We start from the raw sequence: 71,428 nt of genomic DNA, 5'->3' as shown, positions 1-71,428 counted from the left end.
ACAAAAACAGCAGCAGTAAAATTGACTTGAATTTTTATGTCACAATAAATATTTTTGCTTTTATAACTCTATGAACCTCCTTGCTTGAGACCAATTTTTTAAGGTATAACTAATAGATATGTTCCAGAAAACATGATCAGCGAAGAAATGGCAAATAAGTACTTTAAAAAAAGAATAACAAAGTGCGATTGCAAACCATCTTGTAACAACTGGCAGTATATCACAGAGATGTCTGAAGATGAATTTGATGTAAAGAAAAGGTTGGCGTTTGAATTCAAAGAACCATTGCTTGAAGATACTGAGTAAATTCTTAAATTAATGATATCATATAACACAAAAAAAAACTAACTCTTTCAGTGCAAAATTCTCTGTGATGGCTATTTTCTTTAAACGCGAACAATTTATGGCACTTGAGAGAGCAGAACTCTACAGTGTGTTTGATTTCATATCGAATTTTGGTGGACTGCTGGGTCTATTCATAGGTTTTTCTTTGTTGTCATTAGTTGAAATATTGTATTTTTTTACTTTAAGGATTTTCTATAATAATAGATTGTTCGGTGGCTGGTCTAATTCAGTTTGAATGTCATGCACTCATATCTTAATTAATGTCTATTGTCTAACTCAGAACTATGTAACTAGTGAAAACAAAAAAATAATAATAAAGTGTATTTGTGAAAATTGTTGTCATAGTGTTTTTTAAAAATTTATCATTATTGTATTTTTTTTAGCAGTTAGATATGCATATGCACATATATCGATATAAATGGATTTTATCTTATCATTCGATTGAAGTACTGTTGTGTAACCCAACATTTTCATCAGTATTATTAATCCGAAAGCATTTTTCATAAGTACCTTATTACTCCCAAAACGTTTCTTGATCAAGTGTTTTTAAAATAATTGTCCTTTCCACCGAAGGTACAATGGATACAAATGTGAAATATGTCGATATGGAAACTTCAAAAAAATACAGTTTTTGGAAAGGTGCTAATACTTATTGTAGAGAATACACAGAGATATCTGGTATTCATGGACTCCGTTACTTAACTGAGAAAAGAACTGTCTTTGAAAAGTACGTAGAACACTGAAATAAAACTTGTAATATATTTATTTATTCTAGAATATTGTGGGGACTTTTGCTACTAATATCACTAGCAGGATGTACTTTAATGATCTATCAAATAGTAGAAAGGTATAAAAACAGCCCTATCGTAGTAAGTTTTGCAACAAAGGACACACCCTTGTTCAGCATTCCCTTTCCCGCAGTAACAATTTGCCCCGAATCAAAATGTCTAGAAGACCATTTTAATTATTCTGATGCGTATAACAAAATATTTCATTCGAACACACGTTTAAACAGTACTGAGTAAGCAAGAGTATGTCCATGATATCTATATAGTATCTATGAAACATATTTCAGAATGCGTAATTTTTATTACATAAGTTTATTATGTAATTCATTCGAACAAAATGCATTTTTTACTTATGTTTATAACACAGCATTCCAAGTTGAAAATGATTTTAGTGACATAATTAATGAAGTAGGTTTACTTGCTAACTATTTTTTTTTTATTAATCAATACGTTTTTTATTTAGTTAAGGCCTGATGAGTTAATAAGTTGTTCATTTATGGGAGATGATTGCTTGGACCATTTGTATATTGTTCTTACCGATCAAGGAATTTGTTACTCTTTTAATATAGTTGATCAGGAGGACATGTTCAGAAGTGATGTGTATGTCTATGTAGTATTTTAAACCTCTTCGTTATGTACCAAGGAATATTTTAGAATTTATTATAAACCATATCGAAACTTAACAGCTAAACCTGTCAGCTATAACAGTGACACCGGATATGCAAAAGATGCTGGCATTAATGCTTATCCAAAACGAGCATTGTTGTCAGGTGCTGATGATTCTTTAAATATAGAATTAGCTCATGAACGATATACAACCGATTTGCTATGCAATAAAAACAACCAAGGATATAAAGTAAGTATTCACTAATCAATTAGGTACTCTTTCTTATTTTATGATAAATTTTAGGTTTTACTGCATAACCCTCTAGAATTTCCTCGTCTCAGTAAGTCTTATTTTCGTGTTCCACTTCAAAAGACAGTGGCTGCAATGGTTGAACCAGCACTTATCGCAACAACACCAGCAGTAAAAAATTTTAACCCAGATTCGAGAAACTGTTATTTAGAAAACGAACGCCCTTTACTCTACTTTAAACCTTACACTCAGTTAAACTGTTTACTCGAGTGTGAAGCAAACTTTACTTTGATGATCTGTGGCTGCGTGACTTACTACATGCCAAGTATGTACTGTAAATTGCAGAAAAGAGAAACGAAAAGCATTCTGAACTTTTTGTTTGTTTTCAAAATATTTTGTAACATAGCTAGTATAATTAAATTTAAGTAGAATGTGGAAAGCACAAAACTGAATTTACTTCGTATTACAGGACAAAACTATACTAAAATATGTGGAATCACAAATTCTGTTTGTGCACAGAAAGTACTTAGTAAGTATTAGCAGCAAGTATATGATGGTATATTGTACTTAATAATATATGTAATAATATTTAATTTTTAAGAAAAGCTAAAAATTTACGAATTGAATAATGAAATATCTGGTTTTTCTAATAAATCTATGTGTAACTGCAAACCTTCTTGCACCAGTTTAAAATATAACGCCGAAATATCACTAGATGATAATTACATGAAAGATTATCTAACCATGATAAATACCACTGCGCTACTAGGTTTAGAAAAGTAATATGTTCATATACGCATTGGCACCCTAAATATCTCTTCTTCATATTTTTTAGCTACTATTATTCGTCTTTGTTTGTCTACTTTAAGTCAGATCAGTTCACTGCAATTGAAAGAAATGAGTTATATGGACCATCAGATTTGGTAGCAAACTTTGGAGGTCTTCTGGGACTGTTCACTGGATTTTCACTCATTTCTGGTGTAGAAATTATCTATTTCATTACAGTAAGAATATATTATAATATACAACTTTATGGCAACTGGTTTGGAAGAATAAATTAAACCTATTTAAAGCATGACACATCATTGTACAATACACATATTATTTTATCTATAACGCAATTTCATAATTTTTATGTATTTAACAAGAATTGTGATAACATAATAAATACTACATATTATACATTTCTTTTTATGATTATTTTGAACGTTAACTGTGTTTTACATCATTGACTGACCGCTCCCGATGTAGTACGGAAAGAGTCATAAATGGCTTCTCTGTGGAGCTCTTTTGCCGGCAAATCTTTAACATTGTGTACAATACATGCTCCCTCCTGTCATTCTAGCTCTATAAGTACAACAAAACGGTTAGAACGGCAGTAATATTACAATAAGAATTACACTTTCTCTTAAATAAAATTTATAATTCGGGTTCGTATTAATAAGAAATAAATATTTGGGTACAGTTGGCTCTAGAAAAAAATGGAACTGTCAAAGTTAGTATGACAGATTACTGTGTGAATTTTCCTAGTTTAAACCCGACTATTTTGAAATAGGTTAGAACAATAAAGATAAAGACATTCCTAAAATTTGGTGTCAAAATAGTGACAAATATTGAACAGGTTTGTCAAACTGACTAGTAAGAGACAGGTACATTTTACGTTGTACAAAAATTCCATTCTAGATTTTTCTTGAGTCAGCTGTACGATCAGTTGAAGACCAAATTCACAGGGCGTTACTTTATACGCACAGACTGCGAATATAAAAATTACTTTGACCTACCACAGTAAATCACAGAACACAGAATACAAGGAAAAACTTGAATAGTGTAATAAGAAACTGCAGAAAATATGTTGAAGCAATTAGTAAAGTATATCAATGGCAGTATAAAATAAGTCTAGACATAATTGTTAATAATAATGTAAGTAAATGCAAACATCAATTAATTTGATTAGTCAAGAACTAACATATTGAGTTTTATGTAACATCATTACCACATTTATCGCATTCATTAAACAAAGCGGATGAAATACAAAGTAAAACTTGTATAGTGTTTAAACATGTGCAAAAATGTTTGCATACATGATTAAAATTATACCAGACTAATTCGATTCATCGATTTAGCAAATACAATGAAGGCTGTTGAAAATATTCGGGAATAATGTCCTCTGAAAAAAAGACGAACTTTTGTAGTAACTTAAAACATTATGTTAATGAGTTTAATGAAACAACAAGTATACATAGCCTACGTTACATAACAAGTCATAGATCTACATCCGAAAAGTAAGTCACAACAGTCCTTAATTTTTTACTTGTGTTGCTTGATGTATTGAGAACGTTAATTATAACTGACTTCTGAAAAAGTAAAGAATTTCGAAACTTATAAAGAAATTGTGCAATTAGTGCGCGAACAACTGCAGTCTAATAATAATATTATTTGCTAAAATCGATTTATGTTGGTTTATTATTATTATTAGTTATAGTGTAATCAATAATCATTATCAATAAATTGTTTCATTTGCCACTTTTAGTTTGAAACAAGATATGTGGATAACTAACAGTAAATCGGTCATCGTTAAAATTACCAATTTTAAGAAAGAAAAACTGACATTAAAACATAATTTCTTAGTTTATTCTACAACTGTTTTAGAGTACTTGGGCGCGTGTTACACACAATATTTTTTTAACAACTGCATTATTGCAATAAAACAACTTCTTAAAGTTGCTTTACTGGAACTTATTTTTAGAGATTTACTATATTTATGCCATGCGTTTTGTCACTTTTTAAATAAAACAAAGATAAAGACAGTACTGCGTAACATAATGTTCCATTTTCCACGTATAGTTTGAATAAAAAATTGTGAAAAAAATATATTAAGTACTACAGAAAGGTGCTCTAAACCATTATCGAAAATACACTTTTTAACGTTACGGTAGACAGCCGTAGATCGTACCAATTTTAACAAAGTTTGTTATTTTCCACCTCATCCTAGAGATGGAATTCATCAGTTTAAAATTTGTCAGTTATAAAATTTATGCCATGCAACTGGTGTTTGCAGTTGTGACTCACTTACTTAAAGAAGCCAACTTTTTTTTATTTCTATATACACATGTCACAAAAATATTGGTGATCGCCTTAAAGAATTAATTCAACTAGACTGATGGTAAGATTGATTAAATTCCTTTCCAGATTTAAAGAAGACTTTTGATTAAAAAAAATACTATATACGTGCTTTCCAATCACATGCTAATAAAATGTGTTTATCTCCATAAATATACAGTGTTTCCATTCAACAAATTTAAAAAATCGGTTGTTTTCTAAATACTAATACAACAATTTGTATTGAGATACAAAACAAAATTTGCAAATTAGAGTTACAAATTATATTGCAAATATTAATTTAACATATTACAGACCCTGTTACTATAATTTTTAACAAGTTTAATAATCGTAACTAAAATTTTCTTATGATTATAGGGTGGAGGTAGGTCGTGGAAACGTGCCGCCTATCACTTTATACGGATTTTACTAAATGCCCAAGGGCTCACGACAAATACCAAAGGCATCTGTATAAATGGTTGCCTAAATTTCTCATATCTTATTAAAAAAGAAAACGTGTCGGTTCAATAAAACCAAAAGATCTTCAGTCATGGGACTTACGATTTGATGGAGACAGTATGAGCATAAGTGCTTTTATTGGGAGAGCAGAGGAACTTTGTTTCGCTTATGCGGTTGATTATGATAGTCTTGTTTTGGATGCGATTTTTCTTTTCGCTGGAAGAGTTCTCGTATGATTACGGGCTAATCGTTTCTCTATAACGTCGTGGTCGACGTTATGTTCTAGGCTTCCTGCAGAATTTCAACCTCCCAATTTTGATAAACTCTTGTGGGATGAGATTCGTACTCGTCGTCAAGTCTCAACTGAATCTGTCGGTATTTTTATTGCTCAAATGGACAATCTTTTTTCGGGTTTTAATCGTCTCATACCGGAGGAGGTCAAAGTGAATGTAGTCGTATGAATCTGGCGCCGTTTTATCAGCTCCAGCTGGGTTAGACGCCAGCCAACTCTGTCGAGGCCCTTTGCGGCCTTTGCAAACAGTTAGAGCGTTGTAAGTATACAGCCGATGACTGCCAAGGGTATCCAAATTCGAGTTCCAAGCGTTTCGAACCGGACTTGGCCTGCTGCATGTCTTCTAGTCAAAAGTCGCGGGGTCAACCAAAAGTGTCGATGGTAGAGACGAAATCGAGTCATTCTCGTTCAAAATGTGACAAGACTGTACATCGTCTGTCGATTATAAGACTGTTAAGGGCGTTACATGCTACCGATGCAAGAAACCCGGCTATACCACTATTCATTCCTATCCACATTTTAATTTACAGTCTACTCCGAGTACGTCTCGTTTGGGAAACTAGGAAAGGGCCTGGAAAATGGTCGCTTCCAAGGTCCATCCTCATCTAAGACCATCCATTCAGAACTCGCTCTAGAGATCGGGATAATCGTCCTCATTTAGAAGTTAGTTGCTATAATGTAATAATGCGAGGTTTGCTTAGTTCGGTTGCAAGCCGTACCGTTATCGGTCGTGCTGAAATGGCATTACTGAAGTCGTTGAATCTTAAAGTCGATCGGGATCCCAATCTTCATTGTGTAGTTATTGATGGGTCAGATCGTGAGGTAATAGGGAAAATTCAAGCACTTTTTCGTTTGAAGGATCGCGTTATCGCTCTCAACGTGCTTCTTGTGCCCTCGCTTCCTCATACACTCGTTCTCGGTGTTAATTTTTGGACCTGTATGGGCGATGTCCTGATCTACGTAGTGATAGTTGGTATTTTTCTTCCGTTTCTGTTGATAGCATCGAAACTTCTCGTGAATTCTCGGTTAGTTCTGAGCAGCGTGCCACGCACCTTGGGTCAGGCTTACTTTTCTTTCAGTGCTTCAGATCTTGGTTGCGTTAAAGAGGTCGAACATAGAATCGACATCGAATCGAAGACATTGCCTATTAAATTACGCAATTTTCCTATTTCGCCGAAGTTGCAAGAAATTATTGATCGCGAACATGACTCGATGTCGAACCTTCGTCTTCGACTTGGTCTTCTCCCATCCTCTTAATACCTAAAAAGGACGGAACATATCGTTTTTGTGTCGACTATCGTCGTTTAAATCGAGTAACCAAAAAAACGCCTACTCACTTCGGGAATTTTGGACAAGGTTTGAGATGCGCTTTATCTGAGGAGTCTTGATATCAAATCGGCCTACTGGCAGGTTCCAGTGGCGACAAAAAGTTGAGAATTTACAAGGTTCTCCGGAACGGGCTGAGGGTTGTTCCAATTTCCGTGTATGCCTTTTGGGCTTTCTAATGCGCTGACGACTTTTCAGCGGTTGATTGTTACAATTTTGGGACATGATTTTAAGCCTTACGTTTTTCAGTGCTTAGATGATATTATTATTGTAACACCTACTTTCGAAAAACACATGGAAGTTCTTCAGTTAGTTATTGAGCGTCTGCAAGCTGCAGGTCTAACCTTAGGAAAGGACAAGTGTTTGCTTGCCAAGTTTTTCGACAATCGCGGGACCTTTGTCTAGGATTCTACGTAAGAAACAAACATTCGTTAGGCGTTTGGAGCAAGAAGTGGCTTTTCGTCTCATTAAGGAAAGGTTAGTTTCGGCTCCCGTGTCGTATTGTCCAGACTTTTCACGACCATTCATCATCCAAACGGACGCTAATGATTATGGGATCGTTGTAGTATTGACTCAGGAATATTCGGATAGCGAACACGTCATCAGTTATATAAATCAAAAGGAGTGCTTAGCCGTGATTTGGGCAATCGAAAAATTCCGTGGTTATGTGGAGGGGTATCATTTTAAGGTCATTACGGACCATCACTCGCTTATTTGGTTACAGAGCCTTCAAAACCCCACAGGAAAGCCTTGTCGATGGGCTCTAGGTTTGCAAGCATTCGATTTCGAAATCGTTCACCGTAAGGACAGTTCACATGTTGTGCCGAATGCGCTTAGTCGAGCCGTTACTAAAATAGATGTCGTGTCGAAAACCGTGAACTCTTCTGAGGCAGACATAGTGTGTGTTTCGGCCACGGTAAACGATCGTCGGTACACCCGTATGCTTGCGGAAGTCGAAAGAAATCCTATTCTCTTTACAAGTTCGCCTATAATCGTGACACTACTTATGGCGATCCGCTTTTCGCGTGGAAACGAGTAATTCCCAAGAAATATAGAATAAAGGTTTTGAAGAAGAACCACGACAATCCATGAAGCGGTGACTTAGACGTATTTAAAAGGTTTGCTATTGGCCACACTTGCGCTCTGACGTCACACGTTATATACGTGGATGTAGAACCTGTCAGATGACTAAACCCGAGCAGCTGGCGCCAAAAGGGCTTATGACAAAAATCCCATCGTGGATAGACCGTGGAAAATTATTAGCACGGATTAAGTTGGTCCCATTCCTCGTTCTACCCAGGGATATGTACAAGCATTTTAGTCGTGAGCGATTGTTTTAGTAAATTTTGTCGTTTCTTCCTGCTTCGTAAATCCACGGCTAAAACTGTCGTTGATCTCTTGAAGGAGGAGATCATTTTATTATTTGGTGCGCCACAACTTTTTTACACCGTTTCGTTGAACAGCACTTGACCAAGACAAAAGAGGGTAGCTCGCGTGTGTACAATTTGCGACGTCGGCATTTTGAATGTTCGCCCGGCGATCTCGTGTGGCGTAAAAACTACTCGTAATCGGATGCCTCCAAGTACTACTTCTCATCACTCGCACCCCGTTACGTTGGACCTTTTCGCGTTTCGCAAAAGATTATCTACGGAACGTACGTCCTCGAAGGAGACGACAACAAGGGCCGTCGACGTTGGCACGTCAAGGACCTGAAATCTTCCGTAGACCAGGATGTGCCACCGCAGAGTCCGGATTAGCTTTGTCGTTTCTGTTTCGTACCCAATCTATCGTAGTGAAATTTTCGCTTAGGAAAATTTTCTAAAAGGGGGAGAGAGAGGAGTATTACGAATTAAAAACTCTCTGTACCGAATAGATCGATTTTGGCTTCGTTATTTTCGTGCATTAGTCTATTTCTAGGATGTTCGGACCATGAAAAAAAAATCGCCTAGGCAACCTTGAATGCCGGTCTGGCTGGGATTTTAAAGTGCTCTGATTGGTCATCGGTTAATTTTGTCCTGATCTGGAAAAGAGATGCCTCATCCACGTGGACTGCTGAACGATTTGATTGGTCAATGATAGCTCCTACCTATATAAGACGTTAGAACAAACACGCGCGATCTCTGACCATATAAGGTCAAGAAATGAGTGCATCGGAACAAGAAACCAAGAGAATGACTTTGCGATGTCGTGGAAAATAAAAGATGATATTGAACACCAAGTTATTTGAAGATGACTCCAGAATTCGACCTTTTTGGTATTTCCGACAAGTGAGCTAGGTTAATTTACGAAAGGGGAACTTTGCGCTGTAATAGGGTTCATTTAAGGGCGGAATTTCCTGTCCGCGACAAAGTATTCTTCTACCACCTATATAGCTGAGCGGTGGCATATTCTACAGCCCTAACCAACAAAGCTAACAGTAAAGAAAAACAATAACGGATAATCAATAGAACTATGACATACGAAATTAGTGTTACACGTCTCTAAAGTGAAGCTTTCCTCAGTCGGAATTTATCATATCGTACAGGGTCATTATAAAATATTGTAGTCAACTCACCTATGAAAAACAAATGAAATTTTTCTCGTGCCGCTAATCACCAAAATGATTTGAACTGTTTTGAAATGTCACGAACGTCCAAACAAATCTGTCAGATGTGTCAAAAATTGAAATGCCCGGTTCGCGGTTTAAATTCATTTTAAATAGACACGAAAAGACGCCAGGCCAGAGCATTAAGGGTTGCAGTGTTATCGGGCATTTGTGAACGCCACTGCAATACATTTCAGTTTCAAAAATTGTAAATTGTCAGAAAAACGTTTAAGGGCTTTGTCATGAATTACACCTTGGAAAGTCGATTGGAGTTGAACAGAATAAATCATCTGGTCTGTTTTGCAAAGAAGCAATAATTTTTCAAATAATGAAATCCAAAAAGTGAGGTTAAGTTTGTCGAAACCAATGAACACGGTAATTATTTAAAAAATTACATTTTTATAGGTACCCTGAAGGTAAAAATTGTGAAAAATCACGTAATGGACAATGGCAGAGCAAGTCTTATCACAGTTAACGAACACTATGAGTACCTAATGAGTTTTTGCAGTAAATAATTTTGCCAAAGTTGTGATCCCGCGAAAGTTCTGTTTGTAAATTGAAAGGAATCGTCAAAATATTGGTGCAGACATGGTTTGTGACCGGTGCTTTTCTCTTGAAAAAACACAACTGAAATCCTTGATCTTCATCCCTACAATAGGTGAAAACTGCTATGTCCAAACATTACCTTCAGCTTTGCAGTTTCTAGATATCTGAAACATGCCAGATCTGCATAACAGGAATGTCAAAGAGGTTCTACCCAAAACACGCCCACATGGCCATCCTAATATCAAGATTTTTCAAAATTTCTATAAGAAAAAAGATGAAAAAACCAATAAAATTTCAGGAGCATAGTGTTAAGAGTTCTGTAGCTGATTATGAGATCTCTTGAAACAACAGAATGTTTAATAAAGATTTTTAACTTTCCTAATAGTAAAATTACAATTATTACTAAACAGTAAGTTGAAGTAAGTTTTAAATTAAGAGAATGCAACTAACACCGAAAGAAAAATGAAAGTTACTGAAAATAAAAAACTTTATTGCAGTACCTACATACACTTTCTACATCTAATTTTGTTTATTGATCACATTCATTTACTTGAAAAAGTATCAGGCCTATGAATCGTCGTCTGCTAACCACACACCAACCTTCATTGCGTGTGATGGTGTTTCTTCAAAAGCGTGAGTATTTTCTATACACCAAATTCTGAAGTTCTGTCAGTTGACATAATAGCCTAACAGATGGAACCAGGCTTCATCAGAAAAGAACGACAAATCGAGAATCCCGTTATCGTCCATATCAGCTTGAAACCAACTACACTACCCAACGCGGCAAGGAAAATCAGCTGGTTGCAGCTCCTGAACCAACAAAATCTTGTATGGATGCATATGTAACTTCTCTTTTACGATTTTCTGACATGGGCTGTATGGTACTCCGGACAGTAAAGATTTTTGACAAAGCTTTATTCGGACTTTGTTCCATTCTCATCCTTAAATCTTCAACAACGTCTTCACTAACTTGAGGTCTCCCCGTCGGTTTTCACTTAGAAATGCTACCAGTGTCGTTAAATCTGGCCATAATTCGCCATATAGCGTCTTCAAAGATTCTTCATCAATGACAACAGAACATTTCACTAGATACTCGTTTTTAGACGCCTCCACAGAGTACACTCCATCCCCATCCTCATTTAACACCCCATTACGGTAATAGGCATGATGATTGCGCCAAAGAACTAAAAAAATCATTTGTAACACTGACCATAGTTATTCCTCTCTGTTCATTACCTGAGATTATTCCACAATGATCTGTAATTTTGATAAAAACTGTTTTTTGAGACACTTATTAAAGTTCTAACAAAGGGGAAGACAGCAAAAATGAAAACAAGACAAGTCAATTAACGCACAAAGTGAGGGAAAACGTACCAGTACAAACGAAAAAATTATTGACATCTGACAGAATTTGATGAAGCGTTGAAACAGTGCAGCCGCTAATGTCAACTAATGTGGCGCTAAAAATAAAAATTCCAATATTAGTGTAATCCTTTCCACAAAACTGAAAAAGGCGGCACAAAATGTCACCAAAATCATGGCCTTCTTCGACTACAATATTTTATAATGACCCTGTAGAACTTACAAGGCCATTGTTCAGGGTTTCCAAGAAAATAAAGGATTTCGTCGACGTATGTCGGACAGGGGTGGCTAAAGAACCAACTCAAAACACCGAACACGAGGTCAGACGAGAATCCTCACGCTATTCAAAAAATGCATTGTCAGGATCCCTTCAATGCAATGTTGAAATGGTTGAAATCCATCTGACAGGTCAATAGATACCTACATTTTACTACCCCGATTAACGACCGCCACTTATTTAGAGTTTTTAACTAACAGACAGCTTGGGTAATCTTTTAGAGAATATATCACTAGATGCTCAACGTGATATGTGGTATCTCCACGCTGGGGCTCCTGCTCATTATGCCAGTGAACTGCGTATGTAGTTTAACGAGAATTTCCCACGACGGTGCATAGGCAGAAATGCGTTATGGTCTACTCGGTCTCCGAACCTAAATTCTTGCAATTTATTTTTGTGGGGGTACGTGAAAAAGTTGGTATATCAGGATCCATTGGACACTTGACCAGCTAAGAAATAGCACTGAGGAAGTTGTGACAGATATTTGAACTAATCTTGACATGACGGATGCAGCAATCACTGATTCGACGTGTGTAAATCTGTGTTAGAAATGAAAGACATCATTTACAACACTTATTGTAATAGCTACGAGTATTTACAAATTTGAAAGTTTTCCAAAACAGAATTACGTAGAGTCTATGTCCAACAAGAAAACTGCGTTGGTTTACCATGTAAAAAAGCGACACCAAGATAAACTTCTTTATCTCTTTATTAGGTATTTTCCCAACTTATCTTTAAGAAATATCCCCTATATAATCTTTTACAAAATCAGTTTGTTACGTTTTTCCACAAATATGGTACTAAAGAATAATCTAAAATAAATTCGACAAAAAATCAAGATTAAAATTTGATAATTTAATAATCAATCGTTGCTTAGCAATTTTTGACAGATTTGTGCTAGAAAGGCCAATTTATGCCCGCATTTGGGTGCTTATACAAAATATTATGGTTCTAAAATAGAATAAAAATGCTAAATAGGTCGATATGGTTTTTAAAAATTGGTGTTTGTTAATAATAACGAGCTTATACTAGTGTTGAGACACCAAGTAATCGTTTTGAAAAAGCTTAATTTTTCACATGAAAGGTCAATTACATAACGTTGTTATTCTGAAGAAGGGAACTAGTCTGCATTAGACGCATACTCGTATTTCCTTAATTCAAACATTATTTTGCTGTAACTTTTTAAATTATCTAGCTGAAAATGAGAACAGGGGTTCTCGAAATATGTCTCATAGTAAGAATAAAAACAAAATGAATATTATAATATGATTCATTTATTTAAATGTACAAAACATCAACAAAATTAAACATTCAGATACTATTTTCTGTCTGTCAACCTTTTTCTAAACTAAGTTCCATTACAAACTCCCCCTCTAAACAACACAAACGGCCCTCCGGTGTTGTTTAGGATGAAACATTCTTTTTAGGACGACCCCTCCTCCGTTTTGGTATTAAGGGCGTTAATGTATCAATTCCAGTCCCTTCAACAAACGGGCTGAGGTCCGCGGCGTGATAACGTCCAATTCTTTCTGGAGGATTTGTACAGCTTCCTAACTCGTAGATTCTAGGAAAAGCAATTCGCAAGATCATGTAAAGACCATCCCTTTTTGGGGCAAGTTTTGAAGAGAATCCATTTTTGGAGCTACTGAAAGTATGAGATTTTAGGAGAACCTTGTCACCCTTCTTGAATACAGCTGGTCGTCGTCTGGAATCTAAGCGGGTTTTCTGGACATCTTGTTTCTTGCGATTTCTATCCATTGCCTCAGACAGAGTAGTAGCTAGCTTCTTTAAGTAAGGAGTTATTCTTGGTATGAAATTTTCTGCATCAATCACTTTGCGTAGATCATATACAGGATCATAAGGAGCTCGTATCTCCCTACTAAATGTGAGAAACGAAGGACTATATCCCGTAGAGTCGCAACATGTAGAATTTATGGCGAATCGAATGCTGCTCAGGTGATGATCCCATTCTGAGTGGTGATCTTGAACCAAAATGGCTAATTGAGTCTTCAATTCGCGGTTCTTCCGTTCAACAGGGTTACTCTCTGCATGATACAAAGGAATGAACGGAGTTGTGTTTCCGAAACAATAAGTAATTTGCTGCATTACATCACTGATAAATTGTACGCCGTTATTAGAAATCATTTTCCTCGGAGTTCCAAACGGCATGAATATTTCTTCGATGAGAATTTTTGCACAAGATTCAGAGTCAGCTTTTACTAATGGGAAAAGTTCTACCCATTTTGAAGCAACATCCTCAATTATTAGGATCCATCGATTCCCCCTGGGAGTTGCCGGTAGAGAGCCAAATAGATCTACAGCCACAACTTCGAATCTCTGGGAAGGGGCTGGGGTTTGAACTAGGCCCGCAGGTTGACAATTCTCTGGTTTATATCGAGCAATATATTTTCTCATATCTGTGAAGTAAAATTTTGAAGAGATCTTTTGAAGGGTTCTTTCGATGCCGTAGTGTCCCCCTGTAGGCGAATTATGGTACTGAGCCAAAATATCTTCACGCAATTCTTTAGGAATCACTAACTGGGGATCTTCAGAGTCCACATATGGGTTGAAACGGAAGAGAACACCATTGTTCATCACGTATCCCCTCCCAGACCATCTAGACGGTGTTGACGGTAGGTCAACACTAACGAAGTAGGTCTGTATCTTTTCTTCTTCATCCGAGCAAAAAGGTCAAGACAACAGACCAGCTACATTTTGTGTGTTAATTCGATGCGTAGCAAACGTAGTTTCTCCCCCTTGTTCGAAGATGGTGCTATTCTTATGAAGTAGGGTGTTTATTTCATCTTTTGCCGTGTCTTTAATCTTCTGAGCTTCATTTTGGCGTAGGGTTATGGAATTAATGTTTACAGAGTTTGTTTTAATTCCATATTTGAAAATATGTTCTGGTTTATTTCTAAAAAACCAACACTCCTTTTGGAAATCTATACCAATGTTAGCCTTCTTCAAGAATTTCCGCCCTAAGAGCGTATGGTTCTGGGTTAAATACGGCATTATAACAAAACTAGTTGGAGTTATTTTGTCTTTTATCTTAACGTCTACATTTGTTACCAGTAGTTTCTTATCTCTAGGAATTCCGTCAGCTAATGTTACCACTGCATCCATTGTTTCAAACTTAACTACCTTATCTTGTAACAGCTTATAGAGGGTGTGACCAGCTATGTTCCATTTTGATCCTCGGCGAGTCCAATTCCTTTTGCACCTTTGACTTCTAAGGGTAAGATTGGAGCGTCGCAGCTTGATTCATTTTCTAAAGATAGCCGTGAGAATTTAAACAAGTTAGTTTTGACGTCTGCTTTTTCTTTGCATTTCGGGCAGTTCCATCTGTAGTAGCCAGGAGTACCACAGCCATAACACTCAAGTTTTGATCTTGCTGATGTTGACTTTGACAGTTCTTTATCATCGTTTTCTTTTCCCAGTTGACGACACTTATTCTTTAAGTGACCAAATTTTTTGCAATGTTCACAACGAGGTCGTAACTTCTTTATTTGCATTCCGTCCTGGTTTGTGTTTCTTTCTTGTTTGCGAAACGCGGATTCACGAAACGATTGTTCTATTTAGCGGGCATCAGTGGCTTCGTGTTATGTTTGCTCACGAGCAAAGAGTTCTCGGAAGACTACATGAGGGGGTAATTTCTTCGAATACACTTCTCTGAGGATATTTACTGCACTCTGCCAGTTTTTCGTCGACGGTTTGATTCCTTGCCACCAAGTAGCAGCGCTAGACTCGAGCAACATTGAAAGACCACGCAGTGCATTTTCGTCACTGATATTGGTGCAGTCTTTATATGTTATGATGTTGTCTAGAAAAGCTTCTACATCGGCGTCATCTGACCCATTAAATCTGGCACTACATTTAGCAAAACTACCTGCAGATCGAGTGTAAGAAGTTGGTGGTACGTTTCGTCGTGCCTCGGACTGTTGTGTAGTTGCAGCTTGCTCCTTAATTGTCGATAGTAGTTGCTTAAATTGGTCAGCCGATAGAGTAACTGAAGCTGGAATATTAAGTTTCGGCGGCATCATGGAATTTTGCACACAATTAACCGCGAATGTACAATGGGGTGCTTCGAGCCACTAGGGGGGCGCCAATTATAATAATAATAATAATAATATTAATAATAATAATAATAATATGATTCATTTATTTAAATGTACAAAACATCAATAAAATTAAACATTCAGATACTATTTTCTATCTGTCAACCTTTTTCTAATCAGCCCAATCTTCTTTTTTAATCAAAACTAAGTTCCGTTACAATATACAAAATTGTGCGATCGACCTACTTACTAATATTGATTTGTAGAGAGTAACGTTTTACAAACAAAATTCTCCACGTTCCATTACAACGTTAACTTATAAAACTGATGCTTAGATAATAATGTATTATGATGGGATCAGATATAGCACACACGTAAACTTTAAAATACTTTTTATGAGTGTTTAGAAAAATTAAATATTGTAGTATCAAGTCATTTGAGTTAAGAAAAGTTAAATTTTTCTTAATAAGAACGGAAATAAAAAATTTTAAATTAATAACTTAACACAAATTTTATTTCCTTGAATTAATTTTAGCTGCAAATTAGTTATTATTCTTATTTTAAATTTTGATAAAATATTGACTGTAACTTTTTGGCAGTTATTAAATAATAGAACAGCGCGGGATTTAAGAGTTAAAATTGAAGTTGACTTCCAACTACTAATTTTGTCTATTTCCTCTTTTTAATCTAATATTTTGGATACTATTTACTTGAAGTTTATATCCAACAGAATTCTCACTAGATCCTTCTGCTAAGATTCACTTATTTCAGACATTTTTTTAATTTTGTTCTGAGAAAACCATACAAGCACTCGCACAAATTTTGTATTTTAAGTTTGACCTCTTCACAGTAACGGTCCGTTACATAAACCTGATTCACCGTTTCTCTTTCTCGTTAAATCATTTTTGATAATTATCCGAGTTTGAAAACTTATTCAGGCACTATTGCAACAGACAAAAAGGGTTCATGGTATTAATCCCTCAAATTATATGCAAATTTTTGTGACCGTTGTGCGCAAGTGACCCTTACCTTTCAGGTAGTTTGCGCATAACTGTCCGGTGGTATTAGCATCACTACTTATAGATTTTTTTTACTGTGACGTGCAACTGACCTATGGCCTCATTAACCGTAGTTAGTAACCTACCGCATAGTTTCCTTCAGTTATCATTCTTGTTGCAAAATGTCATTGGCGGTTATATTGCAAAAAAACAATGTCAGTTTTACGTTGTATTGGTGTTAGAAAACAATAATTTTCCTAAGTAAAGAAAGACAAATTTTGTTACAGTATGACACATTTGTTTAGAATTTGTTTTTATAAGTATTTTGGAACTTCCTAGACACTTGACTGTACCTGCACAAGCTAATATCTTATTATGACCGTTTGGATTTACCAGTATACTAATACCACTTTAAAATCATACTAATAAAATTTGATGACATAATTAGGATAATTTGGTTGGCAATGCCGAGTCGGCTTTTCGCAGTAGGGTCCTTGTAAACTTGTAAACCCTGTCGTGTACCGATAGAATTTCCTGTGCTGTCCCAAGCAGAGGGTCTTTAGCGGTCGTACCTGCATAATTTATGGTTTCAGAGTTTTGCGGGTTGAGTTCTTTGACTAAGGTTCTAAAATATTATCTGTATGCTTTTAAAGTGATCTTAGTATACAGGTATACATGAACAGAAGCCGACCTTAACTCATCACTCACCAGTCAAGTCATCACTTATTCTTATTATGTTCATTTATCGAATTAATTTTCAGATTATTTTGGACAACAATTCTATTAATGTCAGTAACAGGTTGTGTTTATATGATTTCCGAAATACTGACCAAATATGAAAAAAATCCAGTGGTTGTGAGTTTTGCGACCAAAGACACACCCAACTATGAAATACCTTTTCCATCTGTTACTATTTGTCCAGAGTCTAAATTTCAAGGTAGTAAATTTAATTACACCGATATGTTTTATAAACGCATTCTTAGAAAGAAACCGCTCTCTAGTGAGGAGTAAGTAGGACCATTTAAATCAGATATTGTAACATTTAATTTGGATTTTTTAATTTCCAGTGTTAAACATTTTGGCTACATGACTGTATTGTGTAACAACGATTCTCCAATGGTAACACTTTACGCCAACGATACTGTAGAGGAAGACTTTTTTAGTGTTATTGAAGATGTAATAGAAATATTTACTTGTACTAGATGTATTATATATTTCATGAAAATGTTTTAATGCAACTCAATAGATGTTGTTTGATCGAACTCTCTAGCAAGTAACGTGAAATCGTAAAATTATTTACATTTTTAAAAATTTTGAAAAATAGGTTTAAATAAGTTCGTTTATTTTATTTTATTTCAAAATACATACAAAGAGAAAATTAGTTCCACAGAAAAACAGTTTTGTGAAATTAATTACAAATTTTTATTATGGAAACTGATCTTACAAATTTTGACTGTTTATACCTAACTGTACTTTAAAATAAGTAAACATGCTACAGTAACTTTGTATCTCTATTTTTTTGCATGTAATGTTACTCTTCTAATAATACTATTTTCTTTAGTTAAAGCCTGATGACGAAATATTCTGTTCATTCATGGATTCTGACAGTGCTTGTGTAAATTACGTTACACATATTATAACGGACCAAGGCATTTGTTACTCTTTTAATATCCTTGACAGAAACCATATATACAGAGAAAATATGTAAGTATTTTAAATCATCACAAATCTTTTTAATAATTGCCCAAATTAGATCTCACTACAAAGATTACCACACCATTGCTAATACGTCTGTTGATTATGACGGAGACTTAGGTTATAAAAAAACAGCAGGCGTTAACACATATCCTGTAAGAGCTTTAGCATCAGGGGCTGACAATTCTTTAACATTAATTTTTGTACATCGATCTCTAAACAATGACTACATCTGTAACCAATTTTTGAATGGATTTAGGGTAAGTAGAGAGATATTTCGTTATAAGTAGAACTGTAGTTTACCCCCTTTTTGTATTTTTTTGAGATAGTTCTCAGTACAATATGAGTCCACCGTTTTTAGTTTGTCCCTACTTCTTTGTTTCGAAAAATGGTAAAACGCAAATTAATAAAAATGTTTGTATTAATTTCCTCTAAAAACTGACAAGTGTGAATAGGTTACAGCACATTTAGAGTTTACTTACTCATTCCGTTCTGTGAGGGTAATGACTTAAAATTTGCTTTTGCTATTTGCCTTAAAATTTGGCTATTCAATTCCTCTAAAAATCTGGTAATTAAATAACTTTCGACTAGTGTAACAATGTACACACCAAAACGTTTTTCTCTTCTTATATGAAAATGAACATTGAAAGTTGATTAGTTATAGTAGATACGATCTAAGTATCTTTCTTCATTTTATTTTGGAACATGACTTTGATCCACATGAAATGTTAAATATAAATTTGAATTTTCAGATATCCCTTCATAGTCCAAGAGATGTACCAAGACTTTCACAATCGTACTTTCGTGTACCTCTTAATAAAGCAGTGACTGCTGCTGTGAAGCCAGAGTTAACACTAATTTCCCCAGCTGTTAAATCTCTTCGTCCTGAAACACGTAACTGTTATCTACAAAACGAAAGACCTCTACAATATTTCAAATTATACACCCAGTCAAACTGCTTACTTGAGTGCCTTACAAATTATACCCTCAAGAAATGTGGGTGCGTCCAGTACTTTATGCCACGTGAGTACAATTTTTGAGAGTTTTGAACAATTACTAGACCTGTGAACGTCAAAATAGGCCCTAGTTCTGTCGACCATGTCATTCTAATTAGGCATACGTATACCATTACACGAGTTTCAAATTTGAAACTCGACTTAAAAAACTACCTAGTTTAATTATTTTTAAATTTTGTACTTATAGGTGTTAACGACACCAAAATTTGTGGAGCGGGAAAGATACCTTGCGTGAAAAAAGCGCAAAGTGAGTAAACTGCTGCATTATTATTATATTAGTAACAATCTTATATAACCAACAGTTCAGCTAAAGATCGAAGAGTTGGAAAATAAAATTACAGAAAAAATGCGTCCAGAAGAAACCTTTTGTGATTGTAAACCATCATGTACTAGTTTGCGTTATGATGTAGAAATTTCCCTAACCGACAATTCATGGAAAGAATTTGCTATGGTATCACAAGAATACAACGAGTTTAGTAATATTAACACAACTGAGTAATTATTTTCGATTATGTCTAAAAATTTAAACTACGTTTACTTTTGTTTTAGTTCAGATATTTCTATGGTTTCAATTTATTTCAAAGATGAACAGTTTATTCCAATTGCAAGAAATGAAATCTACGGAGCAAGTGATTTAATATCAAATTTTGGGGGTCTTTTAGGATTATTTACAGGATTCTCCTTGATTTCATTGGTTGAAATAATTTATTTTTTAACTATAAAAATTTTTTATAACAGTAGATTGTATGTTGGTGGGGTTTATAATTATATGATGAGTAATTTGTAATAATTTTAACAGTACAGCTAGAATGTATTTAAAATAACAATAAGTTAAAAGAAAATTGCAATAGTATATAGACCCACCACTGACCCCTAAACCACCAGCATTCAGGCAAGGCTTTCATCATTACCAGTGCCGAGACCAAGTAATAATATACACTGATGAAACTGCTCACAAAATGAAAAACCTGATTTATTGTTAACAATTTTCCTCCGTTTTGTTTTTTGTTTTCGCGGGCGCTCACCAGACCACCTCCCCACAGAGGGAGCTGGCGCTTGAGCACCGCCGCTCCCGACCGAAGGCGCCACCCCCGGTGGCGTGAAAATGACCGCAAAAGCATAGGTCGGCCAGACGTGTTTCTGTTCAGCGACACTAGTCGACCCAAGTCTTGGCACCGAGGCACGCCACCCCCATGCGTTATCGGCGAAATTCGGGACCGTCACCGGAATTTCGTGGCAAATTTATTTTTTTCTTATTTGGTTATGAGTAACTCTATATGATCTATATAGCAAGTGACTGAGCTTATGGAACCGTTTTTACCCATGATATTAAAATTTTTGGAAAAAATTCAAAATTGAAGAACAGTATTTTTCTACTGAATTTTGAAATTTAGAAAGCGAATACTCTGATTGCAACCGTTTTATGGTGATCTTAGGCATAGTCAATAATAACACTGGTCAACAGCTAAACTCTAACTTTTATTATAGCAGCCAATTATTATTTAATTAACAATTTTAAATGATATTATAAACGGCTAAACCCAAACTTAGCTCTCATTTAAAAGTAATCTTCAATATTATCCTTTGAAAAATACAAAAATCGTACTATTAAGTAATAGGAAACTTTCTATAAGGTGTATTTTTTTGTGATCAAATTGCTACAAACTTCTTGGGAAACAATAAGAAAACTACGTTTAGTAAGTAGAAAACATGTTATCATCATATAAAAAATTTAAAATTAACATATTCTTAAAAGTGCATTTTATGTATTCGCATCTTGATTTTTTCCCCAAAAATTATGACGACGTGAGTGTCGGACATAGAGAACGCTTCCATCTGGGCATTTTGTGGATACAAAAACGTTACCAAGATCGATGGAACACCTAACACCGCAGAATACTGCGGGACCATCAAGCGAGAGATCTCCAATGAAATCCATAGGAGGCAAGCGAAAAAACGTCGGTCTTAGCTGTTTCTTTTGTTTTTTTCGTTTTTTAAACTACAATCGTTGTTTTTTTCTTAATTATGGTTGTTCTTTTGTTAATACATCACTTTTTGCCGTTAAAGATACAAAAATTAAATTGTTTTACCTGCTTTTTTGTTTTTAACATCAAATATGCATTTTTATTTTTAATTGAGCTAAGTTGTAAGGTTTATGCCCTTTGTTACAAACACAGAGACAAATTAAACGAAAACATTACAATTATGTCAAAGTTAGAGAGAAAAAATTGAATTTTGTTGACCAGTGTAATTAATCAAAATTTATATATTTTAACAATCCCTAAAAATGACGACGGCATCTTACAACTACACTCCTACTATATATAATTTATAAATCCATATTAAGATATTACCCTGAACCTCAAACTTTGCTAAATAAATCCTACCTAAAATACACAAATTCTTATAACTCTTTAGTGTAGTTTATCAATGGGTTCATAATTTTTAAAATTACTTCGATAGGTTGACACAAAACAATTAATAAATTGGAACAATTATTTTTTATCAAATCAAGAACTCTCATCCTATTTTCCAGAAAATGTGAGCCTACAGTACTGTTGTTATTAGTATTTGATTCCACCTATTCAAATTAATATACGTATTCTTGATAAAATGTTGATGACCTCATCACAAAATTTTATTATGGAAAAACTCACTTGAAACTTACCCATAGCATGTTCCTTGACTGCCCGTTAACAACCCACACATATCTTTATTTTAACTTACAGTGTTTATCATTAAAAACACAATTTAGAAAATTACATTTCATAATTCGTTCGACTATACCTTATAGTCGAACATTTAAGTTTTAATTTAATGACAAACTTTATAATTATATTTATTTATAGCTGAAACTGCTAAGAGGTTCTGTAGGTATTTAATTGTCTGTTTTACTACCCACGTGATCTTGTAAATTTACAAGTTCGACGTATTTTTATCTATAATTAACAATTGCAAAGACTGAATAAATTATTATTAAATAAAAATCAAAAGTTTTTAAATAATATTGTCAGACACACAGGTGAAAACGGGAGACTATTTTTGCGTAATCTAGAGGTCATGAAACATTAAGAAAACATGAAAGTAGCCATTCATCCGATGGAGCCTATTACAAAGCTTCCTTAGTTTACGCTCGGAAAGTAAAGTAATTTTGCGGAATCAAATTTTATATATGATTTATCTAAGAAATTGAATTTGTCTGATTGTGCTTCAGGTGTAAGGAAAATAACTTCAGATCAATTTTTTCGAGTAAATCGTCGGTTAAACGTAACAACCACTAGTGAAGCTAATATAAAACAAAGCACCCTTTTTATATGAATTATTATCAGATGTAGGTGCGTAGTCCTGATCAAAACTCGTAAATATCCTAATGGGTTTTGTGTTTCAAAACTAATTAGCGGCCGCTAGCTTGATTCAATTATTTGATGCATTTCTGTTTACTCACGTGAATCAGCAGGCTAAAAGCGAACAATGTAACTCAGTGCTAATCCTCAGAGACTTTCTTCTGTATCTGATAGATCGGGCATTAACAAAATTAGACCAGTATCTTACTCGTCATTCACTATGAACGATCTAGTGCAAAGTAATGACCGTAAACCTAAAAGTGGCTTTTTTAAGAGCGTACGAAATTATTTTAGAGAATATTGTACGTGCACTAGCATCCACGGATTCAGATACTTTGGAGAGAAAAGAACCATCTTTGAAAGGTACAGTTGATTAAATAATCTACATAAAAAAATACAGAAAATTTTTTAGAGTTTGGTGGTTCATAATATTTATCATTTGTCTTTCTGCTTGTACAATTTCGATCTACGCAGTCTACAAAAAATGGGAGCGAAGTCCAGTAATTGTGAGTTTTGCAACAAAAGGAACTCCTATTTATAGCATCCCGTTTCCATCAGTGACTGTGTGTCCTGAGTCAAAGTCCGCACAAACTATTTTCAACTACACCAGCTTGTTACAAAAAAAGGAAGATTTTATAACATTGACTACGGAAGAGTAAATTGATTTATACTATGCTATTTTAACTGACTTTTTTTATATGTATATCTTTAGGGAAAAGCAGTTTGAGTATATGTCTTTAATCTGCAACTACAGAGACAATTATTTAACTTATAGTACAAATGGGACATTTCCGGAAGAATTCTTTGATGTTATACAATATGTCAAACCACAGTTTAATATTAGAGATTGTCACTACATGGGTAAAAAAGAAAATTGCAGTAAAATCTTCACTCCCATTATCACGGACGAAGGTATCTGCTACACTTTCAACATGTTAGACAGAAATGAAATTTTTAGGAAAGACGTGTATGAAGTAAAACTTCTGTGCTACTAATATCATTAAAGTCGATTTATTTCAGAATTCATTACAAACATTATCACCAAATACCGCGTAGTGCTCATCAGTGGAACATGGAAGATGGTTACACAGACGACTCGGGGGTTGACGCCTATCCAAGACGAGCATTATTAGCAGGAGCAACAAATGGTTTCACTTTTAATATCATCACCTCAAAACAGGACTTAGACTACGCCTGTAAAACCTCGTTGCAAGGATACAGAGTTGTGTTACACACTCCTATGCGTCTTCCTCGCCCCAGCCAACAATATTTTAGAATTCCACTGGACCAAAACGTCTTAGGAGCTGTTCAACCTGTTATGATCACCACATCCGAATCTATTAAACTTTATAATCCAAGAAGACGACAGTGCTACTTCATAACTGAAAGATATTTAAAATATTTTAAAATTTACACGGCTCTCAATTGCTTGATGGAGTGCCTTACGAATTATACGTTACATGTTTGTGGTTGTGTGAATTTCTTCATGCCACGTACGTATACGTAGTTACACAAAGTGTTATTTTCAAACCTTTCATATTTACACAGGAGAAAATGGAACCAAACTTTGTGGCACCTCACACATAGATTGCATGAGAGACGCCGAATGTAAGAATTTCGTCAGTCTAAGAACATTAAAATGTGTTTTATAAATTTTAGCAGCCATGCAGATGAAACACCTAAGAAAACAATTAAATAAACCATTAATTAAGCATCGAAAACATAAAAAGAAACCCAAAGTTGATTGTGATTGTCTACCTATTTGTGCAGATTTGTCGTACGATGTGGAAACCTCTCAAACTGACTGGGAATGGGAAAAGCAAAAAAAGGCTGACAGAAGAAAACACCGAAACTGTAGCGTAGCAGAGTAATTATTTTAATATTTAGTAGGTGTGTACATATCAATTTACATTTTTGTAGATCACATCTGTCTTCTCTGACGATATTTTTCAAATTTAATGCTTTTATTAGATCTCAAAGGCACGAACTTTACGGACCGACAGATTTTTTAGCTAACTTTGGAGGTCTCCTCGGATTATTTACAGGTTTCTCGGTTCTATCTTTAATGGAAATACTGTATTTTTTGTCCGTTAGAATGATCTGTAATGTTCGATTATATGGATATTGGGCGGGTAGAGAAACATAGGAACATGATGTATAGTACTATAATATTTTTATTATAACGAAGAAGAGGCACGTGAACAACTATTTATATTTAGATTTTGCTATTTCTCTATTTAAGTTTCGTAGTTTTTTAAAGAGTATACGACAAAAAATACAAAACTTTGTATAAGTTAACGTATTTTCGAAATCTAGAGGGTGCTGCAAATAAAGTGTAAAAAACAACTATGTATTCTATTAATTGCTTATGTTAATTTTATAGAGATAACCACTTTAACATGAAGACAATGTGTTTGCAAATAAGTGGATTGGCAGAGGCAGTGTGAATGCATGTCCCCCTCGTAGTCCCGACTTAACACCTTTAGGTTTCTTCCTCTGGAGGTTGTAAAAGAACAAGCTTACCAAAGTCCTATTCGTAATTGTGAAGATTTAAAAACCAGAATTAGAAATACATGTGCTGCAATAACTCCTGAAACACTTGCCTGCATCCACTTATTTTGCTTAAATCGCATCGAAATATGTATTGCGCAAGAAGGAAGGGATTTTGGACAGTACTTACGCTAGTTAAATTTATTTAATTGTTCAATTTATTTAAGTGTTCAATTTATTTATTACATTTCTTTGAATTAATATGTTGGTGTTTTTTTAATATTTCATTTGTGAAATTTTGATTGACGTCTTTCAGAAACAGTGACAACTACTAAGGAGAGTACATACGTTGATTTTAAAAACGTATGTGTTTATTTTGAAATCTAGCAATAACTGATAGATGTATGTTGTGCTGCATTGAAAATTGGTCAGGGTCCTGTTATTATAATACTCACCCTGTAGATGATGAGAACACAGATATGATACAAATATTCTTTTTTTCTAATAAAAATTGAAAGTTTTTATATTATATGTTTCAATGTTTCTGCATCATTGTGAACTTCATTCTTTCATTAAAATAGTTGTACCATCAACAATACAAAGAGAGTTACATATATTTTGAAATACACATATTATGACTATTGTTTTAGCATGGAGTACAGCTATCATGTATTCGGTTGTTACAAAAAATCCGAAGTGTTAAAAAATAGATGATTTCAAACAGTGACATTAAAGAAAATCCTGTAAACAGACCTAAAAGTCCTCCAAAATTAGATATGAAGTCTATAGTCCCATACATTTCTTTTCTTTGCAGTGTCATAAACTGTTCGTTTTTAAAATAAATTTTTAGATAAGACCATGGTGATCTAAAATGTATATTATTTGCAAAAATATGTAAAAATAAACCATAATTTATTTTTACACGTCAGTGGTTCCATTGCCAAACTTGTACCTGTCGGGCACGTCACTTAGAGATGTCTCTACATTGTATTTCAAAATATTACAAGATGGTTTACAGTCGCACTGTTTTTCTTTTAAACCCCGTATCTTTCTTTCTAGTTCTTTAGACTTCATTTCCTCTAAAAATATTCTACACTTAGTAGGTAGGTAAAGAAAAAAAAGTTGATTACTTTCAGCGGAGTCTACACACCCTTGTTTTTTTCCACTACAAATTTGTGTACCATTTTCTCCTTAAAAATAAAACGAGATAATGATGTACATAATATACTTACATAAATATAACACAAATTAAAAAGAAACTTACTCGGCATATAAAAATCTATACAACCGCATCTGTTCAGAGTAAAATTAGTGACACACTCCAGGAAGCAGTTTGACTGTGTATACACTAGAAAGTATTTCAGAGATTTTTCATCTTTTAAATAGCATCCCCTTGTGTCAGCATCAAAAGCTTTTACTCTGTCTGTAGTGGTAATTAGTTCCGGCTCCACAGCTACTATTATTGCCTTGCCATCTGGAATTTGAATGTAATTTTTCTCTAGTCTGGGAATATCTAATGGGCTATGTATTAAAACCTGAAATGAGCATAAATTACCTTCACAGATCCCTTTGTAGTTTATACTACTTTTACTTTAAATCCTTGGGAAACTTCATCACATATAAAATCATTATCTGTAGGAGTTAAGAATATTTCAAAAGCATTATCGGCTCCTGACATCAAAGCTCGTTTGGGATATGCATCTAAACCCACGTTACTAGGGTATCCATAATATTCATCAAAATTCGAAAAGTGGGATAACTGCCAATTTTTATAATGTACGCTGAAACAATATGATAAGCTGTATTTTTTATTATTTAACTTTTAAAAGCCAGTACTTTGAGAATTAGCAAAGTCAAATAAAAGATACTCAACAGTAGGATGTGGAAAATAGTCTGCACAAATTAAACTTGTCTTCCTTTAATAAGATAGTGAGTCTAAAAAGGCATTCGGCATTAATTTAATTTGTAAACAAAATGGCTTAACCATGATCGACGTGTTTCAAAAATAGGATTCAATTTACGCTGGGGTGCTTAATTAATTTACATCACAAGTTCAGTACACTTTTTACAAGTTTTATTGTTTTTATTTTCGTCAACTAAAGTTTTTAAGTAATTAATCCGTAACGAGATATTGTACGATCACATTAACTGCATAGTAATACAATTTTATGACATAATCAGGATTATTTGGTTGGCAATGCCAAGTCGGCTTTTGGGAGTAGGGTTCTTGCAAAATTGTAAGCCGTGTCGCGTGCCTACAGAAATTCCGTACATTACAAATACGGTTCTGTGTTGCCTCAATCAGACGGTCTTTGGCAGTCGTACCTGTATAATTTATAGTTTTAGAGTTTTGCGGCTTGGATTCTTTGACTAAAATTGTAAAATAATATTAGTATGTATTTAAAGTGATCTTAGTATATGTCTGTAACTATCAATCGCGAAAAAACTATCAAATGTAACAACTGTCCCGCTTAAATCTCACGAAATCCGGTAAGAAATGTAGACTTAACCAATTAAAAAAAAATCTTCATATTCGTTTGCGTTAATACTATTATAAATAAATAATTAATTTTCCGACAAATTTAAAATTAGAACATAGGTAGACTACTTAAAGAAACAAGTAACTTTAAGTAAGGACTTAAAGTTCCATCACTTGAACAGTATCTAGGAAAACTTTATTGGTATTTCAAAGTTAACCATGAAGGTTGGACCCACAATACCATAAAACACAAATTCAATGCAACCCTGGATGTTTCTAGCCCCCTATACACTGGCGGCACGCCCCTTTTATTGGCGTCATTATCCCCCTCCATTGTCCGACAATCCCTCAAAGTAGCGGTTGTAAAATTTTACTAGGTACTGATGTACTGTTAGAACATACATTATTGTACTTACACTTTTTCACGGAACATCTCTTTTCTATCTAATAAATTGTAAGTATAACATAATCCTTGATCAGTCATTATTTCTACAAAGGAACAACTGGCGTCTTGTCCCATGAACAAACAATCCGCTTCGAATTCTGGTTTTAACTTAAAAAATCAAAATTAAATTTCAGTTTCGTTTATACCCGTAACTTGATTTCTAATATAATTCTATACGAAACAGAAATATACCTCATCGATTGTATCAAAAAATTCACTACCAATGAATTTTGCATTAGATGCGAAGATATTGTCTTTTACCATGAATGCGTTGCATAGTATGTACAAAGAATTGGCAATTTGAATCCTATAAAAAATATTATGAATTATATTTGTGATAACGCAAAACTCAAAACCTTTACTCTTTTTCAGAAACAACTTCTTGGTTAGCCATTATGTAAAAAAAATCGCTGTAGTTAAATTTCGTTTCGGACCATTTAGATTCGGGGCAAATAGTTATTGCGGGAAACGGTATTTCGTATATTTCTGTATCCTTTGGAGCAAAAGTGATTACAATAGGACTTTCTTCATATTTTTTCCATATCTGAATTATCAAAAATATACATCCAAGGAAAGATAGTAATAATAGTATAGCCCAAAAAATTCTAATGTAACAATGACAAATGTACACAGTTATGCTTTATTGAAAGTAATAATAATAGCTAAGTATTTGCTTACTTACTTTTCTGCTTTAGTTCTATGGTCTGTCAAATAATGAACTCCGTGGATGTTGGATATTTTTCCATATTCTTTTAAATGTGAAAGAATTTTATAATAAACATTTTGGTTTTTGGCTGGAAAAGCTTTCATTTTTACAGAGTAATAAAAGCGTCTGAACATATCGGTAATAAAGTAACAGTGAGTAGATACGTGGTATGTTGTTGGTTATTGATTTGAAGTTCTTGGTAATGTGCAATTAAATAACAATTTATGTACAGCCTTAGTTCTATTATTCTTAAGGTAAATATATAAAACTGCTCCATAACAGTACGCTATAGTGAAGGCAAGCATTATAGATCGAACGCAGATTATAGCCTGAGACGTGAAGCGTTGAAGATTATATTCGTGAGATGAGTCACCTAATAACTCCCAGAGTCCGGATTTTATGCATAAAATTTTTTTGAAATATGCGCATATATATGCACCTAAAAGGCTTACATCTGCATACATTCTTATAAAATATGTACGGTTTTCAACATTAATTACGGTTTTAAGTGGAAAAAGTATTATTTTCATTAATATTGATATTTAAAAAAAAAGCCTGTCTTTACCAAAATCCAAAGAAATATTTTTTTTACAAACAGGGAGGTTTGTCTGTCGGTATTTTTTGAACAGTCTCACTGTTTATGACACGCTTACATACGAAAAAATCGCAAGCCACCTGCAGTTTGTGGAAAGAATGAATAATTTATCACTTCCATTACGCCATTTGGATAAAATGTATCACAAAAATATTAGCCTTGACCCATCTTAAATTTTCGTTCGATTTTCCTTTCAAGATTTTTGGAGCGCATGTGCGAGTAATGCTCAATCCATCACCGATCAGCTGACGCTGCTTATTTATTAATGTTTCCACTTACACAAACCCAATAACCAGAAAAATGCAACAAACTGAGGCAACAATCTAATAATAAATGCATAACCTCATTGCAAGCAGAATGACAGCATTTTAACAGATTTCTAATTTTTGACAGCCCCATCAAACTTAAAAATCTAATGTAAAGACAAAACGATTTTGAATTCGAGATCTCATTCGATGGCCTCGAATGAAAAAATCGAATCAAAAAGTCGAATACGAAAATCGAATAGTGTAAACCAGCTTTAAGCGGGTAAAACTAAGTTATTAACATGGAACGGAAATGACAGAAAAAAATGCAAGTAGGTACAGTCCACAGAAAATATCCTTGTATTGTTTTATTGTTTCTACGAAAAATATGAAAATATGCACATTTTTAATAGAAATATACGTCCTTAATTCGAAATATGCGAAAAATAGAAAAAAAACTAAATATGCATGCAGTATGGATGTTGCATAGAATCCGGACTCTAAATGAAGTTCGCATTTTCCAATTTTTCAATTAATTTATATTATTTTTTTTAGGAAATATGTTAGACAGTCAATAATAGTATAACATTAATAATATGTAATAAGATTTATTAAAAAAAAGTGTCCTAGAGTTAATGCAATGTTAAAATAGATAATACGTCGATCTACATATACGTATATTTATAACACGACATACAAAATAAACTTAGAGTACACTTAAACACATACCATATGACACTATAAATTATCCAGACTATAAATCACTTGCTCTATTAGATAAGAATTCACGTTCTTTTTTTGAGGCACTCAAATTTGGTCAGTTCTTTTATACAGCATCGTAATTTAGTATACAGTCTACAACCCATAAAGGCAATGATACAAGACCGTGTTATGCTTCTATGACAATTTTATTAAATTGAGAATGGTTCAATTAATATCTATTTGATTGTTAATAGTCCAGCTTCTAATTATTCTATATATTTTCTTAACATGATTTACTTCCAAGGCTAGGTCCTTACTTCTAAATCTTCTAACTAAAATATTCGTATCACCAGCATACGAACTTACAATAATATTTTTGCTTGATAGACAGTGAAATGGGCCATTAATATATACAATAAACAAAATAGAACCTAAAATCGATCCTTGCGGTACTCCACAAATAGTATTTCGGAAATCTAATGCTACATTTTTACTTGCTGTACACGACCCAAGAAATATGTAGCCAACCACCTCAGCGGAGTACCTCTGACACCATACAATCCTAATTTTTTTAACAGTAACGCGTGGTTAACACTGTCGAATGCCTGGGTAAAATCGACAAACATTACGAGAGCTAACTCACCGCCATTAATAGTAGACACAATTTTTTTGTTTTTTTTTAACCATGCTGATGTGGTGACAGTAAAACTGGTGACAATCAAAATAATTTATCAACTTAATATTAACCATCGATTCTATCATTTTAGAAACACTAGTGCATGAACGAATCGCTCGATCATTCTGTACTAACTCGTGTTCGCCCCTTTTACTTTCCGAGCTTAAGCTAACGAAGTACCGTAATCGAATCTTTCGACTGACTCTATACTTTTAGGAGTTACCTTTGAGGTGTCCTATTTCCGTCTGTCTGCCTGTCTGTCTTTCCCACCAACAAATCGTCATCACAAAATTTCGTAAAGGAAAATCTCATCCGAAACATACCCGTAGCACACTTCTTTACATTTACTTTTATTACATACATATCTTTATTTTAACTTCTAGGGGTTCTCATAAAAAAATAACATTTTCAAAATTAAATTTTCTAATTTTTGGAAAAAGTTGGATATGTTTTATTACTCTTCAAGGGCGATGGAAGTTCTGTAGAAATAACCCTCGACCAGTTTTTTAATTTTCAAATAATGTCCAAAATTTCCTTTTCTGTAACATTACAGAAAATTGAATTGTTTGGGCTTATTGGAACATATTAAAATTGTTACGATGATCGGTGAATAAAATCGGTGTGGGTAGAATTCAACAATTTATTTCTTATTAACTCAAATTTACACGACTAAGTGCACAGCGATTATGTTCAAAATAAATCCGGTGCAACTGACAAGGCTCTGTCTTGACTGAACTAGCTGAATAATCATCGTTCCCGGAGGTGGCCTCTATTTAAACCCATACCTCCTTCTAGATGTTCGGTCATCTGGGTCTTTCTGGAATACCGATCGCAATTTCCAATCTTGCATCCATTTTTTCGTTCATTGCTTCCATTCTTGTCGTCATTTTTTCGTACATTGTTTCCATTCTTGCGTCCATTTGTGCAAGCATAACCATAATCTGTTTTAGTTGCTCTTCCATTTTCGCAGCTTCAGCTCTAGTCTCAACAGGCATCAATCTTCTGAATTCTTATCCAATCTACCCGTAATTTGTCGTAAAACGACTTATTAATTTCAAATCCCACTTCTAACACCAGTGTTACGAAGATCGGTGATAGAAAATCGGCGTGGGTAAAATTCAACAATTTACTTCTTAGTAGGTAACTCAAATTTACACGAATAATCACACAGCGATTATGTACACAATAATTCTGACTGGAATGGGTTTGACTAGACTCTACTTCTCCCATTGTCTGGACTACTCTGACTGCTCCCGACGGTTGTTCCCATTTAAATAACCACGCGATCCTTCTCCAAATGCATCCTTCACCGCTTCTAGACTTGTCTGCAGCATCAAACGCGACTTCCGCTTCCAGGCTCTTCTTTAGCGAACGCCGTTCGGCCGCCGTCATCGCCGTACATACTAGAACGCATAGGCATCTTACCGGGGCGACGTATGGGTTTCTTTTGTAACAATATGTTTGTTTGGGTAAAGTACAATTATTGAGCAATTCTTTATCTACAAATTAATTGTTGAATGTATTAACAGATTACTTAATGGACAATATAACACCGTTCTCAGTAATATTGTAGTCATGTGATTGTTAAATTTTCCGATTACATTATTTAAAGCATCAGACGCACTATTGTCTTTATTATTTGACTTTAAGATGATGAAATCATTTTGTTGTTTTTTCTGTTCTATGCGTAAATTAGTAATTAATAAAAACACTCGGTTCACAACAAACTATATGTTAACTATAAATCACAATTGAAGTATTTCAAGCTCAAAATACCTCGGAATGCTTCTCGCGTTGGCGGCCGAGGGAAGAGAGAGTGAGAGCCGAGGGTGATTCTGATGGCAAGGGTGCTCATTCACGAATGTTGTAGAATCAAATAAACACCAAATGTTCAGCTTGCATTGGTGATCAAATTAATTACTTTAATAAGGCCGATCCTTTGAAATATTGAAATATAATCTCAAGAAATTTTAACAGATCTTCACATTAAAGAACACCTTTGAACACTGTCCAACCCTCATCTACAAACTTGTGGCATAGGTAAACCTAACAGTCCTCAGTCTACTTAGGAATGAACGAGTCAATATGTGAATTCTGACAACTGTCCAGGTTAGTTCTAAGCTTTCATTATCTAGTAGGTCGTATTTTCAACTACTCTTTTTTTGTCTGTCACATTGAAAAATCTTTCAAACGTATATTTTAATTGAATATTCTTTCAGCGAAAATGAATCTGGAAAAAACTGAACGGCATTTACCAGATTCGAGGTATGATCCATCAGTGATTCAAAAATAATAATAAAACATTATAGGAGTATATTTGAAGAAATAGAGTTCCATAATAGAACTCCTAACCGACTCAGTGACCAAAGTTCGGCATCAGCAATAATGACTACAGTAGAACCAGATGAGCCAGAATTAATAACTGAAAAGGAAGACAATTTTGAAGATAAAAAATATTTTTGCACGAACTTAAAATTCTACGTTAGAGAACTTACTCAGACAATCGAAGTTCACGGGCTGTGCTACATATTTGAACAAGGTCGAACTTTGTTTGAACGGTACTTACATGTTAATTCCAAAAGTTTTTCGAAGTTCATATTTTGCAAATTTATTTAATATTTTAACATATTTTTTCAAACTACTTGTCGGTGTAAATTTCTAGGCCTTAAAGTAGTGGCTTCACTATAAAATGTACAAAATTTTTCTTTGTGATTCTCCCGTTTCGCTGCTGCTACCACGTACTTCCATCTTAAAAAATCAGACTATATGTGAGATACTCGATTTGATTTTAAAATCTCCTTTCGTAAATGTAGATTTTTGAAGTTTCCACATGTTTTCTAGTATATGGAACATAACACGCTTGATGTATGTTGAGTATGCTAAGACTTTTACGAAGAGTCACTATCCTACAGACCTTAGGGAATTATTATCTAATAGATCTTTAAATCGTAATATCTGTGCTATAAAATAGATTTATTTGAAATTTAGCATGTATACTGCCCACAGTATGTTAAAGCTTCTCTTTCAACACGTTAAAATTATACATTTTTAGCCAGGTAGGTGTAAAACCCATTAGCAAGAGTTTTTCCTATATTCATTTCGGTTACGCGAAAGTGACAGTTTATTATTGTCCCAAGTACTTGTTTTTTGCTTCCTGGAGTCGAATTTTCATACTTTCATAAAAAAGTTACTCCGTAAAATTGACAAAAAAATTTGTGTAAATTTGTTCATGTTATTGTGCATTTTTTGTTGTATATTTTTTCTCTGAAGTACATTTATAATTATCCCAACAGTACTGTACACCAGACTGTACACCTCCAACCATCACTTATGTAAAAGAAAGACTTTAATAAAGCACTTGTAGTTTGTTTTGGATAATCATTCTGCTGACATCTCTGGGAATGTGTGTTCTTCTTGTAATAACAATACAGAACATGTATGAAAATACTCCCATAATTATTAGTTTCTCCACACAAAGCACTCCTGTCTATGAAATTCCTTTTCCTGCTGTTACTATTTGTTCCCAAGTAAAGGCACCTTTACGGGAGCCCAGTTTTGTAGAGATTCGGAGGAATTATGTGAATACTGGAAAATTTTCAAGCAATGAGGAGTAAGAAAAGTTCATTTATTATTTTACATTTAATGAATACTTGTTTGTAGTTTTGAATATTTTCAATACATGCAATTTGTTTGTGACAATGATTTTGTTGGGAAAAATATGTTCGCATTTAAAAACGAATCTTTGCGTCAGCTGGACGATTCCTTTTTCGAGACTATGAAGGCGGTATGTAACTGAAACACAATTTATGCATAACTTATAAAAAATCAATTTTAGTTTAGTCCGAAAATAGATGAAATGATGGATAGCTGTTTTTTCCTTGGAGAATTAAAAAATTGTTCTGATTTGTTTACAGCTGTTTATACTAAAATTGGTGTCTGTTACTCATTTAATATGGTGGACTGGCGGGAAATATTTCGTGAAAAGGCGTATAGGTACTACATACTTCAGGTACTGCGACGATTAATTTAAAATTTTAGACTTAAACATTCAGGTTATTTTGAAAGTAATATTGATGGAGATTCGGATTGGTCTGTTGAAAATTATTATAAAACTAGAAATGCTGCGACTTATCCACTTAGAGGTGTCATGAAAGGGCCTATTAATTCTTTAACGGTTTATCTAAAACAAAACGTGCGTGATATTGATCCTGTCTGCACTACCGGAACGTCAGGATTTAGGGTAAATACCTACTTTATCGATGTCTAATAATCGTCTTCAACAATAGTCAAGTAAGAGCGTAAAATAATTATTTACATGTGGCGGTATTTTAAATATCAATTAAGAGGCAACATCCCACTTCGAATTCATGATAGTAAGATATTATACAGTAAGCTTTCACGACAAAAATGGCAGCAGCCCTGTAAGGTACAGTTAAGATTAAAACTCACTATTTTTTATGGAATGTAAACTGTCTCTAGATATATTATAACTTCTTCTTTAAAAAAATGGACAAATTACATTCTATTTTAGAACGATTCCAAAAGTTTTCAAAAAATTTTTGTAATTCTCATGTTACCGTAAGAAAATATTTCTTTACCACATTTTGTCACCTTATGTGGAATACAAAAGAGTAGGTATTTATTAAAATGAGTTTAACCACAAAAAGTAAGATTTAAAACACATAAAGCAAAACATGTCAGTATCTTGTTTCGATTTGTGGGGAATTTGATAAGTTGTCTCAAAGATTGATGAAATATAGCTTACTGCTAATAATTTTGAGGTTCGTTTGTTAGGAAACATTATAAAAACCATCAGAATTAACAGTTGATACTAGCAATGTAGCAATAATTTCAAAGTTGTAAACTTTGACACCCAACGTAAAAATTGGGCGAAGGTTATTTCGAACTTGAAGAACAGTTCAATAAATCCCGCTTGGTTGAAAATTTATAAAATTATTTTACGAATTTTGTTTTGATAACCTCTTTAAAGTAAATACCAGTGGCGTAAATAACCCCCCACAGTATCTACGCCGCGTGGGCGGACAATGTGAAATATAAAAAAATAAATATTTAAAGCAGACAACGAACAAAAAATTGAAAGCCCGCGAAAATTTCAAAAAAATTCAAGAATTTGGTCTTGGCTGTGATCGTCTAACAAAATGGAACCCTACATTGTGTGTTTTTTTTTGCGGAATGAGTTCAGAAGCAAGTGGTGGACCTGAAGGTTGGAAAAGTACCGCAAAATAAAACACGAAATCTATGGAGGACACAAAATGCTTATTCCTCCACTGACAAAAAAAAGAAAAAAAAGCTGCGACTATGTTGCGCAGGTTGAAGACCTTCTTAGTTCTCAGATACAAAAAAAACCTTGCCTAACTTGAAATGAAATCAAATTAAACGTTTTGAATCAATGCAAATATTTAAAAATCACAAATTTCATAAAAACAAAGAAAAACCTGAATTAAAGTAACTGGATGCAAATACACAAGTTATTACAGACGTGTGGCGGTAAATTTAAAATTATGGCAGCAACAAGAAAACAAAATTTTAATAAAACTCTATGCAGCGAAGCGACAGTGGCACCAGAGCGTCTCCTCGTGAATGCTTATGACTCCCAAAGTTGAGGAGGCATCCGGGTCGCTATACGAGTGTGGCCATCGAACTATATCAGTTTCATTCTAGAGCACAGTAAAATTACCCATAGGTGGCGTTGTAGCATAAGCGGAGTTTGGGGCTCCTGGTTGTGGCTATTCTTCCACCACGATGGTGATTCGACTTTATCGGCAAACACATACCGCCCAGCATCCTTCTATTTAACGAAGAAACCTGCCGCGCTAGCAGGCCGTTACAGTCGCAAACTCGTGGTTGGAAATCCCGACTATTGACCCAAGCCGCTAGCGTCACGTCATCCCGACCGCTCACCTAACCTCTATTCAAGATCCGCGTCTTTTGTGCAGATGGCGCGATAAATCTCGCCAGCTCGACTAGGAACCGCGCCTTCCGCTTCTGCCTCGCGTTTCTGTGTTATTTACATCAATTCCATTTAAATATTCTCTTTCTATAACTCAATAAACAACATTTGAATTCGCCATATAGTCTCGTGAAATTTTAAACACCAAAGAATTCTTATCTGAGATCAAGATTGGCCATCAGACAATTCATATGATGGAAGCATTACTCAACAAAATATTTACGTGGTAGAAATAACTAGCAAAGATTTATAAAATAAAAAAAAAAGATCTGGTATGAAGTAAAACTAGACAACAAAATTACGTGAGGTTAGCATGAAAATTTACGTTCAATTTAAATTATACAACAAAGAAAATTATTGAGGCTAAAATTGTGAGAAAGAAAAATTGCATCAGGTGAAAAATTGCAAAGCTAACAAAATTACATGAGGTTAATATTTTTCACACTTTATCAGCGATTCAAACAAAGAATTTACATGATGTTAAATGATGCAATAATCCAGGTGACTGGTTACTTAAAAACATTTAGCTTTGAGAGTTTATATCGTGGACTGTCATAAAAAGTTAACATCGCAGTTTGTTATGGTCACTAGCTTCACTTTTACGTTGCAATTAGAAAGTAAATTACTAATATATTGTTACGAAATAAACCTATACGCCGTCCGCTACGACACCTATGGGTTTTCTAGTATGTACGGCGATAATGGGTGACTCATCGCCGATGACGGCGGCCGAACGGAGTTCGCTAAAGAAGAGCCTGGAAGCGGAAGTCGCGATGGATACTCCAGACAAGTTTAGAAGCGGTGACGGAGGCATTTCGAGAAGGACCGCCTAGTTGTTTAAATGGGAACCACCGTCGGGAGCAGTCAGAGTAGTCCAGACAATGGGAGAAGTAGAGTCTAGTCAAACCCATTCCAGTCAGAATTATTGTGTACATAATCGCTGTGTGATTAGTTGTATAAATTTGAGTTACTAAGAAATAAATTGTTGAGTTTTACCCACGTCGATTTTCGACCATCGATGTTCGTAATACTGATGTTATAATGGGGACGGTGGAATTTGAAATTAATAAGTCGTTTTACGACGAATTACGGGTAGATTGGACAAGAATTCTGAAGATTGATGCCTGTCGAGACTAGAGCTCAAGCTACGAAAGTGGAAGAGCAACTAAAACAGATTATGGCTATGCTTGCACAAATGGACACAAGAATGGAAACAATGTACGAAAAAATGACGACAACAATGGAAGCAATGAACGAAACAATAGATGCAAGAATGAAAAACATGGACGCAACAATAAAAACAATGTACAAAAAAAAAATGACAAGAATGGAAGCAATGAACGAAAAAATGGATTCAAGAATCAAGGTAATGGACAAGAAGATGGACGCAAAAATGGAAAAAATGGACGAAAAAAATGGGAGCAAGAATGAGAAAAATGGATGCAAAAAGAACCAATACTTTGGGGAATGTGTTCGCTGGTGAAAATACGGCCGCCAGCGAAGTGAAAATAAGAAGTTTCACCAGAGGTAGTGGTTCAACTATACCGGGAAAGATTTATGAAAATCCAGCAGCAATCACCATCGATACAGGTGCTGAGGTATTAATTGTGCGTAAACGACTCGACTATCACGGGGGAAGCATCGGTAGAAATCTGTATTGGTCAGCTGAGAATAAGACATCGGGCTCTCGTGGCTAGCATGGAAGATGACTTCATTTTGGGAATGGATTTGATTAGCCGCCATAGATTGACAATTAATCCAATGAAGGCAGTCCTACGTCTTGGAAATGAAGAGTTCAAGCCGAATCAGCGTTGTATTGAAGCGAAGCCTGCAAGATTGATCGCTTATTAGAACTGCAAACACTGCGACGAGGTTGAGCAGCTCAAAGCACGGTTCAACCGCAGAAAGAAAGCAGTCGTAGAAGATGATGAATGAACTACAGCTCGGTGTAGAAAGGACCAGGAGGAAGACGAGGATATTGGGTCGCTCGTCAGATGGAAAGAAGATGGAATAGAACGACCTGGCTGGTCGGAAATATCAGACGAGTCACCTTCTTTCAAGGCATTATGGGATTAATGGAACTCCTTGCATGTCGAGAACGGATTGCTTAACCGAGCCTGGGAAAGTCCGTTTGGAAGGTATATCACTATGCAGTTGGTGGTTCCGGCCATTAAAACCAAGGAAGTACTTCAAGAAATGCACAACGGAGGTTCTGGTGCTCATTCTGGAATAAACAATACACTCTCTAAAGTTAGGGAAAGTTTTTATTGGGTCCGTTGTCGAGAAGAGGTCGAGAACTGGTGCAAGAAGTGTAGGACCTGTGCGGCTGTTAAAAGACCTAAAATTAAGGCGAAGGGGCCGATGCAACTACAGAACGTCTGTTCGCCTTTTGGAAGAACTGTAGTAGACGGAAAGGAATCAAAATTAAGGAGTTCATGCCATTGCTCCGCAACTATGACCGGTCACATGACTAGGGTTGTAGATATATAACTTTTGGGCCCGCACCTGAAGGGCCGTTTAGTAGACGACTTGTGGACGATTAGTTGATTAGTAACAGAATAGTGTAGTGAATAATTGTAGCTGAAAAACGTACCAACGACCAAATAAATTGGTATACTGCCCGATCTGTTTAGTTACCATCCCCTACGAGCAACAAATTCTACAAAAGGCATCAAATTATTGGCGCCATAAAGTTAAATATTAAACTACTCCGGATCCCAACCACATCCAAGACTATTCAACTTCCCCCAAATCCATTCCCAATCAACATTTTGTCAACTATTTTAATCACTGCCGTAGTATTGGTAATACTAGAGGCCTCAAATACTAAACCTTACCAAACTTTCCCCGAATGAGAGAGGCGACGAAACCTAACAAATTTTTGTTTTATCATTATTAACACAACGACAGTTGCAACCCACAGAGGGGAGCAACCGTATCTACACATTCTGTACTTTTTAGATCGACCAAAGGTATGTACTATACTGTACTATAACAACGTCCACAAACTACATTGAAAAAACGAAAAACTATTAAGAAAAACAAGTATCTCAGACGTTAGTTTTATATTTCACGAAGCATTCACATGAAATCATAGTTAATAGATCAAAAGCACCTTAACAAAAATCGAGGCTGGACGGACATATGAATATTCCCACCCCTTTCTACCTGCCAAACCTCCAGCTCATCAGCGCAATGGTACCGACAGTCCTTAGTTGACACGCAGTAAATTGGAAGGTCGTAACTTCCGTAAATTTATAAAGTTAGACATATCAGCCATTATTATTAGAACCTGAGTACTTCTTCCATTATTACGGACAACCTATATTAGACGCCCAGTCGGAAGATATCACTCCCGGCCCAGCCCTTGAACGGTATAAACCTTTACACCCGCGTCAGGTCGCGCATTTCTCTTGGAACTTAATGATCAGTAGGCGGAAATTTATCTTACGGATGCAATTCCTCAGTTGAAGCAAGGTGTGTTTTACGGCGAGTAGCGGGGACGCTTTGATCTGGTCCACAAGGTCGTAGCCAGTGCGTCGCAAGGAGTGTTTACAGCTTGTTAAAAAACTACTTCTATATTACTATATTACTTAAAAAAATAATACTTGATGCCCTTTTTAATTTTTCAAACAGGACCACAGATTTGTGATCTTGAAATATTATATTATGTTGATATAGTCCAAAATAAAAATATATTTGTAATCAAAGTATCGCCGCGACAGCACTGGATCTAGCGTATGAAACACAATTCCGCCCGTTGTTAATGATACAACAATAGAGAACTGGTGGAGTGGTATCCGGTGAAGGCAAAGTAGCACAAAGAGCGTATCTGGAATAAAATGATTTCTTCGGACTGAACGTCTAATATATACTGATTTCCATAAAAATCCGAACACCTCGAAGGAGTTGAGCCACTTTGTTCATAATATCGGATACGATATGGGGACAGTCGTGGAGGCAATGATTAAAATTTCAATGAAAACCATTAATATTATCTTACCTTTTTACCTTTTGAAAATAACGTTTCGTCTAGCAGAATTATGCTTTGCTAGTTGATTTGCGTTAGTTGTGTAGAAAATTTTAGAGCTATCACGTAGAAAACAAAATGAAAAATGTCAAGACGTCGTGAACCGATTCATTTTCATCAATTGAATGAGTTTGAAAAAGGCCGCATTGTCGGTATGAGAGAAGCCGGTTTTTCAATAAGGCAAAGTGCGGACCGTATAGGCCGTAGTATTTCAACGGTGTTGCAGTATTGGAGGAAGTGGTCTGAGAAAGGAGTGCATGAGCGAATTCGTGGATCTGGTCGTCCTCAAAGAACGTCGGCACGCGAAGATCGTCATCTACGCATTGCTGCCCTACGAAACAGACGTTCTACCACTCGTGCAATTGCAACTGATTGGATGTATAGGATCTCCATGTCATCAGTTTATCGCCGAATAAAGTCGTTTGGGTTGCGTTCATATCGACCATTTCTTTGCCTCCCATTGACACCAAGACATCGTGCTAATAACTTGCAATGGTGCAACGAGCGAGCAATTTGAGACCACGAATGGAATCGGGTAGTGTTTTCAGACGAATCCCGGTTTTGTCTTTGGGCTCACTATGGACATAGGAGGGTGAGGCGATTACGTGGAGAACGCCGAAATTTGAATTTTGCTGATGAACTCCATACAACTCCCACACAAGGCGTGATGGTTTGGGGGGCAACAATGCAGGGTGGCAGGTCCCCTCTAGTTTTCATTCAGGGAAATTTGAATGCAAGAGGATACATCGGTACAGCACTGGAGCCGATTGCATTTCCTTACCCAAGAGGGTTAGATCGACCCCTATTTCAGCAAGACAATGCACGCCCACATAGGGCAAGAGTCACAAGGGAGTGCCTTCAACAACATAATGTTGAAGTTCTCCCCTGGCTTGCACGTTCGCCAGATTTGTCACCAATTAAACATGTGTAGGATATCATGGGCACACGTCTAGGTAACTTGCAGCATCACCCGAATAATTTAAATGCCCTTCGTATGCGGTTTCAGAAAGCTTGGGACAAAATCCCACAGGACACCATAAACCATCTTGTTTCAAGCATGCCTCGCCGAGTAAATGAGTGCATTAGAAATCACGGTGGACCCACACATTATTGAATAAATTTTTTATTTCACAAATTTTAGGCCTATTATTTTAATCATTTATTTGGTTCGATTTAATACACATTTGGTGAAACTTTCAGTTATCAAGTGTTCGGATTTTTATGGAGATCAGTATAATTACTAACTTCACAGGTTAGTTCGTTTGATTTGAAATGAAATGTCAATTTCTTTTAACGCAAATGTCGCCTCTGAACTTGCCTTCTAAACGTGCTAGCAGTCGAATTCTTCCGAAGTATAAACATAAACAGTCGAAGATAAGCATGTACTGCGAAACTGGGAATATATTTTTCCCGTTGGTTATCTGCTTTAAATATATTTTATACTATTCACACTTGTGCGAGCGGCATCCCCTCGTGGCCACTAGTTTCTATTTTTGTCATAAAACAAAAATAACAAAATTAAATTTTATACTCTTTCAAATAAACGGGTACAAAGACTAAGTAATGACATGCATTGATTAGATTATAAAAAAAACTTTCGAGATTTTAGAATTAGAGCATACGAATTCGTCTGCTATTATTCGGTTATAGTTTTGCCATGTAGTTGTTTTTGTTTCAGGCCACTTATGTTTTTTTTGTTAGTTTTTCCTTTTTACAGCTATTTCCCAAATGTCTTACTACTGTATATTAGTGGTACCGGTGTTAGTGGTAATAAACAGTAATAAAGAAAATCGGGAGGTAGCAGTAGAAAGAAAAACCTAACCAAAAAATCTGCAGCACCAAATATGGGGTTCAACATACTTATTATGTTGTATAGTACGTGGGACGTGTTGGATTTCTTTGATAGGTATTAGGTAAACAGATTTAAGGGCGTGTGGGTCAAATCTGTCGTAGCTATGGTGCGAAATACTTAGTTCACTATTTCTTTCTGCTCGGTTCAGGAAATATTTCTCACTTCTTGCTTTTAGTACTCGTGATGACTGAAATCTTCTTTGAATGTCAATTATTCTCCGGTTAGTTAGTCTATAATAATAATAGTTTGTAATGAAACTATACACCATAACTTGGGTATTACCGGATATTTGAAATTTTCATACTCGCCATAATTAATATAAGCCTTAATAAAAAATAAAATTACAGATCAGAATTCATGATCCCTTGCGGTTGCCAAATTTTGAAGATCACAGTACCCAAGTTTCTCTGAATACATCTATGATGATAGCCATCCATCCCCACATGTTAAAAGTTTCGGACGTAGTAAAGTCATTGCCTCTGTCTGCTCGAAGATGTTATTTACAAGGAGAAAGGAGCCTCGAATTTTATAAAAGGTATAATCAGAAGAACTGCTTATCTGAGTGCCTCCACCGTTTCATCCTGTCTTCATGTGGCTGCGTACCTTTTTATGCGCCAAGTAAGTTTGCGCAAACTTTACTCATAAAGATTTTTTTTTATTAAATATAAGTTAATAACAGGTCACACAGTATAGTTACTTATGCCACTCTTAATTAGAAAAAAATACCCAACCGTAATTTTTAGAAAACGATAGTATCCATCATCAAAACGGTATTTCATGGCCTCTACATTTCTACACTTAAATGCGGAAATGGTTTTTATAAGAGGCCGGAATTTTGTTTTCGTATCGATAATAAAATCTTCCGGTTACATGAATAGTTGTAAAATATTTCTACATTTCAACTTTACGGAGAAGTATAACAAACGTGTCTTCGACTTATACGATTACCACTTTTAAGTAAGTGTCGTGACAGTACTGTAATACTGTCGAAGAAAACAACCAAAATGAACAATTTAAGTCTATCTATAACGAAAGGAAATACTCTGACACTGTTATAAAAATATTGAATCCATAGTCTGATTTGAATAAGGCAATATTTTAACAAACATACGCCAGGTTCTCTGACCCGCCTTTAGGTATTCAGATATTCTACACTTGAACCTACTGCTGACAGACATCCAGACTTGTTTGGATGTTTGAATTTTGTGGCATCGGCATTCCTGGTAGTACAAGAATTTTTTAATGACACTGCAAGAAATTAGAATTTTGAACATGACAGATGGTACACAAAAGTCAAGAACACGAACTACAAGTTTTTGCAAGTTCTGTACTCACTAACCTAAAATTAAACTTTATCATGAACTTTTAAAACATTGTGAGAACGACTTCACAGTTAGTACAAAAGATATTTGACTAGAATGAAACTCAAAACAGAACAACAATTCAAGAATTGATCAAAAAGTCGTATCTACAGTCGATACCCACAGAATAATTTGACAGTAGTTAGCGGTATGTCATATAAGTTGAGGGAAAATGTAAAAACTTCCAGAAGTTTATCAACACATATTTATGATTAAATGTTATATGTGTATACAAACCAGCCAGATTTTGTTTACAATAACTTAATAATAATCAGAAACAAAGTCTTCTGACTGCGTGGTATTGGTCACTGAAATCATGTTTTATTTTTTTGATGCCAACTGAAATTTTGCTTTGTTAATACTGTAACTAAATTCTAACATTTACTAAAATTAGCGTACGGTAGAAAAAAATTCCAGTTATGATTACGTTCTACATACTCAGGCCTTTTGGACTTACAAAAATGATTGATCTCAAAAATTTATGAAAGTTTCAAAAAATTGAGTGTATATCTTGTATAGATATAATAAACAAGCTTTTAAAGAACAAATTTTCACAAATTAGCTACATTTTCAACGCAGGTATTGATTTATAGTAGTAGTTTTAAATTGCTAGGGCTCGATTTCATAATAATAAAAGTTTCTCTGCTTTTGTTTTTTTAACTAGTGTATAGCACGTACAGTAATAATGTTACTAATTCTAGGAGAACAGACGACACCATTATGTGGAGCCGCTAAACTTCATTGTGTCTTAAAAGCAAAAAGTAAGTATTTATCTATTGCAGCCCATTATAAGTTTCCACAACCTTTCTTATTTTTAAAAGGAACATTTGAACTTGATCTTTTAAACGAATATACAAGCAGAGAGGAAGACCATAACCAGACATGCAACTGCAAAAAATTTTGCGCAGAATTTGACTATAACGTTGAAATTTCAGTCAGCGAATCGGATTTTCAACAAAATTCAGACCATAATCTTACGTAGGAGGAAATGTTTTTATTAATTATTTTAAACACTAGATACTTACTAATCTTTTAGCTACGAAATGAGCCACCTTACTATATTTTTTAAAAGTAAGAACTTCGTGGCGTTGCAAAAAGTCGAATTTTATGGACTGACTGATTTATTGGCTCATATTGGAGGTCTTTTAAATTTTTTTATAGGATCTTCTGTCTTAACTTTCCTGGAAATCGTTTATGCTTTTACTTTAAAAATTTTATGCAATAAAATTATATATGGACCATGGGCTGGGCCAGCAGCTGTGCAATATAATTACGTATTAAAATAATAAACATAAAAAATAGTGTTTTTATTTGGATTATAAGTATAAATACACTGACCGGCAAAATAAACCGGCCACCCTGAAAAATTTCGCAAAACCACTTTAAAAATTATTAATTTAACTAGTGATCGTTATTTTATTAAAGAATCATTCACTATTGACACATAATGTACAAATTAGCAAAAAAAATGAAGCCAATTAAACGCAGAATTAAATATTAACAACATAACAGAAATAAACCAAGATCCCAGGATTCCTTAGCTTACGTTCGGGAATTAAAAGTATTTCCGCGTGGTGGTCAAAGGTTTTCATGGTAATTGCATGAGTACCTAATTTACCTTCTTCACAGTTCGTTTTTTCAAGGCAAAAGGTATAAACTGGAGCATTGTTTCAAAATCAACAAACTACATAAGTTCATTTGTAACTAATATGGATCACAAATGCTAAGTGGTATTATCACCACAGAAACCGTTGAAGCAGCGACTGAACAGTTTGACAAGTTATGTGTACTGTTAAAATTTGACAAGAAAATGGAGAAAACGTCAGAGAATGAAAATGCTAGTGAGGATGATAATGGAGATAGCTATGTTGATGGTGATGAAAACGATAATGATGATAATGATGATGACGAAGAAGAACTAAGAAGTTGTCTTCACTATGCGGGAAAATACTTCACCCAGTACGCTATGAAAGCTGTTCTTCATGGAGTCAGATACATTAGTCGAAGAACCATGTTTGAAAGGTAATAATGATATATACAACAACACAGTAATACAAATATGAAACATACTTTAGGTTTTTGTGGGGAATTCTGACTCTAGCATTTGTACTAATATGTTTGACACAGATCTTTAAATTATACAGCAGACTAAATCGATATCCAGTGGTTATTACTTTTGGAAGTGAAACAATTCATATTTATGAGATTCCATTCCCGGCGGTAACGATATGTCCCCGAACAAAAATAAGAAAAGAAGCCTTCAATTATGAAGAGGTGCATAAGAAAATTGAAGAAAACCAAAATTTGACAGAACAGGAGTACGTAGTTATTAAAATTGTTATTATTCACAATGCAAATATTTTTAGGGCCACAATTTATGAATATGTACATGCTATATGTAAATGTCATGTCCGTCATGATGTAAACCATACTTACAACAAAATCCACTTTTCTGACGATTTTTTTGACACTATAGATCATGTTAATCCCTTTAGAAATAAGTATTTTGTTTTATTATTAAAGTTTTGTAGCTCACCATTGACCCTTCAGATCTATTTGTACGTTGTGTCTGGATAAGAACTTCTATGAACTGTTCAGAAATCTTTACTCGTGTGTTTACCGATGAAGGAATTTGCTACTCATTCAACGTATTAGACAAAACGCATATTTTCCGTGACTACATGTAATTTAAACCATGCGATCAACAAAAATCACCTTCTAGATGACGCTAAGGGAATGAAAACAACAAGTGATCGTCCAACGTCAACTAGAGTGTGATTTGTGTTGATCGTGCTTTACCTTCAACTATTTATTTACCAGCAACTTGCCCAAAGATTCTTTTATTGGTCATAATAAAGACTACGATTGGAACATAGAAACAGGATACACAAAAGATATGAACTATAAAACATATCCCCGACGAGTTCTAAACTCAGGACACGAAGAAGGTTTAGAACTAACACTTGGGCTATTTTCTGAAGATTTTGATTTTGCCTGTGGATCGTTCCTACAAGGATTTAAAGTGCGTATTGTTTGCTGTGAAAATATTATGAAGTAAACATGTTCATTTAAGGTAATCGTTCACAGTCCAAACGAAGTTCCACAAGGGAATGACAATTTCTTTCGCATATCTCCAGGTCATGGTTTGGATGGGGCTATTAGACCAAGGTTCATCTTGACGTCATCTAGTATTGGTCAATATCAGCCTCAAGCGAGAAACTGTTACATGGGAACAGAAAAGCCATTAAAATATTTTAAACAGTATACTCAGTCGAACTGCAAACTAGAATGTGCTAGCAACTACACGCTCTTGAGATGTGAATGTGTAGCACACTATATGCCTAGTAAGTTAAGTAAATTAAACATCTAATAGTTACTTGAGGGCTACAGGTGCATATTGACGGATCATGTTAATAAATGTAGAAATAGGGGGCTAAAGTCTCCATTAGTAAAAATCGCTGCCAGCACTTAATACCCATGGTATTTATAAATTTTTTGCACGATAGAAATATGTAATATCAAATTAAACACAGAGTAAGAGCGAGTTGTCCTATGAGGCAGATGCACTTTATTATTATATTTTTACTATTTCTGACCGATACTTTTCTGCGAATAATTTTTTTCACTTTAAAAATAAATGTGAAAAATTATTGTTAATCTTATCTTGCTAGAAATTCACTCTTTCCATAATTAAAACAACGCGATTCAACACACCACACAGAGACAGACCCGAATCTTGCCTCTATAGTATGTTATGAACAAATGCAAAATTGATGCCTTTTATTATCTAGGCTGTCCGCATTAACATAACATAACATATATTTTCGCCATCAATTCTGTTACACGGCAACGTCACATATTACACAAAATGTACACTCACCGGCAAAAAAATCGAATCATTAGTATTTTTGTAGAAATATTCAATACATTCTGTTGTGCGTCACATTTATGAGACAAATTAGTTTATCTAGAACAAAGGACATGAGAAGGTAACGACACCTTCGCTGAAGTTGCAACAATTACGAGTTTATTCAACAATACCAGCAAATCCATTACATTAAACCAACAAAAGATTACTTAACATAACATTAATAACGAGTGTTGCCGCCTCTAGCTTGCACTACGGTTGCCATACGTCTTCCCATGCCTTCTATCAGGTGTCTAATCTCAGCCTGGGGTAATTGGTCCCATTCTTCAACTAGCGCATTTGCAAAATCTCTTATGTGTTGTAGGGCCGGCACACGTGCTCTGATACGTCTACCTAACATGTCCCACACATGCTCAATTGGATTCAGGTCGGGACTGCGTGCTGGCCATTCCATACGTGAAATCCCGACTTCGTCGAGGTAGGTTTGTACAACTCTAGCGATATGTGGTCTAGCATTATCATGCATTAGAATAAAATTATCGCCAATAAAAGGATCAAAAGGTACGACATGCTCTTGAAGAATATTTGTCACATATCGATCAGCATTCATTGTACCTCTATCCACCACTACAAGTTCCGTGCGAGCCTCGGCAGAAATTCCTGCCCAGACCATCACTGAACCTCCATGAAAACTTAGTCTGGGAACAATATTGCACTGAGCGTACCTTTCGCCTCTTCTTCGCCATACTCTTTGACGGCCGTCAGGAGAACGTAGACAAAACCGCGACTCATCTGTAAAGAGTACTTGGCCCCATTGGGCAAGATCCCAGTTAAGGTGTTCTCGAGCAAATGCAAGTCGGGCTACTCTGTGTCGTGGGAGAAGTTCTGAGCCACTTGCTGGTCTACGGGCCCTCAATTCAGCTGCAGTTAACCTTCTTCTTACAGTTCTTTCACTTACACTAACTCCTCGTGTTTCTTCAAGTTGATTTCTGGCCTCAACTGCGGTCGTATCCCTATTACGGAGCACCGTCAGCGTTAAAAAACGGTCATCCCGAGCCGATGTTTTCTTTGGGCGACCAGAACCAGGTCGCCGGCTGTATGATGCTGTGTCATTAAACCGTCGTACAATTCTGTGAATGCTCGCTTGTGATACCCCTAACGTATTGGCAACGTACCGTTGACTTCGACCATCCTGAATAAGAGCAATTGCTCGTGCTGCATTAATGGCCGCAATACTCATGTTAATTGACAACAACACATTTTTCATCAAATCATAATGACAAACCGTCTGTTAATGCTCTCTAAACGTCAGAACTGCAAATCTCATTGTTGGAAAAAACTTATCATGTTCAGATTTGAGGTTCATATCATGTACAAAAAAGAACCAAAAACCTAGTGTTAGTGTATTTTGTGTGATTTTTTCAAAACTGATATGGACTGTAGCCAAACATTTAAAAAAGGAACCATTTTCAATACAAACTTTGGGTTATTCGTTTTTTTTGCCGGTGAGTGTATGTATTACAAATCACACACAAATTAAAATATAATTAAAAATAAACTAAAATCTCTATTGAATTTCACTACACAGGAAGTCTTCTACAGTATAGGGTACGATGGTCAATAAAAATGTCTTCAGTTTACTCTCCAATTCCTTTAAAGTTGTTTTCTTCCAGCAATCGGGGATTTTGTTGTAGAGTTTTGCTCCCCAGTAATGTACATTTTGTTGAGTAACTGTAAGGCGGTGACAGGGTACTCTCAGCAGACTGGCATTTCGGGTGTTTTTGTTGTGAAAGACATCATTTTTCTTAAGCTGGCCTACGTGAGTATGCACATACTTAATGTTATGGAGTACATACGTAGCAGGGACGGTGAGTATTTGTTCCTTTTTAAAGTGATACTTGCAACTTTCTCTTTGTCTAAGATTGTTCATGATTCTAATAGCTTTTTTTTGTAGGAGGAAGACCCGTTTCATAGCCTCAGTATTTGCTCCCCATAATAATATACCATATTATTGCATGGAAATTGGCGTAGTATACCATTTTGACCGCTTGGTGAGTTGCTATTGTCTTTATTCTTCGTATGCTATATAAAGCTGTTACGAGTTTGTTTGCCATTTCACTTATATGTGTATTCCATCTCAAATTGTCTTGGATTTGTAGTCCTAGAAATTTGATGGATGAGTTGAATGTAGTGGTTGAAAACGTAAGAGATTGTGTTTTGTTTTCGTTTAACTTCAGTCTGTTGTTATTGAACCAATTTCCTGCTTCTTTTATGACAATGTTTTTCTTTAATAGTCTTTTTTCTTTGCTCGTTGCTTTAATAATGAATGGGGTATCGTCTGCGTAGAGGCATGCTGAGTCACAGTTTACGTTTTTTAATAAATCGTTTACATACACAATAAACATGGTTGGCCCAACCACAGACCCTTGTGGCACGCCACACGTTACAGGAACCTTTTGAGAACTTTTATCTCCCCATCGTACTATTTGTCGACGTCCTTGGAGGTATGATTCTAAAAGTTGTAGAGCATTTCCTCTCACTCCATACCAATGTAATTTCTGTAGAAGTATACTATGCGGTACTGTATCAAATGCCTTGCTCAAATCACACGATACTAGTTCCACCGTTTCTTTGTTATCTAAGGCTGATATTACTGCGTTCATTATATTTAGTACTGCAGTACTTGTGGACCGTTCCTTCCTGTATCCATTTTGTTCATCACAGAAGATAGCATTTTTTTCGAAATATTTCATTAGTCTTTTATTGATAGCTACTTCAAATACTTTAGACATAGTGGGAAGAATAGATATTGGTCGGTAATTATCGTAAGACGTGTTATCGTTGTTCTTTTTTGGAATAGGGATAATTTTTGCAGTCTTTATTTCATTAGGAAAGTACCCTTCAGCAAAACACTGATTGATAAGCATAGTTAACGGTGGAACTATCTCGTTCACTAGCGTTTTTATTAGATATGTCGAAATATCCTAGATGTCTCTTGTTGTTTTTGACTTTAATGACATGATGATTTTCCTTATTTCTTCTTCACTTCACCCTAATTACAGGGTTCAGAAACATGAAATGAGTACTATTAACTTTTTGTTTTTTAAGTAAATCTAGGGGATGCTGCTCCATTTTTTTCATGTTTTTTTTCATGTTTTTAATGGTTGTTTCAGCCACTGTCGCATAGTATGTATTAAAACCTTCGGCATTTAAGTTTGAATGTTCCTTGGTTCTCGCTTTGTTATCACCTTTGATGATTTCCCATATTTTTCTTGTTTTATTTGATGCACTATTGATTAACGTATTTTCTTCTCTGATCTTTTCATGAATTTTTCTTAAATAAATTTGTTTGTGGCTGTTGTAGGCTTCCCAGTATTCTTTACCCCTTTGGGAAGTAAAGATTACATGTAATGTTTCCAGGTTTTTTTCATATCCATTAATTCTTGCGAATGCCAACATTTATTAAATTTGTTACTTTGTGATTGAATAGTTTTATCTTTTATCTATCTTCATTGTACCCATCAGGGCTATACTCTGAAAAAAATTGAAGCTATCTTCATTTTCCGCACTTGCAACAGTGAAAGACAATATTATTTCATGTAAATTAAGCAAAAACAAGAAAAAAAAATATGGTCCACCGTGTACATGTTTTTGTTAGTCGATTTTTGCAGAAATTTTAGTTCCCTAGCGTAAACTAAGGAAATATTGTAATCAAGTCCATCGAACGACTTTCATATTTTCTTGGTGGGTCATAAGCCCGAGAGTATGATGAAAGGGGTCTCCCGTTTCCGTCTGTCTGTCTGTCTGTCTGTCCGTCGTCCGTGACAATTTTTGTTAGACAGATAAACTTGCGAAACTTCTTGACCGATTGTTGCCAAATTTTATATGTGTATGATTATGAATATCATGTAGATGGTAAAACGCTAACCATACTTTGTCTAATCATCCCCACCAATAATGTGATGGAGTCACCTTAAAATTGTACATAGTAAATGGGTCTTAAATTCTATGAAATAACATAGCCCCACCCCTGTAGTTTATGAAATCGTGTTTTTTTCAGATTTTAGTAAAAAAATTAAAAATTCTATATCATTTTGCAATTTGAATCTGCAAAGAATGCTTGGAAATCTTACATACGTTTTACAGCTATAGGATGGTACATTTTTAATCAAAATGTAATTCTTTATCCACTCTAAAAAATTGATGACGTCATCTCAAAATTTTGCCGAATAAATCCCATCGAAAATTATTTGCATTCATATGTTTTGAATTCGTTATACCTACGTTATACCTACAGGGTGACTCAAAAAAACTAACGAATGGGTCAATTTATTTTATTGATTAAATTATATAATAGCAACGATTCACTCCATTTCCCGAAAATTTGGAAATGTAGTACTGCTATTACAGTGCTCCTCTCCAAACTGATATACGTGTCCTTGTTAAAATATCGATACCGTCATCAAAAAATTTTGTAAAAAAAAAACTCATTTGAAACATACGCTTAGCGCGTTTCTTTACACTTACTTTAACATTGCATATATCTATACATATCTTCACATTAACTTATTGAGGTTCTCACAAAAAAATAAAATTCGCGAAACAAATTTGATAATTTTTCGAAAAAGCTGGATGTTTTATGTTCAGGAAAGAAGGAAGTTCTGTCGAAATAACGTCAGACCAATTTTTTAAATTAAACTTAATTGTACCTATCTAAAGCCGGAATTCCACTGAGGCAACACTGAACGACATGTGCGTCAATGCCGCATGCTACATGTTGCTTCAGTGAAATTCCGCCTTAAGAAATACTGGCATTAAAGATCCATCTATCGTGCAAAAAACTGCTCCTTTTTAAATACAAGTGAAAGTCCTTGATAAAACATTATAGTTAGTTATTTATTGCAAACTTTCACTTTATAGATGTTTTTATAGGAACGAAAGACATACCAATCTGTGGAACTGCAAATCTGTATTGTGCAGAACTGGCACAAGGTACGTATTTGGAAATAATTCAATTTAAGAAACTAATTTTCATTCCGCAAAGAACATTAAAATTAGAAAAGTACAGTGACTGATATAGCAAAAAGTTATTTCCGTAATTTTCCAACAATCTTGGAAAAACACGTGACAAAATTATATTTATTATTATATTTAATAATAATTATGTTTTATTTCATCCTGTGTCAAATTTGACGTTTTAGTGGATTCCAACGAGCCCGGTAAGATCAAAATAACGGACAAGTCCGGTAAAATTGAGCCAAAAAGGACAAGTCCTGTAAAGTGTTACTCTGGTTTAAACATTTGATGCTGATTTGTACGAATAAGCAAACTAAAACATTTGCCAAACAGCGGTTGCTAACGATGTGACGATGTCATAAAAAGTGACTTAATTTGAACTTTTTCTCAAAATAGTAATTATTTTATCGAATAAAAAAATATGTTCACATTATGAAATAAAATCCATAAGGACATACGTCCGGTTTCCGGTAACTCTTTTCGCAGTACTCATTTCGAAATTCAAGACTCGACTCACTACGATCGCCTCGTTCTGAAACATCTTACTCATACTGTAAAATTTGAGTTACCGGACTTATGACGTTAATTACTATTATATACATATGTAAATTAGCAATATTTAATAATAGATGTGTTTCGCTATAGATGAACTGGACTTTCTTGAAATTGAAAACAACTTGAAAACTAATACATCGGATTTAGGTTTTTGTGGATGTTTACCTTCATGTACAGAGCTGAGTTATATTATGGAAATTTCTAGAATCCCCGCTTACTTGAAGGAAAGTTTAAGTAACAATGAAAACTCCACGTATGTATAAGTATAATATTAACTAAAGCACAAACAGGAATTTATTTTAGGATTAAACATCTTACTCAATTAAATATTTATTTTAAAGTTGGGTACTTCAGCCAATTTATAAGATTCCAAGCACTTTCAACATTGACTTTAATTGCCAAAGTAGGAGGACTACTAGGGTTATACACCGGAGCTTCCATAATTACAGTAGTAGAATTTTTGTATTATTGGACAGGAAGACCGATTTGCAACAAATTTCTGTTTAATCGGTGGTCAGGACGCAAACCTCTTAAATTAACCAAATAAAAATTTTGTTTCAAATGGCAAATATTGCTGTAAACTATTGCAGCAGTTTTGTGCCACCAAAATACTAAATTTTTCACATTAATTATTGCTATATACCCATTTAACGGAAGACACGAGACCCAACTAACAACACAATCATTCTTACAGATACCCTTAAATTGTAGAGCCATTTATAATTTGTATATTTTTAATCAGATATTTACCTAAAAAAATAATAAAATTCGAGTCCGTTGGACGTCTGGCTACCTTTATAATTTTCTAGACGGTTCATGATCCTCCTAGAGTACGAAAAATAAGGTCTCCCGTTTCCGTCTGTCTGTCTGTCCGTCTATCGCATGTCCGGATTTTATTAGACATATAATCGCAGAAACTAACTACACGCCTATTGTTGCCAAATTTTATAACTATGTGTGGAAGATAAAACGCCAATCAAAATTTGGCTGATCATCCCTATCAACCATAGGATGACGTCATCTCGAGAATTTACATTAGTCAATACTATTTAAATCTTATAAAATAAGATACTCTTGCACACGTCCTTTAGGAATCCGTGTTAATTTTTTACCCTAGATATCCCGATTTTTCTAAAAAAAAATTAAATCTGAAATATTGCGAACGTTTTAAGATTGTCGTAAGCGTTTTTTTTTTAATTTTGCTGAACAAATATTATTTAAATGTTATAGAAATACATACTCCTGCATGTGATTTATGAATCCATGTCCAGTTTTTATCCTAAACACCCAGCTTTTTGGGGAAAAAAATCAGAATTGTCTAACAACATTTTATAACTGAACTTTGAAATTACAAAGCCGAATTCTCTAAAAACTTGCAAGCGTTTTGCAGTTATCGTAAAACGCTTGTTAAATCGTTAATTTTTTTTTTCGTTTCTGCCCCCATAGAAAATAATGACGTTATAATTCCTGCATTCAGTTTTTTGGGGAAATAATCAAAGTTTTATAACAATATTTTACAATTTAATTTTGATATTTTAAAAGCAAATGCTGTGAAATCTTACAAATATTCTAAGGTTATTGGAAGCATCCTAAATGGTTAATCAAATTTGTCCAACATCTTACAATTTTGCCGAAAATGTTCATCAAGTTTTGGGGGCAAAAACTGAGTGTGGTTAAGTAATTAATCAGTCCTCACCTCTACGTTGAGGAGACAAAATCAATCAAATTTCATTTTATTTAAACGATAATGCTTGTAATCTGAACGTGCCAACCGTCGAATTCTTTCGAAGTATAATTCAGTCGAAGTTAAGCATGTATTGACAAATTGAGAATACCCACATTTTTCCCGATGATGTATGATATATTTCAGATTGCCCACACTTGTGCGGACCTCTGCGGGGGTATTAATTATGCCACTGGTTTTTACTTTATAGTGGTTATCACGAAACAAAAATGACAAAATCAAATTCTATATTTTTTTAAAAAAGCGAGATTTTTCGGACTATACTTCAAGGGTGAGGGAAGTTCTGCCGAAATAATCTTTAACCAGTTTTTTAAGGTTATAAGTCTCGATGAATCTGAAATGAAAGAAATTCTTGTTAGCAAATAGGTTATCAGTCAGTCTCAAATTGAAGAGAAAGAAAATACTTTACGGTCAGCGATAAGAGCTAAGATGAGTTGTGGTCTTAATAGAAATTGTAATTACCAAAAAGCTCTTAAAATTAGAACGCTGCTTAATAGATTCCAGCTACGGTTGTAAAGAATAATTAATAGATAAAAAAAATGTGAATATGCCCATATTTCTCAAAAAAATTTAATATCAATTTTAAAAATGTTAAAAATATGTCCTTGTCCTGAAAATCATCATAAGTACTAAAATCCTGTATTTTACTTCATAGAATTAAAAAAATGTCGCTCATTTTTTATACTAACTTAGTAACTTATTACGTCAGTGTTAAAAAAACCCCTTTTAAAACTTTTAGTAAGTAACAAAATTTCAGCAGTTGAAAGTTCCACCGTATTTGCAATTTAAATTGCTCATTTAGTTGAATTCCAAGAATACCTAGCGGTCCACACAAAAAAGTTACTTGAGATCGATTATTTAAAGCATATGAGGTGGTTGGACGACAAGTTTCCCTATCCACTCATGTTTAATTAAAGCGATTGCAGCAGTTGTTTTTTGAATTAAATTTCGCCATTTGACTTGGTAGTCGTGACGCGAACTATTTACTTCCACGTATTCAACATTATTTCTAAACATGATAGTTGGTGATGTTAACATTGAAACTAATAGATTGAAAAAAAAAGATTCCACGAAGAAGAACAACTTCACCACACAACTTAAAGATTATTTTACAGAATACAGTGAAAATTCAGGAATTCATGGAATAAAATATCTGGGGGAACAAAACAGAACGATATCTGAAAAGTAAGTAAAAATAATTAAAACTGCCCGAATATTGATTTTACTCGCAATTACTACAATTAGGATTTGGTGGTTCACTGCATTATTGGCTGCTTTATACTTATGCGTGACTTTAATAATACGCACGTATCAAAAATGGGAGAGTTCCCCAGTTATTGTATCATTTGCAACTAAGGAAACCCCCATTTGGCAAATTCCATTCCCAGCGGTAACTATTTGTCCAGAGACTAAATCTTTGCCGACAGCTTTCAACTACACCGACATGTTATACAAAAAGTTACAGAACCGTCCAGTCACAGAAGACGAGTAAAATTTAAAACAAAATCACAAATGTAAAACAGTTAATGTTATCTTTTTAGAGAACTAAAATTTTCCTACATAGCGTCTCTATGCACTTACCACCCAGAACTAACATACAATCTAAATGATTTTGTTGACGCTGAAAACATGTTCGAATTTTTAGAAAAAGTCTCGCCCAAATTTTTAGAAAATATTTCTGATTGCTTTTACATGGGCCATGCTTATAACTGTTCTGATATATTTACACCTATTGTAACAGATGAAGGCCTATGTTACGCTTTCAACCTATTAAACCGTGAAAATATTTTGTCAGACACTGTGTAAGTTTACAGTTTCAATTTTTTAAGGGATTTAATGTTTTGAATTAATTCCAGTTTACATTATAACAACTATCACTCTCTAACAAAATACAGAGCGGAATGGTCTTTAGAACATGGTTACAAGAACTCAGCTGGCAAAAACACTTACCCTAGAAGAGCTCTTCATGCCGGGGCATTATTTGACTTCGAATTGAAAATACAAACACTAGATAACGAACTGGATTTTACTTGTGGAAGTTCCATACAAGGATATAAAGTAGTTAATTATTATTGTATTTTACTACGAATTTGTGTTTGATACAACTCTAAATTATAACCAATCATTAGAAAAAAATCACTAGCAACACATATAAATACACAAAATATTGCTCGGAACAAGGCTTTCAAACATCGTAGTTGTGATTATATTTGTTTGTATTTTAGATACAAATCCATCATCCTGCGATGTTGCCAAGGGTTAAACAACAACATTTTCGAATACCATTAGATCAAGCTGTAATAGCAGCCACAATGCCTACAATGATTCAAACATCAGAAGCAGTAAAATCTTATAAACCGGAAAGAAGACAGTGTTACTTCCCTTCTGAAAGAAATTTGAAGTATTTTAAAATATACACTCAACAAAATTGTCAAATCGAATGTAAAACCAACTATACCTTGAAAGTGTGTGGATGTGTGGACTTTTACATGCCACGTAAACATCTGAAACAAAATATGTACCTAACAACTATTACTAGGTTTGATATCTACACATTTTAGGAGAGAAAGGAACAAAAATTTGTGGAGCACCTTTAAAAGTCTGCATGCAGGAAGCAGAAGGTAATTAAAGAAAGCTATGATATTTACTTAATTTTATTAAACTTTTAATCAGACCAGCTACTCTCAGAAGGAATAGAAACAAATATACGTCATGTACAAGGTCTGCAAGTGAAAAATGACATATTGCATCAAACCATTAACAAATGTGACTGTATGCCAGAATGTACTTCAATGACTTACATCGTTGAAAATTCACAATCAGAATGGGACTGGGTTAGAAAATATCAATTTGACCCTGAATATTCACAGTTTAATAAGTCGAAGTAAAATTAACACATGCTTTTTCAGCATATATTTAAAAATTGTTATTTTGTAGAATGCATATGTCCTATCTGCAAGTTTTCTTCAAAGGTAATCAGTTTATCACATCTGAACGAAATGAACTTTATGGCCCAACAGATTTCTTGGCAAACTTTGGAGGTCTTCTTGGATTATTCACAGGGTTTTCGTTATTGTCGTCGGTGGAAATTCTGTATTACCTAAGTCTGCGATTGATATGTAACATAAAACTATATGGCATTAGATATTGGTCCGGTAAACACGAATAACTTGTAAATTGTTTATCTTATAATGTTTTTTCTGTTAATTCTTTAGTAAAATGTTACTGACTACTAAATTAATACTTACCTATGTACCAATTAAATAAAAAATATCCATAACAAAATGCAATCAAAAATTAATAAAATTCTTGTATTAATCTGTAAAATTTAGTGTTAGGCAAAACAAACACAATATGTATACTTAATTGGACATATCTGTATAGCACCGAATCGTGTGACTTAAACATTTTATATTAGAGGTGGATTTGATATGTGTCCAATAAAGCAAGTATTGACTTCGCTAGTTTAATCTATTTTCCCTGTTTAGAACAAGTAAGTTAAGCTCAACAAAAAATAAACTCTGTAATAGACGATTTGTGTAAAAATCTTATTTCGAAAAATTATTTTTAACTAAAAAAAATGTTTTCTAAATGCAGTAAAACAAAATTCGTTCGCAACGACATCAAAAAATGTTTCGGCAAAAGTAGCCTAATTTCTTGTCTAATTTCCAATCGTTCTTTTTTTAAACTTGGACAAGTAACACCACGAACACAAAATTTTGGTAAAGCGTAAAACAGTGTCATTATTTTGTTTGTAACAATCACAGAATGCCAATAAAATGTTATTTATTCAATTCCTCTAGAAAATTGCGTCATTTTTAAAGAACAAAATAATTAAAAACTGTTTTCTAAAACATGCCCCAAAATGTGTTATTGCTTGTTCTTGTCTCAACAAAATGAATGAAAGTTAGAATTAATGTTTCACTGGGTATAGATGGTTGCCTCAGAAAAGTTTTCCTCTCTCTACCTTCCTTATATTGTTCTAATGTAATGTTGTGATTAACATTACGTTATACAGCGAAAAACAGGTGTTAATCTTTAAAAACCCTGACACAAAAACAACGAACCCTTAAAACCTGAAATTGGTTAAGATTCGCTGCGACGGTCGACGCGCTATTGCCACTTCAGCACGAACCAAGCTAATTCGTACACCAACTATATATATGTTATAAGCTAATGATGTTGAAACGACTGAAGTGATTGCCATCAAACATATGTAAGAACAATTCTAATTAAACCGACTTAAAAAAACTCGTTGAAATTGGTCCATCCATTTGGGATGCCACAAACAGAAAAAGACTTCAAAGTTATTATAACAGCCTTCCAAAGTCGATCTTTTCTTTTCAATGAATTAATAATTGTAATGTTATACCATAATGGATATTTATTGGTTCGTTTTTGTTTCATCGGCACATGTTTATTAAAAATTGAGGTAAGATGATCATTTAAAAAACCAAACTCTAATTGACGAATCTCGTCATATAAGAGAAATAAATTCGTTTTTCTGAAATTATAGATCAAATTTGGCTTGACTCCCAAAGGAACGGTTTTCAGCTTCGAAGTTGACAGAGTATAAAGCCGGATTTATATAGTTATTCCGCATACGCAAACAGGCCCGGATGACGCAACGGCAAAAAAAAATGTTCAACATGCATTAGCAACTCCACATCCGGAAGCAGGCCCGTAACCGACCATAATCGAATCGTGCATTATCCGAACAAGAATCCTTGATTTCCTGAAATTTTGTATTTAAACAGTCTAATAATTCCTTTTTAAACTCTTGTAATTGAGAATTAAGAGCTACCGATTGATTATCCATCAACTTTCAATATAAAATTTATTATGCAACGATTGAACATCGGTATTTAAAGACACAGCGATGTCACTAATATTTTGTAAACAAGTTTTATCATACATGTTACACACAAGTTTGCACGAATCACATAAATACAACAAATTTCTACTCTTTTCAAGCAACTTAAATTCTGCATCTGATAATTTAACACAAAAGTAGTGGAACCATCTGTTACAGACGCCTTCGCAACCGACAAGGCCATCCCTTTTAGAGGATTTGCACTTACTACAACCGGACATTATTCAACCATATCATACATTTGCAACAAACAATAAAACAGTGGGTTGGTCGAAATATAATAACAGAAAATTATCGCTAGAATTAGTTTTTAACAACGGTAAAATAAAACCGCTGCACAGTGATAACACCCGAGGATAAAAAAAACAATGATACTATCTATATCACTCCTCCATTGGAGAATCGATCATACAGGCAGAATACGTTATATTATACTCCCATTGTTTATAATTTACAACTAACCTTATACAGATTGTAAGAGGACAGCACAACACGACCACACTTCACACCACATATGGAAAAATATTTTGAGGTGCCTATGGAGACAATTTAAATTTATCGCTGAATCACTCTGCATATACACTTCAAAAAATTTATGACATCGTAGTTATTGACCGTGGAATACAACTATTCTTCTATTCATCTTTGCTTACCATACATATAAAAGACTTAGACTGCAAGCATATAAACACCATAAACGAATCTACCTACTACCTTCTAATTTCTAAAAAAAAAGAAGAAATAGATGGTAGACAAAGAAGAAAAAATAGTCGTCAATGGTCTGTCAGAACCAAAATGTACTCCAAATCAACAAACCCGAGGTAATATTGGTGAAGCAGTGGTTACAAATTTATTACATGCGTTGAAACCGGAACTTGAACTTCGTATTAATTTAAAAATAGTGTTAAAATGTGATCACCAGTCGTTTTGTGTTAATTTTAGTATGTACAATGTAACACTAATTGTAACGTTTCGATCGTTTTGAGAATTATCTCTTTCGTTAAATTTCCGGCAGACATACTAAAGACAAACGGACCTACAGAAAAACAAAAACTGTATTTTTGTATTCTGTTTTTTGAGAAAGATGACATTAGACATTCGTCAAAATAACCCTTCAGTACATGTTTTATTGATTACCGCTAGGAAAATAAAAACTTATGTTATTTACATACTTTCCTCAGTCTCTGAACCACAGCATGCATTTAGTTATTTACTCCTAACATTTTTTAGAAGGCATTGTGATCATTTAAGACTCAGTCGCGCCAAAGGTTTAATCAACAAACAAAAGTTAAAACCCGTAAAATTTTAAATATTTTGTGGACCGTATTAAATTTGAATCTAATAATATAAAATTTAAAACATGGTATATATTCCTCGCTACATCATTGGTCTCTCCTTACCATAAGAAAATCTACGAACTAAATTTCAGGGGCGTAATATAAAAAAAAAGCATACAAATTAACTGGCCGAAATATATTTGCATAGCTGCATAAACTCGCATGCTTTACATATTAGAGATCTTTACTTCGCATTACATAAATTTGATCCTGAGCATTCAACAAAATAATAATCTTAATGCACGCGTAAAATTTCTTAACAACCACTACACTGCTACCCAAATTCTTTCTTTCAAAATGTTTAATAGGTAGACAAAGCAAGCGGGAAACATATTCTCTTTCTATGATTTATATTAGAAATTTCGTTAAAATATTGCATGTGAATTTTAATTTGTAATTTGAGAGTTCCAGTGGCGTGACGACCTGCCGAATAAATACTTTGTCATTTCGTCGATGCCATTAGCTCTAATTAAGGAAATAATTCGTGAAAATTTAAAAGGTTGAAAAATATCTGCTAGTAATAATAATAAGCAAATACAAATAATAAGTGAAACTTTGTGCGGTCATTGAAGTTACGAATATGTAATGAATAGACAATTAGCCAAACCACGTTCCGTAAAACGTACAGTACGTAAAACGTAGAAAAAACTGTTACATCTATGGAAACATAGAAAATGCAATGTCCCTATTGGCGATTATGTACGTTAGCGGATAATACATTGCACGGAACGTAATTTCGCTAACTGTCTAATATTCTAAATTAATAACTAAGTATCCCCTATGATCTGATCAATACAAATTCTATCCTTCGCGTATGGCTCAAACAGTTAAACTGGATCGTAGATTAATTAGTTGATACATACGGGAGTGATTTACATATAATCTCCCTAGCTATGAAATAATGAAATACAAATACAATTTTTTACTGTTAAACAGATACATTTTTTTTTATTAACGATTTACAAAGCGAGTCTTAAGACTTTTGCAAATATTTCAGAAGATTCAAGTTTGAGTTTCAAAATTACGTTGCAAAATTTTGATTTTTAATTCCCGAGCTTTCGTATCCAAGGGGAACGTCGAGAAAGCGTGAAATTAGTCTTTTGCTTGATGGACCCGATTAAAATACGCTTACACGTGAGAAGTAAAATAATCTAGATTAATCTCTCGTTGAATACCCCACAATGCATATTACCATTACTTCCTAAATAATAATCTATGTGCATACATATGAATAATAATTTATTAATGCCTATTGTGTACGTAAACGATTAACGTGTGATTTTGGAAATAAATAACTTCCCCTATTTGATGAAATTTTCCTTTGAAAATAAATACCCGAAAAGCAATGAAAAGTATTTTTTTTCTTTGTTCAACACAGATTGAACTCAGATTTCCGTTAAGCTAACTATATAACTATATATAGTGCTTTTAAAGATCAATGTAAGTGACAAACAATAGTTCACTAATGAATAATGACAAACATATTTTACATTTTCTGCAACACACGCAAGAGATATTATTGTTTTGTTTGTACCTATAGTATTTAAAATAATATATGTATGTCCAAAGTAATTAAATAATTCCCTTTGGTGCAATGAAAATTTGGAACATGTACTTGTATATCCATTAAAAATGAATAAAAAGTTAAAAACTGAATTAGCTTAAGAGATAAAACTGCCTGAACATAATTTTATCTTAAAGTTACATATATATTTATGGTGTGTCCAAGACTTCGTTTAATCGGAAAAAGTTCTTTTATCGATTCAAATATCAAAGCCAAATTTAACGTCATATTAAATAGTAGGTACTTACACAACAGTGACATGAAAAGTATTTCCTAGTGGTAATCGCTCGAAAACTAAGGGTAACTTAACATTTTGTTTTTAAAAACAAGGCAAAACAAGACATTATTGTAGCCTCAACAATATGTACCTTATAAAAGATATAAAATTAAGTATTAATAAATTTTCTAAAAATATTCCAATGAAGACAACAAATCCAACTGTTTTTTCACTGTCAAAAGTATAAGAAAAGTAATTTGTTAAAATTTTTTCAAAATCGATTCGTATTGAACCACTGCATTAAAAAATGTTGTAAAAACTAATAAAATGATTCCAAATATGAAGCAAGGTTGTAAACATTTTGGTGGCAGCGTGATAGCTATTACTATACAATAATTTTGAACAAGTTGGGCCATTTTGACATTTGCATTTGATACATTTAACTAACTAGTCATTAATTAGTTAAATAACATGGAGTGCTGAAAAGCTTTTAGTTGAAAGTGTATGGAAATCTAGTTTCATATCTATTGTCTAGTGACAAATAGTGTAAAATCATATCGTTATGTCGTTATGTACTGTAACCTCACCTGACATACACCTTGTCAAATTTTATGACTTAAGCGGCTTAAGCCAAACCCTTATAAGTCAAACTGGCTATTGTAAACTTTATGCACCCGAACCGCAAGGATTCTTACTGTCCATTGTTGCCATAATGGAGCTGTGAACTGAGTAGTTAAGTTATACAATAGCTTCGTTAAAACAAGATCGCCGATAAAAAAGTATTCAAGCCACTTGGTAGCCATGAAATCCTACGAGTACGTTTTTCAAACACGTAACCACGCGATCACGTTTATTAAAAAATAAAAACAGACCTACTTATATATAAACTACCTACAAATAATAAATTACTAATTATTTAATTAATGATCTACCATATTATCATTCTACAGGGTGGGTCATTTATCCCCAACAAAAAGTGACAAAATATTCCCAAACGAGCGTAAAACCTTTGTCAACTAATGTATGTAAATAAATGCACTGTTATTAATTAATTAATTAATATTTTAATTGTTAAAGTGCCCGAGGCTTGTAGGATGTATAAAAGAGATAAGGCAACCCCATCTTCCTCATTCGTTACCAGTGAACATCAAAAACAAAAATGTCAAAGAATCTAAATAAAAACGATGAGCAATACCCCGAAGGGGAATCTTTAAAAAGTGTAGAAATCAGCCAACCTAAAAATATGTTTGTGGAACAAAAAATGCGCAATTATCCAGGTTTCCACAAAAATATGTATGATTATTTTACGGAATTTTCTAATAATACCGGAATCCATGGATTCAAATATATGGGCGAGCCGGAACGATCTTTTATTGAAAAGTCCTAACTGTACATTAGAGAAAGACTCCTAATTTATACAAACATTTATAGGTTTTACTGGTTTATATTGTTCTGTGCTTCTCTGTACTTTTGTATTTACTTAATAGTCCACACGTGGTCTTCAGTTTTGGTAAGTTTCGTCCAAACGCCTACTCCAGTATGGCAGGTGCCATTCCCAGCAATTACCATTTGTCCCGAAAACAAAGTGAGGCAAAGTGTGTACAATTTTACGCACTATTATCACAAAGTTTTGGATGATATCACTGCAAAAGAAAAGAATTCTTTAACTACAAGCAGTCTTACAGATGAAGAGTAAGTCATTTTTCTTATATTATTTGATGTTCTTTTTTGCTATATGAATAATGTTTTACGCAAAATTGTAGACTACAGAAATTTTATGATGTCTCGTTGATTTGTGACAATTACCTTTATCAGAAAGGAAATAAAACCACAAGTTTTGAAACCATTCAATACTTAATAAACGTAAGAAATTTTACATTATCTCAGGTGTTAATCGATTATTTCTGCGCATGTGCATGTCGCTTATAAGTACGTAATAATAATTATGTTAATTATTTTAAATACCATAACATTTATTCATGTACCAACGACGAAAAAGTGCCTGTTATAGACGAGTTTGCAGTTTGATGGCCGAGCCCTAGCCGTGGCCAGCAAACAAGTGAAACTATAATAGGCAGGTTGTTGCCGAGATGCATATTAGATTTTTCCAACGATCTTCCCTATTTTAGTATATTAAAAATCATTATATAGTCTTTCAAGTGCAACAACTCTTTATTTTAATTATAATGCATCGCATGACCATACGTATAACACACTATTTTTCGGGCCGCGTAAATACAGGGTGTCCCAGAATTCGCGCCATTCCCCTGAATGACATGTTCCCTGTCCCGAATTGTGCCGTAATTCGCAAAAAGAATTGTCCAGGCTTTAACCGTGTGAGAACTGGAAGACGATTAAGTTGACCAATAGAGAGGCTGGTTTTATATTCGAACGTTTCTATGTTCAAAGTTACCTATGCCAAGAACAAAAAATCGGGTAATACTAAAGTTGAATGAATTTTTTTCGAATCCCCCTCCGTCAACAAAAGGAAACAGAAGTGTGGTTATAAATTTAATCATTTTGACAATTGTTTGTCATAAACTGTCACGAAGTTCATCACTGACCTGAAGAGACGCTTCTGCGCCAAAGATGACTGGTTAATGTACACAAAGACATCAAGGTTTAGTTTAAGGCAAGTAGCATGGGACAGAAGTTATTTCTGCTGCCATTCTAGTTAAATTGTGTTTAACTGGGCTGGACATGCCATAAGAGAAGCTGTTTCATTTCATCGTAGGCAAATAATACATTTATTACTATTCTACATAGTGTAGATACCGAACAGCAGGTATTAGAAGTCATTTTCTTAGAGCCCCGTGAATAATGTGTTGTTCTTTTAAATGAAAATTAGTACATTTACAGAATTCACTATGCATCGTGTCCCTGATATTAAGTTTATCGTTATTTCTAGAAAAGAGTACCACATGTCCATTCAAAGAACGTTATTAAGAGTACTAAAACATAAATATCGCTTTTGATTAATCGGTGCTTATAATTTTTAATAAACAGTAGGTATCAATTTTTACTGAACAGCTTTGTTGTTGATACCTAATCTAAGCAACGAAAAAGAGACGAGACTCCACTTCTCTGGTGTATTGAGATCAGAGGTATCTGCTGTGGTGTCAATCATGTGGGGGAGATACTGAAAACGGAGACTTATTCAAGAATAATATTGATGTTGCACATGATGATTTAAAACAGTTTCTTTAAAGGTGCGAGTACTTTCCTAGAGAGAGAAAAGATACGAATAAAAATTATAACAAAAATCGTTTAGTTGCATTTTTTTTTAAGAACAATACAAACTATAAACAAATCATTACCAATACCACTAAGTCACTGATGTCTTATTCATACTAGTATAAAGAATATTTGGAAATGATGTTAATTTATGGAGAAAGTAAACGCTATGCAGCCACTGCTGTGCGCGAATATACAGGTCTTTTTCCCAATCATCGGCTCCTTGACCAGCATGTGAATATTTAATGCGCACAATTGGCACTTCTGGGCAAACGAGAATCCACATTTAGCTAACGTGAGAGCATATCAAGAGCAATACTATTAATCTATGGGCCGGAATCGTTGTACTGTAACGTTATTAAACAATGTGCTCAAAATGATCACCATTAACTTCAATGCAAGTTCTAGCTCGTCGCATTATGTTGTGTTGTATATTATTTAACATCTCAGGAGTAACTGTAGCGTAGGCTTCGTGCAGTCTTCCAGTTCTTCTAACGTATCTAGGGGTTCTCTATATACGTAATTTTTAATTTAATTAAAAAAAAAAGTCCAAAGGAGAAAGGTCTGGAGATCTAGGAGGCCAGATGTTAGTACTGCCACGCCCAATCCACCTATGAGGATAGACTCTTTTCAATGTTCGCCGTGCAAGTATCGAATTATGTGGAGGAGCGCCGTTGTGCTGAAACCACATATTCCGCCGTACATTCAAAGGAATGTCTTCCAACAACGCCGGAAGTTCTAGTCGTAGAAAATTAGCATATGCTTCCCCATTAAGGTGATCAGGTAACACAAATGGCCCCACCTAAAAAACAGGAACGGAGTTTAGTGATAATTTTATCAGATGCATTAAAATTTTTACCACAGTAGTACCAATGATTCCAGCCCATAGATTAATAGTAAATCGCTCCTGATACGCTCTCACCCTAGTGAGATGTGGATTTTCGTGTGCCCAGAAGTGCCAATTGTGTGCATTAAACATTCCTTCTCGGGAAAATGAACATTCGTCGGTGAAAAGAATGCGCCGTGAAAAATCAGGATTTAGTTCATTTTGTCGCAAAAACCATTGAGCAAAATGTACTCGTCACGGGTAGTCGGTTGGTCGCAGATGCTGCACTCTCGTGTAATGGTAAGGATGCAGTATTCTCTCTTGAAGGATACGATGAGTGGTCGATCTTGAGCATCCACTCATTTGCGCTAGATAGAGGACACTTCTCCTAGGATCCGCTTCCATGTTTTCTAACACTTGCTCTTCAGCACCCACACGTACATTCCGTGGAGCCCCAGCACGGCCTTTCCGACTAGGTTGAAAAGATCCATCTTCTCTTGCTCGATGTAACAATCGGTGAAACACTTGTTGGTCTGGGTGCCGACGATTATTCACGGGGCTCTAAGAAAATGACTTCTAATACCTGCTCTTCGGTAGCTACTCTATGTACAATAGTAATAAATGTATTATTTGCCTACGATGAAATGAAACAGCTTCTCTTATGACATGTACAGCCCAGTTAAACACAATTTAACTAGAATGGCAGCAGGAATAACTTCTGTCCCATGCTACTTGCCTTAAAGTAAACGTTGATGTCTCTGTGTACATTAATCAGTCATCTTTGGCGCAGAAGCGTCTCTTCAGGTCAGTGATGAACTTCGTGACAGTTTATGACAAACAATTGTCAAAATGATTAAATTTATAACCACACTTCTGTTTCCTTTTGTTGACGGAGGGGGATTCGGAAAAAAATCATTCAACTTTAGTATTACCCGATTTTTTGTTCTTGGCATAGGTAACTTTCAACATAGAAACGTTCGGATATAAAAGCAGCCTCTCTATTGGTCAACTTAATCGCCTTCCAGTTCTCACACGGTTAAAGCCTGGACAATTCTTTTTGCGAATTACGGCACAGTTCGGGACAGGGAACATGTCATTCACGGGAATGGCGCGAATTCTGGGACACCCTGTATATTATTTATTAAAAATTAAATAATTTTATATTACTTGACATACCGAAGTGACAGTAAGAGTCGAGGGTGACAGTCAGTGCAAACTTTCCTTTACATAACGACCAATGAAATTGTTAGCTATCATTTTCTAAGTTCTAGGCCGGAAACAGCTTGTTTCCGGACGATTTACATTCTATCAAAGACAAATCTTCAAAAACCGCTAGCTTTCTTTGGTCGTGTTTTTTATTACTTTCCTCGGTAGAATTTTGACATGTATTAATCATAACACCGTTTATGACTGAAGCATATCTTTACAAACTGATCTTAGACAACTGGTAACAATTTGCAGATCGCACCACCATTTCACCAAGTTGTCATGGGCTGTAAATGGACAGGTACGAATGAAACTTGTGACAATCTTTTCTCCCCAGTATTGACAGAAGATGGCATCTGTTTTACCTTCAATATGCTAGACAGAAGCGAATTATTTACAAATGCTGTGTAAGGCAATAGTTCTTCAACCTTCACTTATTTTTCATACCCGATTGCAGCTACCTACATGGAGACTACCTCATGAGTCACGACAAGCGTTCAGGAGGGTGGACTCTTGAAAATGGTTATCCTGACAAAGCGGGGAAAGAGACATTTCCGAGGAGAACTATGTCAGCAGGACCTTCTTTTGGTCTCCTTCTTCTTTTAGGAGCTTATGAAGAGGATTTAGATTATATTTGTCGTGGACCAATGCAGGGTTTTAAAGTATTGTTGCATCATCCCGCCGAAGTTCCGGACACCAAAATCCAGTATTTTAGAGTACCACTTAATACCGAAACTGCAGTAGCAATTAAACCCGACGTGAGTACAACTTCTCCAGGTTTAAAAAACTACGATCCACATCAAAGGCAATGTTTCTTCGCACAAGGGCGACAACTAAAATTTTACCAGGACTATACACAACAAAACTGTCAGATGGAATGTGTTGCAAATTATACTCATGCTAAATGCGGCTGCGTTGCTTTCCACATGCCACGTAAGACTGTTAGTAATTTTTGACAAATTGAATAATATCGTTTATTCGTCACAGATGAAGAATCAACTAAAATTTGTGGAGTCGGAAGTACGGACTGTATCGTCGATGCAGAACGTAAGTACTTGTTTTATATTTAATATTATTAATACTGTCGTGTATTGTTGACAAAATTACTATGGTATCAAAGTTATACACAGCCATAAATAATAAAAAAGTGCATCTAAATTTGCTGTTTTAGAACCTTTAACATTTATTACTGTATTAAATTTTCTTGACAATAATTTTTTAAATGAAAATAGTTTTCCATATTTAGCGACTTTTATGTTTGCAGTGGAAATAACTAAGTATTAAATATGTAAAAGATATAAATTCAAGAATATTTCAGACAGCTTCCATGAAGTGTTCGATTTCGTTTTTATGTTTTAACTTGGAAAAGAATATTATAAGGTTCTAATTGAAAAGTCATGTTTACTAAAAACCGACAGATCATGCTCTGTTAATGCAATTTCTAATAGTACTTTACATTCGTTTAACAATTTTTTTTTTTTGAGGAGTACAAAAAATTAAACTATTAATTTTTGGATTTGTGACAAAAAGGATATGAAAAGTGTAAAATTATTTAATTTTAGAGGAGATGTTATCTCGTGAAATGGGGTCAGAATTTCGTCGTTTTGAGGGTAATGATGAATACAATATTTCAGAAACGATATGTGACTGTTTACCTGCCTGTACTTCGATAACTTATAACGCAGAGATTTCGCAAGCCGACTTTAACTGGGTTAAACTTCTTCAAGGATATAAATCTAATCCCAGTGACTTTTCAGGGTAATATTATTTTCCACCAGTATTTTTATTAATAAACTTTTCTATGATTTTGTAGGATTCAGATGACCAGATTAACACTCTATTTCAAGCACACGCAGTTTATCACTTCAAAAAGAAACGAATTTTATGGACAAATAGATTTTCTGGCTAACTGTGGAGGACTATTGGGTTTGTTTACTGGATTTTCGTTCTTGTCGATAGTGGAGATTCTATATTTTCTGTCATTACGGTTATTGTGTAACATTAAAAAGTATGGTATACATTTTTGGTCTGGCTCTAAAACCTTAATTAATGGCGATGATCTGCCCACATAAACTTATATTGCTATTTTTTTATCATTATAACACGTAGAAACCACGTGAAACCGTAAAATTTTAATAAGCACTTACAATATTTTACTGAAATATTTACTCTAAGAAAATATTAAAATATAATCTTAACTACCCTCTTAAGTCTTAATGAACAGTCAAAAATATGTCAGCACACCGTTATTGTTAATTTAATTTGCATACATATCTATGTGAATCATTAGTACCTGTTTTTGTACATACTTAATCTCAACAAACAAAAAATTCCTTTGCAGTTGTCAAAAATAATATTTTAATAGACGCTAATAATACAAGAGAGTTAAATTTT

At 34.5% G+C, this 71,428-nt stretch overlaps 7 protein-coding genes and 1 long non-coding RNA gene across 8 annotated transcripts; 7 read left to right on the top strand and 1 right to left on the bottom strand.

Annotated features, from left to right (window-relative positions):
* The first annotated feature begins 923 nt into the window (after nt 1-923).
* Nucleotides 924-6,448, top strand: LOC135131583 (pickpocket protein 28-like). Its single transcript, XM_064059394.1, has 10 exons — nt 924-1,072; nt 1,121-1,366; nt 1,421-1,541; nt 1,597-1,733; nt 1,788-1,989; nt 2,044-2,314; nt 2,705-2,768; nt 2,825-3,031; nt 5,834-6,002; nt 6,044-6,448. Exons 1-10 carry the CDS (start codon nt 924-926, stop codon nt 6,446-6,448), a joined length of 1,971 nt encoding a protein of 656 aa, XP_063915464.1.
* Nucleotides 6,449-10,764: 4,316 nt separating this feature from the next.
* Nucleotides 10,765-11,833, bottom strand: LOC135132877 (uncharacterized). Its single transcript, XR_010281101.1, has 2 exons — nt 11,532-11,833; nt 10,765-11,479 (listed from the first exon to the last, which is right to left on the bottom strand). It is a non-coding gene; the product is annotated as an uncharacterized LOC135132877 (long non-coding RNA).
* A 5,940-nt stretch (nt 11,834-17,773) lies between these two features.
* Nucleotides 17,774-21,667, top strand: LOC135131582 (pickpocket protein 28-like). Its single transcript, XM_064059393.1, has 9 exons — nt 17,774-17,994; nt 18,055-18,163; nt 18,549-18,691; nt 18,741-18,942; nt 19,435-19,705; nt 19,886-19,945; nt 20,001-20,193; nt 20,727-20,965; nt 21,522-21,667. The coding sequence occupies exons 1-9, from the start codon at nt 17,774-17,776 to the stop codon at nt 21,665-21,667; spliced, it is 1,584 nt and encodes a 527-aa protein (XP_063915463.1).
* A 1,595-nt stretch (nt 21,668-23,262) lies between these two features.
* Nucleotides 23,263-25,509, top strand: LOC135131581 (pickpocket protein 28-like). The gene is made up of 7 exons (XM_064059392.1): nt 23,263-23,405; nt 23,455-23,697; nt 23,755-24,009; nt 24,063-24,535; nt 24,591-24,650; nt 24,702-24,909; nt 24,963-25,509. Exons 1-7 carry the CDS (start codon nt 23,263-23,265, stop codon nt 25,186-25,188), a joined length of 1,608 nt encoding a protein of 535 aa, XP_063915462.1. The 3' UTR covers nt 25,189-25,509.
* Nucleotides 25,510-33,560: 8,051 nt separating this feature from the next.
* Nucleotides 33,561-45,880, top strand: LOC135131580 (pickpocket protein 28-like). The gene is made up of 10 exons (XM_064059391.1): nt 33,561-33,645; nt 33,690-33,938; nt 34,745-34,990; nt 35,041-35,164; nt 35,216-35,373; nt 35,419-35,620; nt 43,581-43,851; nt 45,296-45,355; nt 45,416-45,572; nt 45,631-45,880. The coding sequence occupies exons 1-10, from the start codon at nt 33,605-33,607 to the stop codon at nt 45,878-45,880; spliced, it is 1,758 nt and encodes a 585-aa protein (XP_063915461.1). The 5' UTR covers nt 33,561-33,604.
* Nucleotides 45,881-46,314: 434 nt separating this feature from the next.
* LOC135131579 (pickpocket protein 28-like) lies at nt 46,315-54,742 on the top strand. The gene is made up of 9 exons (XM_064059389.1): nt 46,315-46,616; nt 46,670-46,912; nt 46,961-47,075; nt 47,126-47,277; nt 47,415-47,616; nt 47,668-47,938; nt 53,395-53,454; nt 54,124-54,286; nt 54,337-54,742. Exons 1-9 carry the CDS (start codon nt 46,315-46,317, stop codon nt 54,578-54,580), a joined length of 1,752 nt encoding a protein of 583 aa, XP_063915459.1. The 3' UTR covers nt 54,581-54,742.
* Nucleotides 54,743-56,636: 1,894 nt separating this feature from the next.
* On the top strand, nt 56,637-58,946 carry LOC135131578 (pickpocket protein 28-like). The gene is made up of 9 exons (XM_064059388.1): nt 56,637-56,962; nt 57,023-57,265; nt 57,319-57,579; nt 57,634-57,835; nt 58,003-58,273; nt 58,339-58,398; nt 58,451-58,661; nt 58,715-58,749; nt 58,798-58,946. The coding sequence occupies exons 1-9, from the start codon at nt 56,793-56,795 to the stop codon at nt 58,944-58,946; spliced, it is 1,602 nt and encodes a 533-aa protein (XP_063915458.1). The 5' UTR covers nt 56,637-56,792.
* A 5,981-nt stretch (nt 58,947-64,927) lies between these two features.
* On the top strand, nt 64,928-71,106 carry LOC135131577 (pickpocket protein 28-like). Its single transcript, XM_064059387.1, has 8 exons — nt 64,928-65,148; nt 65,200-65,460; nt 65,532-65,631; nt 69,290-69,441; nt 69,492-69,967; nt 70,022-70,081; nt 70,597-70,792; nt 70,848-71,106. The coding sequence occupies exons 1-8, from the start codon at nt 64,928-64,930 to the stop codon at nt 71,104-71,106; spliced, it is 1,725 nt and encodes a 574-aa protein (XP_063915457.1).
* The last annotated feature ends 322 nt before the right edge of the window (nt 71,107-71,428 follow it).

Source organism: Zophobas morio, unplaced genomic scaffold (genome assembly GCF_036711695.1).
Source record: "Zophobas morio isolate AGI-343-1 ecotype UQ-CSIRO unplaced genomic scaffold, CSIRO_AGI_Zmor_V1 ptg000021l, whole genome shotgun sequence".
Taxonomy (NCBI): Eukaryota; Metazoa; Arthropoda; class Insecta; order Coleoptera; family Tenebrionidae; genus Zophobas; species Zophobas morio.
The sequence above is the reverse complement of the archived record's forward strand: the minus strand, read 5'-3'. Positions and strand labels throughout refer to the sequence as shown.

Excerpts from the sequence above, each read along its gene's own strand:
- LOC135131583 (XM_064059394.1), top strand. The coding sequence starts at position 924 with ATGGATACAAATGTGAAATATGTCGATATGGAAACTTCAAAAAAATAC. Across the intron at positions 2,769-2,824 it reads GCGCTACTAGGTTTAGAAAA|CTACTATTATTCGTCTTTGT; the intron begins GTAATATGTTCA and ends CATATTTTTTAG. Across the intron at positions 3,032-5,833 it reads ATACAACTTTATGGCAACTG|GCTTCCTGCAGAATTTCAAC; the intron begins GTTTGGAAGAAT and ends GTTATGTTCTAG.
- LOC135131581 (XM_064059392.1), top strand. The coding sequence starts at position 23,263 with ATGAACGATCTAGTGCAAAGTAATGACCGTAAACCTAAAAGTGGCTTT. Across the intron at positions 24,536-24,590 it reads TGTGAATTTCTTCATGCCAC|GAGAAAATGGAACCAAACTT; the intron begins GTACGTATACGT and ends ATATTTACACAG. Across the intron at positions 24,651-24,701 it reads TTGCATGAGAGACGCCGAAT|CAGCCATGCAGATGAAACAC; the intron begins GTAAGAATTTCG and ends TATAAATTTTAG.
- LOC135131578 (XM_064059388.1), top strand. The coding sequence starts at position 56,793 with ATGATAGTTGGTGATGTTAACATTGAAACTAATAGATTGAAAAAAAAA. Across the intron at positions 56,963-57,022 it reads AACAGAACGATATCTGAAAA|GATTTGGTGGTTCACTGCAT; the intron begins GTAAGTAAAAAT and ends TACTACAATTAG. Across the intron at positions 57,836-58,002 it reads GTTCCATACAAGGATATAAA|ATACAAATCCATCATCCTGC; the intron begins GTAGTTAATTAT and ends TTTGTATTTTAG.
- LOC135131579 (XM_064059389.1), top strand. The coding sequence starts at position 46,315 with ATGCTAAGTGGTATTATCACCACAGAAACCGTTGAAGCAGCGACTGAA. Across the intron at positions 46,617-46,669 it reads CGAAGAACCATGTTTGAAAG|GTTTTTGTGGGGAATTCTGA; the intron begins GTAATAATGATA and ends AACATACTTTAG. Across the intron at positions 47,076-47,125 it reads TTTTTGACACTATAGATCAT|CTCACCATTGACCCTTCAGA; the intron begins GTTAATCCCTTT and ends AAAGTTTTGTAG.
- LOC135131577 (XM_064059387.1), top strand. The coding sequence starts at position 64,928 with ATGTCAAAGAATCTAAATAAAAACGATGAGCAATACCCCGAAGGGGAA. Across the intron at positions 65,632-69,289 it reads CCATTCAATACTTAATAAAC|ATCGCACCACCATTTCACCA; the intron begins GTAAGAAATTTT and ends AACAATTTGCAG. Across the intron at positions 70,793-70,847 it reads AATCCCAGTGACTTTTCAGG|GATTCAGATGACCAGATTAA; the intron begins GTAATATTATTT and ends ATGATTTTGTAG.
- LOC135131582 (XM_064059393.1), top strand. The coding sequence starts at position 17,774 with ATGTCAGTAACAGGTTGTGTTTATATGATTTCCGAAATACTGACCAAA. Across the intron at positions 19,946-20,000 it reads TTGCGTGAAAAAAGCGCAAA|TTCAGCTAAAGATCGAAGAG; the intron begins GTGAGTAAACTG and ends TATAACCAACAG. Across the intron at positions 20,966-21,521 it reads TTTTTCTTATTTGGTTATGA|AGAACGCTTCCATCTGGGCA; the intron begins GTAACTCTATAT and ends TGTCGGACATAG.
- LOC135131580 (XM_064059391.1), top strand. The coding sequence starts at position 33,605 with ATGAATCTGGAAAAAACTGAACGGCATTTACCAGATTCGAG. Across the intron at positions 35,374-35,418 it reads TTTCGTGAAAAGGCGTATAG|ACTTAAACATTCAGGTTATT; the intron begins GTACTACATACT and ends TTAAAATTTTAG. Across the intron at positions 35,621-43,580 it reads CCGGAACGTCAGGATTTAGG|ATCAGAATTCATGATCCCTT; the intron begins GTAAATACCTAC and ends ATAAAATTACAG.